A 72,089-nucleotide genomic window follows, 5' to 3' on the forward strand; every position below is an offset into this window, starting at 1 on the left:
GAATTGCTCAGGTTATTGCTGTTTAATTAAAGACACTTAAGGCCTTTCTACTTCAGTTGGTTTGATTTGGCAAACTCAGACCCATTGAGAAAGATAAACTCCTCTGGGACAAACTGTTTCTATTTTTCATGCTACATGATGCAGTTTTCTTCTTTTTGCAAAAATCTTATCGGGTATAAAAGCCAAGAGGAGAGTACAGTGTGATACTGTGGTTAGTACTGGATGATTTGATTGTGATATCTTTGAGGACCATCCACTGGGTACATTATAGTACATCATAGTACATTAAACATCTACTTCTCTGTCTTGTTTTATGCTTTATTAGCCAATCCCTGTTGTCTAAAATAGTTTCTATGCCTTTTAAATATGAATAGTTATACAGATTAATAGTAATGTGTACAGTAATGTGGTAATAGCAAGTTTCTATTAGAATTTGGTTCATTTCAATTAGACTTGATAAGTGAGTTCTGAACTTTAGTTAAAAGAATACAATAGTATGCCTATCGCATCATCATATAAACTAAGAAAACAGCACTAGAAAAGTATGAACTACATGCTAATATTGTATAGGAAGCAGATGCTGTAAGAGCAGCAGGAGTAGGCAACAGGTGGCGTGCTCCACTCTTCCTAAGAGCCTTAGGGAGTGCTTACATTGCAATACCCTCTTCCTAGACTAGACTTTTCTGCTTCTGACCAGCTGCTTGCATGGTGTGGTTACAGTCATTTTTATTAGTTAAATTGCTGATTGCCTAGAGCCCAATTTTAACTGAAGCAAATTAACCTTAATTTAAAATTTCATTTAAGAACTAATTGATGCCAGTACATACTTTCTCACTGGTATATTTGTAAGTCAATTATCTGAATCAGGGGAATTAAATTAAGATCTATCTGTCTGTCTGTCTGTCTCTCTGTCTGTCTGTCTATCACTCTCCAAACACAGTGTGTGACCGTAAAGTGCTAAAAACACATCTATATCTGTTATCTCACTTAAAGCAGAAAGGAAGGCTCACATTGTAGAATGGTAGATTTCGAAGTAACAAAGATCCATTTCAGAAATCAGGCATCATTACTCTGAGACTGTAGTGCAAGGCAGGAAGTAAAGGTCAGGTTTGAGCAGAGGACAGAAGCAAAGGACACAGTTTTAGCTTTTGTCTCGCCCATATTAGGATTGTTTTCCCACTTACTATGCTCCTGGATGTCCTGTGTGCCCATACCAAACTCTGCAAGCCCCACATCAAAGTTTACTTTACAGTACCTCTCTCAGGTTGTCCAGCCTTGGTGTGTCTGCTGGCAATGTCCTACAGACCTTGCCGACTCCACATGCCAGCACCTTTTCTCTGGATAAGTGCAGAAGTTCTTTACTTCCAAAGACATAATTTAAATTTGAAAGACCATTGAAGGACATAAGCCATTGGGAGATATCTACAATTGACATGGAATAGTATATTTAATGGTATTTTTTTGGTTGTGAGCCTAGCCTTAAACGGCTGAGCCATCTCTCCAGGCCAGATTTAATGGTATTTTTAAAACACCAAACAGTTCATTCTCTGAAGGCTCAGATCTCAAGCTGAAGCAAGGATGCAGACAGTCACTTAGACTCTCATGGTACTGGGAGATGGCCTCTCGCTACAAAAAGTTAAAACAGTACAAGTGGAGAAACGTCATTCCTGAGTGACCAGGACAGATCGGCAGTACCCCAAACTTCTGAACCTAAAGTGCTTAGTCTTTTGGTTTTATTTAAACTCCCCAAATTTCTCTAGGATATTTATAGTGGAAAAGAAAAAATCCCTCAAATTTGTAGATACTGACTTTTTAAAAAGTCATATGTCATATTCCATTATTCCATTGTGTTATTTTCTCCTTCTTTCTTCCTCCCCTCCCTCCCTCCCTCCTTTCTCTTTCTTTCTTTCTTTCTTTCTTTCTTTCTTTCTTTCTTTCTTTCTTTCTTTCTTTCTTTCTTTCTTTCTTTCTTTCTCCAATCAGGGCTCTGATTTCAGAGTCAGCTTCTGAATCCACAAAACAGAATTCTTGAACTCAAGCATTTCTTGATCAGAATCGACAAAAAGGAGATGAGAACCTACCAACCACCCTGGACTCGAGATAAAAACATGTTAATGAGATATGATCTTCGAGTTTGCCTTACAGCTCTGAGAGGCCCTGAGTATTCTAAATTCATCCTGGAGGGCTGTCTATCTCTGGGAATTAGCAGAATCTGCTATGGTAATACCTTTTAGGTACATTAAATTTGAAGTGTGATATGATATTATCTCCCTTGAATATTTCCCAAGCTGTGAAAACTGGTAAATGTGCCAGACCTTGTCTTTTTTGTTTCCCTTTATTTTGTTTTCCATGATCATTAAATACATTAAAGGATTAATACAGTTCATGACTCTACAGATTTTATATTCCCACAGATAATGTTTTAGGAAGATTCAGAATGAAATCAACACAACAGTCCCTACTTAAATATACAGCATCTCAGCTGCTGGAGAACCACCTGCATGTGTGGGCACAACATGCCTGCATGGGTGGTGTGTATGCATGTGTATGTGTGCATGTGTGTGTGCATATGTGTGTGTACATGTGTATGTGCATGTGTGTGCGTGTGCGTGTATGTGCCTGTGTATGGGCGTATGTATGTGTGTGTGCATATGTGTGTGTATGTGTGTGCATATGTGTATGCACATGTGTGTGCATGTGTGTGTGCATGTGTGTGTGCATGTATGTATACACATCTTACATAAACCTGTGGGCTCAGCTCTAGTAGTTATTTCACACATGAGAATTTTTGATAAACACAATCCTATAACCACCTCAGCATGTGGTATTAATCATCAAAGAACAAACATTTGGGAAAGTTCATGGAGGGCTCCTCAGTGTGCCCTCACTAGTTAACTCCCTCTTTAGCCAACATAAACCACAAAAGACAATCATCTTGTGTCAAATTTGAATGCACCATATTTAAAGTCTCTTGCTATCTTGAATGATGGTAGGTTCTCTGATGGAGGGCAACATGGGAAAAGGGTTATATATACATTGTGTGGTGATAATCAGAATGTTTTCTGTTAGATGCTCAAAACTACTTCCAGTGTTGATAATGGTATGGAATTTGTCCCAAAGCTAGGTAAGAAAGAATTGGGAGCTGTTTTGCTTCAGTTTTATTCATCATCAATTAAAGCTTTGTTGATTCTCCCTGTGTTGTCTTTGTGTCCAGTTATTGGCTGTTTGGGGGGTGGACGTCAAGAAAAAGGGAAAGGACATGATAAAGATGAAGATGAAAACACAAAGATGAGAGCAATGAGAATCAGGAGCAGCCCTACAGCTCTAAGGAGGCTCGGGAGCTCTTGACATTTCTGGGAGGGTGGGCTTCTGTCCCTGTCCTCTTTGGGTCTTCCCTGTGCACATTCCACACATGAGGGAGGCCAGAGTAAAAGGCTTTGCACATCACTTGAACCTCCAGCCCCTGTTGCAAACCTGCCATTACTCAGAGGTACAGGGAAGAGGCCCGGTTTCTGAGGATGTCTTTCTCTCTTTGGTTTTAGTTATGGCTCACTATGCACCCAGGTGTTTTCCTACTGTCTCTATGGACCGAGATGACTAAACTTGTGGCAATCCTACAGCTTCAGACTCCCAGGCCCTGGGATTATAGGCACCTGTCCCTGCATGTACTTCCATGCAGTGGTACTTTCTTAACACTTTGGAGTGATAAACTATTACCCTAACACCCAAAGCAAAATTTCTCTTTTTTGCTTTGTGTAGGAAGATTTACTTAAGCTTTCAGGGCATGGTGCAACAAAATACCTGATTGTGTTTGTACCTGAATCAAAGGGAGCCGAATATCAAGGAGACGGGGAAGCAGGGGGTAGAGGAAAGAGAGAGCAGCTTGGTGAAGGAGAAAGGATTTTAAACAGTAATAGTGTGTCCTTTACAGTAACAATCTTCACCCATGTGAGTCTGTTGTGCTTCTGTTTTCTTGGTTATTTAAACTGTGGAAAGTGGTTGATTTTCCCTTTTAGATTGGAAGATGAGAGATGATCCTAAATGGGAAGGCACTCTGCAATATCACAAGAACACAAGGGTTATAGGAGTTCACAGACATCTCAGGTACAGCATTGGGCCTTTTCTGCAGGTAGAGTAGAGGTGTCCCAACATGAAGCAGTGTAGTTTTCAGTCCATACTTGGCTTACATTAATGCAAAGTCACAGCCAATGCTAACACCTTCTCATCTCCCTGTCCATCTCAGGGAGCTCTTGCTTTCTGGGGCCATTTAGGTGTTCATTCCTCAGGTGGAGTTTTTGACTCTTCTCTTTGTAACAAGGAGGTGTGGAGGAAGCCACAGTCTCTATTTGGGTTTCTCATGTCCAGGATGCAGCCACTGGAAACTTCAAAGAATGTTACACAAGAAACAGAAAAGTCTCAATACAGGTCCATGGTAAAAATCACCTTATTGATTTGTCAGTGCAGATACTATAAGTGCAAATAGCTATGAGGAGCGGAGCTTCCACTCTGGCTCTCCTAAAATATATACATCTGCTGTGCACCCTCCTCAGATTCTCACTACCCAGCCTCCTTAGATGCTCACATGCCACAGTCCAGAGATCTTCCCTAAGCCACATTGTCTCCAATGGCCTTCGATACCACTGTATGAAGGGCTCCTTCTGGAGTAAAAGGAGTTCTTTTTTTTTTTTTTTAATATTTATTTATGTATGTATTATGTATACAGTGTTCTGCCAGCATGTACGCCTGCAGGCCAGAAGAGGGCACCAGGTCTCATAGATGATTATAAGCCACCATATGGTTGCTGGGAATTGAACTCTGGATCTCTGGAAGAGCAGTTAGTGTTCTTAATCACTGAGCCATCTCTCCGCCCGTAAAAGGAGTTCTTTTGACTCTTGGAACTGAGTGATCCCTGAGCAGAGCCTGCCTCAGGCATGGCTAAGTCTAAGGGTTCAACCTCATTGTCAGAGTCAAATGTGCTGTGTATCTCCTGATTGGTCTGTCTTCAGGAATTGAGCAGGAGGGCAACCTGAACTCGGACTCATGTCGTACATGCACTGAAACTCTAGGATGTATCCAGGAAAGTATCTCCTGGTAGCTTTGGGGAAGAACATGGCCAACCTGCTTTTGTATGATTTCCTAGGCCTGAATTGAACATTACACCTGGGTCATAGAATAGTCTGATTGGCCAGTCCCATGTCATTCACCTAGTTGTGTGGTAATTGAGGATGGGTAGGAGGGATGAGTTCTATGTAACAAAGATGAATTCTGATGGTGGGGGAGGGGAGGGGATGCCACAGAGGCAGTATTTACCAACCATGGTAGACTTAGCACCCAGAGAATATTCTGACAGGCTGGGAAGGAGATTCAATTGGCCTAGCAGAAAGGGAGCCCTTTGTTTGTTCACAGGGCCAACCTCATCAACAGTGACACAGTCCCTGACTACAGGAATTTTATGAGGCAGACAGAAAAATCACGTGGCAAGTTGAGTGCTAGTAAAGGGGATGATGTTAAAGGCTACATATATAAAGCACAGCAGTGAAATTCACATGTGTTAAAGCAATGTGGGGAGCTGAGGCGAAAGGGTTTCAGTTAGTCTACCATGTATTTAGTGTTGACAAGAGCATAGGCATTAAAATCCCATCAAAATAGCCTTTCTGGGTTGCTGATGTATATACCTTCCCTTTTCTCAGCTCTCTCTTTATAATTTGTTGGGTATGAAGAGGTGATGTATCTCCAGCCCCCCCACCTCTCCCGACACACCCATGCTCACACATACTCTTTGGTTGTTGGAGGGGGCCAATCACAGGTCTGGACCAGCGATTTAGGGTCTTGTAACATTAGCCTTCTACTAAACTTCATTCTAGACATGCGCCAGGTGCTAGTGGAATGTGGTCCTCCCAAGGGTTGTGAAACCGTAGTAAAATCAAGGGTGCAGAAACTGAGACCTGCAGAGTGCTCTGCTGAGCAGAGGTAAGCGTCATGCCTTCTCCCTGGAAGTAACATTGTCTTACCAGAGAGAAAGCTGCCACTTAAACAACCAGGGCATTTTGCACATTCAGAGTCTCTCAGTTTGGTTCGAACAACTGAGGTTTGGAGTCTGGCTGACTTGTTTGTGATGTCTAAGGTGCATAAGTTCAGGGCTGGTGAGATGGCTCAGTGGGGGGCTTGTTGCTAAGACTGATAACTTATGTTTGATTCTTGGGACATATATACTAGGACAAATGCCTTCTAAATGCCACCTGAAACCCATTGCCCTGGAACACACATGCTCCCCTCCTACTACACAAAATAAATAAGTAAATGTAATAAAAACAAACACAAGTTCAAATGTTAAAGATGTCATCTGGAAAAAACCCCACAAAATTAAGCTTCTATATAATGCCTTTTGTTCTTAATTGTAGGTGGCATCATACACACAGCCATTTAAATTTTTGGTACAATTTAAAATTTCATCTAGCTATGTTTACCACCTACATTAAAACATAGGATATCACCTCCAGTTTAGAGGTTTATTGTGTGCCCCTCAGGTCCATCTTCTACTCTCTACACTCAGAAGCAAACACTGTTGTGCTGTCATTAACTGTGTCAACTGTAGTCTCACTTCTTCTCTCCAACTTCCCATCAATTTATGCACTTAAGCAACACATCATTCACTTTTGCATATGCAAGAACTCAAAATGAATGAAACAATCCGGAATATGCTCTTCTGAGACTTGCTTATTCTGTCTAACATTGGTTTGAGATTTAAGTTGGTGTAGGTAGTTATTGGTTATCAGTTTTTCATGTCTGTACAGTTATCTAGTTCCTGAATGTGTAGACATTTAACTATCTATTGGGGGAAATCAGTGCAGGAGCTTAGGTAGCTGGTCATGTTAAATCCCTAGGAAAGAATCAGAGGGCACAAATGCTTGCCTGCTGCTGCTCAGCTCCCTCTTCCTATTTATAGCATACAGAATCCACCCAGGGAGTGGAGCCACCCTCAGTGGGCAGGCCCTCCCACCTTAATGAATGCAAATGAAATGACCCCCAACAGGCATGCCCAGAGGCCTATCTCCAGGTGTCTAGATTCTATCTAATTGACAGTTAACACTAATCATGGAAATCTGATAATGTCAGTTTTCCCAAGTGATTATTTGGCATTAGTTGACTTCAAAATGCTTGCAAATGTGGCGTGATTGGGGCAGTTGTTTCATTATTGTTTTTATTCACATCTGCTGGGCTCCTAATGAGATTGTCCTCCTTCTGTTCCCCCTTTCTCTCTTTTACCAGTTCTCTTTTTAGTTAGTTTATCCCTGCCCCCCAGACTGGGTTTTTCTGTGTAATAGCTCTGACTGTCCTGGAACTCACTCTGTAGACCAGGCTGGCATTGAACTCACAGAGATCTGCTTGCCTCTGCCTCCCAAGTACTGGGGTTAAAGGTGTGTGCTACCAATGCCTGGCTAGTTCTCTTCTTTCTTGTTTGCTCTTCATTCCTTTCTTCCTCCCCATCTTTACTATCCCTGTCTCTCAAACTCTCTTTTATTCTTTCTTTTCCTCCTTCCCCCTTGGTGGCAAAGACAGAGGGACAGTTACACCCTGCTGCCCATAATAGATTGAGAAGGTCCCTTGATCTTTGAGGAACCTCAATTCACTAAAAACTATATTCATGGGGATGAGGTTGTAGCTCAGTTGGCAGAGCACTTGCCTAGCAAACACAAATTCCTAGGCTTGACACATCAGAACTGCATAAACCTAGTGTGTATGGGTGTGTGTGCAAGTTTGTTACACCAGTAATGGGGCAGTAGAGGCAACAGGGTCAGAAGCTGAAGGTGAGCTCTGGCTATGTAGTGAGTTTGAAACTAGCCTGGAGTATATAAAACTTGTCGCAAAGCAAAACAAAATGACACAATGCAGACATCTGAATCTTTGTCTTTGATGTAGATGAGAAATCTGGGGCAAGCTATTACGTAATGGAATTGGAGTTTGCTAAAGACAGAAAGAAACGTGATCAGGGAGGGAAGGAAACACATGTGGGCTTCTCCAAGAAGAGTCACACTGTTTTAAAAGGCATTTCAAACACGGAGTTTAAGCTAAGAGAAAGGGTGATGCTTAGGGAAAGAATAAGATGTACCCAAGTGTGGGTATGGGGTTCTCAAGGGAGACTCACACTGAAGTGTTAGCTATATGACATTTTGGTGTCTTGTATGTTACATCGCAAACAGATGATAAGAAACATACTTTCCCCTTTTCTCTTTCTTTTTGCTAAGGGAGATTAGAGGGATCTCTGGGAGTACCTTGGATCGCATTGTAACCCAGTAAGGTAAAACCAGGAGCCTCGAGGGTTTCATAAGCTGTGAGAACATACGCACATGCTACTGTAAATAGGGCTTTAAGTGACATTCCTGGATAGTTATAGACTTATAGCTAGGAGGGAGAAAGATCTTTAGTTAATATAAATCCTGGAATCCTTGATTCTCAACTGCAGAGGCTCCAGCCAGATCCTTGCAAGGAACACCTTTCCTTCCATGTCTCCGTTATTTCTCTTGCCATTCCTCCCTTTCTCTCATATACTTCCTCCCTCTCTCTGTCCTTGTCCTCCTTTTTTCTCCCTCCTTACCCACCCCTTTCCACTTCCACTCTCCCTCTCCCGAATTTTATTTATTTATTGTTGATGTTTTTAGGGCTACCTGAGTTGCCTCTAGTTAACATACTTGACTCATTTCCCCCACTGGATTATCTTTTCCTTTTGACCCCAGAACTTCCTTATATACTCAAAATACTAGCTTTTTTTTCAGTTATGTGTGCTACAGATATTTTTTTAATTCATGGCTTGTCTTTTTTACCCTTTTATTATAATCTTGGGTGTATAACCCAAATAGAAAACATGGATTCTCCTTCTGATTTTCTGTGGAGAAATCTATTCTTGACCAAAGAGTTGTGAAGCTGGGAATCTCAGTACTGTTAAGGCAGAGTAAACACTGTGAATTTACAATACAACACACACCCTTTAATTTAATGACTTCACTTTCACTTTCAGATAATTATATTTAGGAAACAATCATCATGAAACTTGCTGCATTAACCACTGTCAGATAATATCTTATAAAGTCTATCAAACTACTCATCTATGAGGGTTTGTTCACTGTTTCTCTGAATCAGTGGTTATCGGCATGAAAAAACTTTTTGTGATTTTATTGTTAAGTAAACCGTAAACACAAATAGGATTACATATTGTTTTTGAATTTAAGAAAAGTTTACAAGTGTCACTCACAGATACACAGAAAACAGCCTGGGAGGCAACTTATGCGATGTTTACATAGTTATCTTGGCATAGTAAGATACATTTAAAAATTTTCTCTTTGTAAATATTTGTCTAAATTATTTTGCATGTCTTGTTTCTACACCTCAATTGCTTTCATGAGAAACTATGTTGAATGTGCTGAGACAAGCTTCTCATTCAGGAGATTTTCTGGACTGTGACATCTATTTGGCTTCAAAGTTGCCTTAAGATTCTTAAGACAATATCTTGACTCAAATAAATTCCAGAAGATTCTTGGGACATTTGGAATTTAGCATTGGAAGTGTATCTCTTCCCTCAGTCTCCATCCCACTCTTCATGTGAGTGAGCTTGACTACAAATATTGCCAGAGAATGGATATCAGAACATCAGGATAATTTATCAACAACAAATATACCAATTTCTAGAATGTTCCAGAATAATGAAAAACATCTACAACCTACCCTGAGAGATGCTTACAGTGTCACATGCCATGCTGTTTTATACATCACAAATTTCATATTTCTAGTTGCAAAACATTAGTTGGCTAAATTCAATCCTGATTTAAAAAATAACCTTGGCTTTCAATGAGTGAAAACGAAGGTTTCAGTTAGGTTAGGTTCTCTGTGATAACAGCCTTTGTTTCCATCTTGTCCTGTGCTTTATCCCATAGGATACTAGAATTAAGCCCTAGTTGAGAATCAGGATGGTTTAGATTTAATCAGGATGGTTTAGATTTAATGGCAATGTAAAGCTTAGGATACAGATTTAATTTTCTCTTGGCTAAGTTTAAAACAGTATTTTTACTAATTATATGAGACTTTTATGCACCATGTTTTGAATATATTCACCCTCAACTCTTCCCACAATTATTCTATCCACACGCCCCTCAAACTTTGAATTTTCTTCCCCCACACCATCAAGTCCAGTTTGTGTTGTCCAACTAGTCTTGGCAGTGGAGCCAGGATATGGTAGACCTACAAAGGGCCACATAATGAAAGAAAACTGATTCTCCTCCTAGCATCTCCCAAATGTCAACTGGTGGTGAGATTTTATGCCCACTCCCCATTCATCCCCTGAGTTTTTGTCTGGCTTGAGATGTTCAGGTTGTGTGCATGCTATCACAATCACTATGAGTTCAAATGTGCAACTGCCCTGTTGTATCTGGAAAATCCTGTTTCATTGATGGTATTCATCATCTCTGGCTTTCACAGTTTTTCTGCCTCCTCTCCTCTAAAGATCCCAGAGCCTTGTTGGGAGAGGTGTGAGATGTCATGCCCCTTCAAAGCAGAGCATTCCATAGTCTCTTAGTCTCTACTCATTGACCAGTTGAGGGTCTCTGTTAATTGTCATCTACTGCAAGGAGAAATCTTTTTTAATGAGAGATGTTCTGATCTATGGATACAACAATATAGTAATAAAAGCTGTCTACCTAGCAGAATGGTAACATTGGGCATTCTCTAGAGCCTATGACCTATCTAGCCACTGGTTCTTTCCCCACTTAACAGTGCCAGGTATGGATTCCAGTCAGATTCAATGTCTTAGATCCAATCATGAAGTGATTGTTTACTTCTATAACATTGGTGACTCTATTGTATTCATTAATGTATCCTGACAGAGCAGCTGTAGTTTGCAGGGTTCACTGCTTAGCAATATTAATGAGTGCTTTTCTCCCTCTGTAGTATGCATAGCACCTTATAGAACTCTGAAAGCTAGCTAGTGGGGATGAGGCTACCAGCTGAGTACCAGTGTGATTTCTCTACATCCTGCAACTCAAGTATTTGGTGCCTTCAGCAATAGAGTCTTATTTTCAGGCTCTGGAGGGCTGACTCTTGTTTTCGTTTTTTAGGAAATAGTATGTAAGAGAGCAATAATTTGGTTCATGTCTGAGATAGCCTCTAAACAGCTCATGTGTTAAAAGATTAACAACATGCAGGGAGTGGTGAATGGGTCTCTTACATTTATAAGTAACTCTAATGGCTTTTATTTACCAAAGCAAATCCTATAATTCTGATGGTCACCCTGTTTTCGATTGTCATGACTTCATCTGTGTGAGTAAAGTTGATTTGTACAAGTCATGTAAAAATGATTTATCAATGTCTTTTTAACCACAAGGGTGCATTTAATGAAAGTTTGAAAGCATCTTAGTGCCACTTTCACATGAGTAAAATTACTTTAATGTAAAATAACTACAGAGTTATTAGTTTGCTAATTCTCATTAAGATGTTCTGTGCAACAGTGAAATGTTCATTGCCACAGTGCAATGAGAGAGGCAAAAAGATGAAGTGGTTTTATGGCTAGCTCACAATTTTTCTGATATTTTATTAACAGCTTGGAAATAAAAGTTTTAGGCATAACTACAACTTTAATAACATTCCTTTTATTTACTATTCTAGTTGCCACTTTATAAAAAATTTTTATAATACATTTATGTTTCCTTGATTGTACCTTAAATATAGACCCCAAAGTTTGCTTTAGTCATCTGTTAAATTGGTTGGATGAGAGCCTGTAAGATGGCTTATTGCCCTAAAATTCTTTATGTATTGGACACAATGGTACTGATAGTAAGGAATTGATAGCTTTGTTTTTCTTATACATGTAAACTATAGGAGAATTAGAAAACAGAGATTAGGAAAAAGAGAGAATTGCTACTCAATGATAAATATTATTATATTTACTCTAATAGAGGTGAACAGATAAACTAACTGTTATAAATTCCAAAATTCAAAATAGCTATAATAATTTATTCTTGAAGGTGGAATATAAAAACTAGGGAACTGTGACATTAAAAGTCAAATATCGGGAGAGAAACATAAGTTCAGGGATTGTGTATGCCATATAACTTAAACTGGTAGTACCTAATGTGAAATGTCACAACTATAAGCTATTTTATGTAATCCAGGAAAACTATAAATTATAAACCTATAGTAGATACATAAAAGAGAAAAATAAATAAAAACACAAGAATTATAGAATCACAAAGGAAGACAGTGAGAGAAGAAGAAAGGAAATTGTAAAATAGGCAGAAAACAATGAAAAATGGAAGTAGTAAGTTTTCATCTATTAGTGATTACATGTAAATGGGTTACTTTTTTTGTTGTTGTTGTTAAAAGAAGAATGGCCTGAATAGATTTAAGATCAACATGCAATTATGTGTTCCCCAACAGATTCATTTTAGCTTTAAAGATTCAGAGACTGACCATGAAGGGATGGAAAGGGGTGTTTCCTGAAACAATATCCAAAAAAAGAACACTTACCTGAAGTTTTTATCTAATTATTCTTTATCAATAAAAATTTGGAAGTCAGTTATGGAGTTAAGAACCTGAAATATCAGAGAACTTGAAAGATCAGAGAAGCAGCAGAGCCCCCACCCGTGACCTACTATCTTTTCCATTCCTTTCTCCATCCAAAAGTTGATATCCTCTCCCAGCCCTGCCTTACCATTTCCTGTCTCCTATCTGTCCTCAGTCCTCCAAAACCTCTATGGTTACTTTTGGTCAGCTACTGGCTAGCTTGGCCCTCTGACTCCAAGAAAGCTTTGTTGTCAGAATACAATCAAAATATCTCACAATACTTACCTCAAACAAAAGGGACTGTAAGTAAAAGATTGTCATAACAGCTGCAATGGTATGTGCCCATAGTCCTACCTATACTGGAGACAATACAGGTCACTAGGGACAGTGAATGCCATAAGCTGTGATGGAAGAGCTATACTCTAGAAGATGTAACATTTAGAAATACACATAAAAATACTTTCAGAGCCACTAACTATAAAAGCCAATATTAGTAGATCCGAGGGAACAGTAGCCAGTGCTACAGCTATGGGAGCAGAGAGCAGACTTCAGTACTCTGCTTTCTACAGCGAAAGACCATATGAAGAGAAAATCAATATGGAAACATTGCACTTGAACTACGTTGTAGAAGAAACGAGCCTAATAAATCTATCCAGAATGTTCTTCCTGACAACAGTAGAGTGCAGATTCTTTTTCAGGTGCACTGGGAACATTTTCCTTCAAAGTCTTAACAAATTAAGAAAAGTCAAAATCTTATCAACTTTCTTTTTCTCTTTACAGTGAAACTAAAAATGTAACTAGAGGAGGACTGAACAATTTACAAAAATGTGGAAATTAGACACACACACACTTATAAGATTTATAATGATTGAATTGGCCAGAGGAAAATAAAAATTATTTAGAAAAGCAAAATAAGAAACATCACCTTCTACTTCTAATTTTTTTTAAGGACAGGGACTCACTATGTAACTCTAGTTATCCTGGAACTCACTATATAGACTAGGCTGGCTTTGAACTCACTGAGATCCACCTTTCTCTGCCTCCCAAATGCTGGGATTAAAGGTGTGCACCAGCATGCGTGGCTTACCTTCTTAAATATTAAAGGCTGTGGTTAAAAGAACCCAATAATTTTATAGTCTTGAATTTGTAAGCAAAAAGGCTGAAAAATTAGGGAGATAACTTTACAGCATCAAGGTCTAGAAGAATAGACCACACATGTTTTCAAATCTGCAGGCTCCACCATATCCTAGTTATACCACAGGATGGTGATGAAGCATTTGGTACACCACCTTTGGGACAGAGACCAGATCTAAAGCTTAACAGTTTTTGCGAGTTAAAACAGAGAACTTTTGCTATTTTGCTTCTCCTTTACCCTGGAAGGAGGCATGGAGTGGAATACATGTGCACTCTCACATCTGTTTACTCATAAGCTGTGTACAGTAGAGGTCCCCATCTTTAGTACACAGTTCAGGATAGTGAAAAGTGCATGGTAATCATAGACAAGAACATTTGTATCATCTGCAAAAGTCATGTCCTGGTCCCTAGCTCCTTGCCACCTTCCTCTTGTAGTTTCAGTGTTTCTAAGATGTCATATAAATGAAATCAGACTATGTTATATGTTAAGTCATGTTTCTTTCACTCAAAGTAATGCATTTGGGATTCACCTATGTTGTATGTGCCAGTGTCTGGTTCTTATTATTGCTGAGCAGTGGGGAAGGAAAATGTCTAGGTTCATTTTAACTTTAGTTATAAGGAGCATAACATGGGGAGGGAAAAGGCAACTAACCAATTAACAACTGTGAGAAAAACAAACTGGAAAGACTATACACCACACATCTAACTGTATTTTGAATCCATGACTTAATGCTCACCACAGCTGACCTAGTTCATGAGTAAGTTTTCTGACTGTTGACTATAACCAATCCAGAAGCAACAAAGCCTTCTTATGGACTACTCTCCTATCCTGAAGCTTCCACACTTTATTTTGGTTCCAATGCTCTTAGCTATGGCCAATATATGTTGTTACTTCATTCTTAAAATTCTTATTAAAAATTTGTTCTCAGCTCTGGTCTGAAGGACATATTTTAAGTGCTTTATTGCTAGTAGTGGTGGGAATTGCCCCAGGACCTGGTCCTTTCTTTCTGGCTATCATCTCTATTGTTTCAGTAGAATCTTTTAGAGAACACAGAGTCTCAGTAGTAATCTATTACTTGGATAGGAGACTGGAAATATATATTAATGTGAAATAAGACTCTTTGGCTTGAACTCATTATTTTGAGAAACAGAAGGATCTCTTAAGGGTACAAGTTATGGTTGAATCAGTACATATATTAGAAGCATCTTCATTTGTAAGGGTGTCTCCTATAGCTTTTTTTTTTTTGTAAGAAGAGAAGGATGACTTAAATCACTAGAGACAATTAAGACTTAAGAGGTCTCATATCCATGTGTTAAACCTACAAGTGTACAAATCAAATGCTATGTCAGTTGCTGTGACAAAATGCCAGGGCCAGGGCAACTTGTAGCCCAAAGAGTATAAATGGGCTTACAGTTCCAGAGACACGGCAGCATTATGACAGAGGGGAGCAGCAGCAAGTGGCAGGCATGGCAGCAGGAGCCAGATGCTGAGAGCTCACATCTTGAAGAGCAAGCATGAAACAGTAAAAGCAAGCAGGAAATGTGAGATCAGGAGCACTCAAAGACCCCCACCAATGACCTGTTATATCCTGCAAGGCTCCACTACCCAACAGAGCTACCAGCTGGGAACCAAGTGTTCAAATGTCCCAGACGGTGAGGGACAGTTCTCACTCAAACCACCCTGCCTATTCATCTTGCTTTTCCTCGTCACCTATATGTTCCCGCACTCTTTCTTCCTTTGGCTTGACTGAATAGGGCATTTGCAGCTGGACTCAGAGCTACAACTTGGAAATTCACTTACTTCTCCCTGTTATATCTCCATCCATAGATCGTCTCTCACTTACGATTGTGTGGTTTGGGATTTATCAGCCTTATGTTGGTGAAAACATGATATGTATTTAGTAGAGATTGTGCCTTACATTTTGAATTGGATATTTTCCAAAGCTGGTGACATGAAGCATGATACTCCTTTAAGATTTGAGTAGTAGAAGCAAGAGAAGCCTCGGCTTCCTCTTAGCGACACAATCATGAGAGTATGAACAGTGATCAGTGCTGCCAAGCTGCCATGCCCAGCTAGTAAGGTATTAATTTTTTGACCCAGAATTTATTTAACTTAGAATGTGTTTATTTGTTTGTAATGCTATTAGAAGTGAAGGAGCATTTGCCTGTGTATCCCTATATGGGACACTGAGCTTTAGTTTGCTTTTCTCTTATGAACTGCTGCAATGAATGCAAGTATTTTTGAACCCAAATCCATCTGCTTACTGCTTGAAAGTCAATCCTAGGGAGCCAATAGTTGGTGGGAGGAGGTCAGGTTTTTTCAAGGACTGACATAATAAGAAAAAAAGGAGGGTGTTAGTGTTCCCCAAAAGCACTGTCATGGGGAACTCATGTGGAGAAAAGGATTTTTTGGGGGGAGAGGTAAAAGAAGCGCAATGAGACAACAGGTGGAAGGCAGCATGCAGAATGGATCTCCACCATTCAAGGCGAGGTTCTTTATGGCTCTTTGGAATTTAGCAGACACTTTTGCATCAAAGCAGTACCTGTCAGTGAGGGTCACATGCCAAGGCTCGCCCATTTTGTCTGTCATAAAGAACTATCATACATTTACATTAAGAAGCTCATCAAGTTAGATGGATCCTTGTGAGGATTTCACTAAGACCTTGCCAGATTTTGGTTACTACACATACTGCTCCTTTATCAGAACCAATTTAACATTCAAGCCTGGCTTTCCTTCCACCATCCTGCCCCCCCCCGACAGAAATAGAGCTATTTTATGCATTTGGGGTGATGTAAGGATGAGTGATTGTGCTTATATTTGTACTGTGTTCTTTTATGAAGTACCTTATAAGGTAATTTTAATTCACCAAATTCTTAAAACTCTGTGATGTGGGCAACCTATCTGCACTTTACCAATTTGAGAAATTCTATTTAGAGAGGTCGTGCTACCTGCTTTCAGACTCTCAATGTAGGTTGTTTCTGACTCCAGAACCTACTGCTGCCCAGACAACCGGAAACGCTTTTGACTAATAAAATAGATGACGAGGGGAAGAGAGCTCTTCCTTAAAGGGGAGAGAGAAGGATAACGGGAGCCAAAGACGACGAGAGTATGTGAGTAGAAAGATTAGAGTGGAATTAGATGACTCAGGACTCAAATGGGTGAACACATTCTGTCCAAATAGCCCTTGAAGAGGGAAGAGGTGGGGACAAGGAGGCGGATGCGTGAGTTTCTCTTTCTTACCGCTAGGTGACACCATTTACACCTCACCTGCTGAAGGAGAAGGTGAAGTGGCAGCGATGGGGTTAGGATGCTGGGAAGCAGGAAGTAAGACTAGAGAAAAGTTAGGGAGGGATCTGCCCACCGCCTCTGCAGTGGACACAGGCAACAGTGAAATCGGATGTTAATCGCCCTGTTTTATGAGAAAGGAATCCAAAGGGCAAGGCACCTGTTTTGATCTTCATCTCTCCCAAACACCAGCTCCACGTGATGTCAGTGACTGAGGATGGACTCTGGAGCCTGGCTTCTCAGGTTTGGAGTGCCTGTCTAAACCTTCTGAGCCCTGTGGCTTCCTTCTACATCTGCCTCAGAGATGTCATTCGATGAGGGTGCAGGGAAGTACCAGGAGTACAGGCCTCAAGAAGTGCCCGGTCCAAGTTCTTGGTAAATACCACCTGTGTTACGCTGTTAATAGGTTAGAATTCAAAACTAAAGCAGTAAAATTAAAAGCGAATGAATTAAGACAATGCCACAAACAGTGACAGAGACTTACTTCCCACTCAAAGAATACAATCCTTTTGTTTTTGATGAGTGCAAACAAAGTCCTGTCAGATCATAAGTGCCTTGCTTTGGAGCACCCACCTGCTCCTTAAATTTTAGTAGAATACGCCATCTTTGCATAATTTGCATATTAGCTGCATGCATATTCATAGTGGACTCAAGAGGGCAAAATTTATCTTGGATGCTGGATCAGCTCCCACCTGAATTTTTGTGCCTACCGTCATTTTCTTCCGCTGCTGCTGTTCGCTGCTGTTCTTTTCTGGACCTCTTCCTCCGCCCCAAGTTTTCAGTAGTCTAATTGTGCTCTTTAGCTGCTCGGACTCACACTCCAGGAAGTAACTAACTGAGGATGCCTTTGTCTGCTGTTTTCCCACCCCAAACTCCGGGAAGTTACTTCCTGGTTTTGCCCCAATGATACCCAAACCGGAGTGAAGTCATTCTGTCGGTCTCAGGCATTGGTGATCGGATGTGACTAACTGAAAATATGCCTAGACAGATGTTTCTATCATCCCCAGGGACATGCACATTTTGGAAAGACTTGTTGGTTGAGGTAAATCAGCAGGCAATGGAGTTTCTAGCCATGAAAGCTAATGAAGAGCCTTGAGCTTCGTGGAGGACAGAAGATGCTGGGGCTTAAGTCAGTAGTTACATCATTACCAAAGACAGGGTTGGTTGAACCTCACCAACAATTCTGAGATTTTTCATTTGTTTAGTATCTTTTTCTTCATTTAAAAAACCATTATCACTTGCACCCAGGAAATTTTATTGCTTACACAGTTTCCATTTTGCCATCTTCCAATATCGTTAGTGTGGGCAAGGTTCTAGAAATTTTCCCATGGGCAATTCATTTTTCTCCCATAGCAAGAAAACCTCTAATTTTAAGGCCACCATAACAACGGCTGTATTCCTCAACTTTCCTTACATCTAGGAATAGCCATGTGTTTGTTTCCATGTGGGCAGAAGGGTGGGAGCAGGCACACGACTTGTATCTCCAGGGAAACCCTTAAGGAAAAGTGTCTGCCCATTTCACTCCCCTTTCTCCTTGCAGCTGGCTGGATCACAGATATGAAGCCTGGAGGTCTGGAGGTCTACCCCCATCTTGCATCATATTCTATAGTCTCCCTAAGGCTGACTATGTAGGAAGTGGGCAAGAGTCTGGGTTTTAGACTTTTGGACCAGCACTGGTGGCTTTTGTAACTTTGTTTTTTCTTTTATTAGTAACAGGGTAGCTTATGTGTTTAGACTCATCTTCATTTATGTTTTATCATATATCATTGTATTTAATTCTAGCTTTGTGTAGCTTGTAGACTGCTACTAAGCCGCTGTCCCATGACAAGTGTGAATGCACACTAAATATACTTCAAGTTCACTGAGGCAGCGAGACAGCATTTTGTTTTATTGTAGTCGATGTGTGTGACACTCCACTTTGATCTTGTGGCAGCCTATCTTTACCTAGATGTTCTAGGTGGTCTGACAATAGACACACATAGTTAGATGGCAGAAACAGAAAAGAGGTGAGGAGTCTGTGCAGGTGATCTTCAAAGAAAGTTTCCTGGAATCAACCACAGAACAGTCTTGTGACCATCTCCCTAGCCATTGTTTAGGTCCATAGTCACACAAAAGCAGGGCTTCTGATATTAAGAAGCAGAGGAGAAATTCCTACTAGCTCAATCTGCTGTCATTTTCCAATCCCAGAAGAACTACAGTGAACTCTACAGCATCATGACCTCCACCGTGTCATGTAGTTGCCTTAACATGTGGGCAGAACTGGGTTTTACTTCAGCTCCAGAAGTAGAGCTGCCTTGTTAGTTAGCAGTGGAGAAGTCTGGTTCCCTTGGTCTGTTTAAACACTTAAATCAATCATTTTCTACATGCAAAAGATGCTGAAACTAATAATTGACCAAGTAATGCATTTCACAGTGAATTAACCTCATTAGAACTATGCTAATTAAATATGTTTTTATAATATACATATGACATACACAGATTATTGGCATTTCAGTTTGTCAGGATGATCTTTGTCCTAGGGATATATGTTTGTGGGGAAGGCGGATATGTGGGATAGCCAAGGGGCGGAGTGAAAAGGGTTTCATCATTTGCTGACTCAGCATTTCTCCTCTTTCCTTTAACCCTACCACTTCCCCTTTGACCACGCAGAGAAGGAGCCTACACCTTTGTTGCAGTGATACAGACTGGCCATGGTTGCTTAGAAAATGCTCAGATAATCCCACACCCTTTGCAGCTATTGGTCCAGGGAAGCTAGACCTACACTATTCAGTAGTCTGGTTATATTGTCACTTCCTGAGCTTTCAGATTGGTTCCCAGGGCATCTAACAAGCCAGAACTGATCATTTTCATTTGGTGTACTGACAGGGTCTCTCTTCCCCGGCTTCCTACTTCTCCCTCTTTCTTTCCACCGTGCATCCCCATTGCATCCCAGATGCTGGAATTATAATTACTGCAATTGTATTTATCAGGAGATGACACAGAGTCGGAAGTCATCTGGCTCTTGAAGGGCAGTGAATCAGAGAGAACAGAGCTGGCATTTTGATGAAATAATTTTTAAAGCTCATGTCACGGCAGGCCTTTCATCCTTCCCATTGTTTAACTTGATGGATCGTATTTTAAATTATGCATAAGTGAATAGAGAGAAATGTACTACATACAAACTTTAAATGAAATGATAATTGGGGGAATCAAGCTCCATGTGAGATTCCAGGTCCAGGAATAGTCCAAATGCTCTTTAAATTGGAAGCTCCACTTCCAGTAGGAGTCGCTCTTTAACATAACATAATAAACAACAATATTCCCAAAGCCTGATCATTGGAGGTTCGACTATTCAAAATGTGGCTATGTTGCAGACTCCTCAGGGAGGCAGAGGTGGTGACTAGCTTCATTTCTCATGCCTGGATGCCTGGCTGCTAATGTGATGTGTTCATTAAAAGTGCCAAGAGAGGAAAGAGCTGGCAAATAAAGGAGAAACAGTTGATAAAGAGCCCTTAGCTGCAGCAGAGAGGTAAAGTACATCAAGAATATAGGCTTCATGACCAGACCTGGCTTTAAATATTGGCTTGACCACTTTCTGACACACTTATAGAAGAGAAAAATAGAGAGACCTCCCTTGAGATTATGAGAAATATTCAGGGTGGTATTTTATGTAAATTCTGGGATAAAAACTCAATGAGTCTGACATGTTGGTTATTATTAAGACTTGGTGAAACAGATGGTGGGTTCTTGACTGGTTTTGTGAAAGCTGGGTGAGCTGCCAGACTTTGCAACACTGGTAGTCAGACTGTTCTGTGTGCAATGACTGCATGATTTCTCACCTTTGATTCTCTTGGTAAATTTGGTTTAGACAAAAGGGAAACTACCCTTAATTAATTTCAATATCTTTGTGGCCCATGAGTTGAAATGGATATTTTCCTGAAGCCACAGGAAAAGTCATTGGAAAGATGATGGAAGATAGGACCCAAGTGTTGGTGCCAGGCACATAGTAGGTGATCAAAATGCAGCTAGAATTGCCAGAAGTTTGGATGCAGCAAACTGATTATTTCCCATGGGATTGAATGATGACAGGAAAGACATGAAAAAAGAATAAACCAGATTCTGTCACTGTTTCTACACCTTCCTCTTCCTTACCTCCCCGCAGTGTGTGTGTGTGTGGGGGTGTGTGTGTGTGTATGCAGGTGTGTATTGTGTGGAGAGCAGAGATTGATGTGCATGGTGTTTTGCTTACATGTATGTCTGTGTACCAAGTGTGTGCAGTGCCCTTAGAAGCCAGAAGAGGGCATCAGATCCCTTGTGATGAGAGGTGCAGATGCTTGTGAACCACCTAATGGCTTCTGGGTATTAAATCTGGGTCCTCAGGAAGCAAGGTAGTGATCTTAACTCTGAGTCATTTCTCCAGCACCTCCACCTTACTTTATTTTTCTATGTTTTTTCCCTTTTATTGAAAATGGATTTTTTTCCCCTCACATAATATATTTTGATAGTACTGTTTCCTCTCCTACCCCTCTATCTAGCTCCTCTCTATGCTCCTGCCATTCAGATCCACCCCTTGCTGTCTCTCATTAGAAAACAAACATGTTTCTATGGGATAATAATAAAATAAAATATGGTAGAATAAAATGAAACTAAAGATAACACACTGAAATTGGACAAAGCTAACAGAAGGAAACAAGCCCAAGAGAAGGCACAAGAAACAGAACCACTTGTTTACACACTCAGGAATCCCATAAAAATGCTAAACTACTAACCTTATTTGCATGTGAAGGGCCTATATGGTTAAAAAAAAAAAAAAAAAAAAAAAAAAAAAAAAAGAGAGAGAGAAGAGAAAAATATGAGTAAAAACAAATAAAAATAATAAGATATTTTTTAAAAAAGATCCCTGACATGAAACAAAGAACCTCCTTGATGCTGCTGAGTTCGTTTTCTGTTGGCATCTACTGCCGGGTGTGCAGTTTACCCTTAAGAGTAGTTTATTTCCCTAGTGAGACTCCCTTGGAGGACACTGGATTTTTATTTACAGGTGGTTATCAATGGGAGAGTGCTTCTGGGTTAGGGATGGGGACGTGTGTCCAGTTCTCCTTTCAGCTCTAGGACCCCAATGTGCAAACCCATGTAGGCCCTGTGCATGCTGCCTCAGGCTATACAAGTTCATAAGTATATTGATCATGTTGATTTAGAGGCCCTTGTTCTCTTTGTATCATCCTGTCCCTCTGGCTCTTACATGCTTTTTGCCTTCTTTTCCTCTGGGTTCCTCAAGCCCTCAGGGGAGGGACTTGATGGAAATACTCCATTTAGGGCTGAGTGTTCCAAAGTTTTTAATTCTCTGTGTAATATCTGGTTGTGGGTTCCTGTATTTGTTCTAATTTGCTGCAGGAGGATGCTTCTCTGATGATGGCTGAGCAAGGCGCTGATCTATTAGTATAGCAGAATGCCTTTAGGAGTCATGTCATTGCTTATTTATTTATTTATTTATTTATTTATTTATTTATATTTTTTAGAACAGTAGTATTTGGTTCTACCCTATGTAGATATCTAGTCTCAGGTTCTTGGCCACACAAGCAGTATAATGTATGTGTTAGTTCCATCTTGTGGAATGGCCTTCAGTCAAATCAGATATTGATTGGTTACTCTTACAAACTTTTTGCCACCCTTGTCCTAGCAGATCTTGCAGGGCAGGACACCAAAGAGTTTGTGGCTGGATTAGTATTTACATTTTCTCTTTGGTATTATATAGACATTAGCATGCAGGGGTGAAGGCTCTCTGTAGGCACCAGCTTGACTTCCTCATTCCCAGTGAGTTGTGTACATATTGTCTTCAGCAATGGGACCTTGTTGTCTGTTTGTGAAGAGTAGCCTATAGCCTTCACAAGAGCCTGGGCTATTTGGGAGTTCCTAAAGGATCCCCTTGGACAACAACTCAGTTCAGGTAACTCAATTCCAGTATTGGAAGCTTCATTTGTTGACAAGAGATGGCCAGTTAGGGCCCTCTCTCTCCCCCATTATTTGGTGATTTAACTTATATCATCTTAATATATGTACATATTTTAGGAAGATTCTACTGCATTAGATTTTCATACTACCCCTCAAATGGCCCTTAATTTAGCTTTTGCTGCCTGTATTTCTTCCATCAACTCCCTCTTCCTTCCACCTTCCCATTGATCCTCATGTCCCAGTACCTCATCCATATTCTATTTCCACCTCTTAGTCCCTTACTCTCTATGTAAACTCTGTGGCTCTATGGTTTGTAACTTAGTTATCATTGACTTAACAGTCAGTATCCACATATGAGCAAATATATACCACATTTGTCTTCTTTCTGGATCTGGGTTATCTCATTCAGGATTTTTTTCTAGTTCTATTTATCTGAGAATTTCATTGTATCATATTTTTAATGGCTGAGTAATACTCTACTGTGTAAATGTACCACATTTTCTTTATTCATTCATCTGTTAAGGGACATGTCAGTTCTTTCCAATTTCTGGCTATTATAAATAGAGCAAGTTGTTGAGCAAGTGTCTCTGTGGTAGGATGAAGGATAATTTGGGTATATGATCAAGAGTGGTATAGTTGAACCTTGAGGTAGACCAATTGCCATGTTCCTGAGGAAGCACCAGACTGATTTCCATAGTAGTAGTACAAGTTTGCACTCTCACCAGCATGAGATAAGCATTCTCCTTACTCCAAATTCTTACCAACATGAGCTGTCAGTGTTTTTATTAATTTTGGCCACTGTGATAGGTGTAAGATGAAATCTCAAAGTAGTTTTATTTTCATTTCCCTGATGACTAAGGGTGTTTTTCAGCTATTTGCGTTTTCACTTTTGAAAATTCTCTATATCTGTACCACACTTTTATTTGGGTTCTTTGTTTTCTTAATATCTAGTTTTTTGAATTATTCATATATTTTACATATTACCCCTCATTGAATATGTAGTTGGTAAAAATACCTTGCCATTCTGCAGATTACTTCTTTGTCCAAATAACAGTGTCCATTACCATGAAGAAGATTTTCAGCCTCATGAGGTCTCATTTATTGATTGTTGATTTTAATGTCTGTGCAAATGACATCCTTTTCAGACAGTCTTTTCCTATAACAATGTGTTCAAGGCTACTCCTCAGGTATTTTTTTTTTTTGGTCAGGTTTAGTGTATCTTGTCTTATGTTGAGGTGTTTGATCCATTTTGAGTTGAGGTTTGTGCGGGTTATAAGGATGAATCTATTTGAATTCTTCTATATACATCTGTCCAGTTTGACCAGTACCATTTATTGATGATGCTTTCTTTTTTTTCCAGTGTGTATTTATGGATTCTTCACCAAAATTCAAGTGTTCATAGGTGTATGACTTTATGTTTGAGTCTTCAATTTGGTCCCATTGACAACAGGTTTCTTTTTATGACAATATCGTGTTTTTGTTACTATAGTTCTGTAGTAAAAAATTAAAGTTGAGGATGGTGATACCTATGGCAGTTCTTTTGTTATTCAGGACTGTTTTGGCTATCCTGTTAATTTTTTGTGTTTCCATATGAAACAGAAGATTATCTTTTCATATCTAGAAAAATTGTGTTGGATTTTTGACTGGGATTACATTGACTCTATAGATTGCTTTTTGTAGAATGGCAATTTTTGCTACACTAATCCTATCGATCCATGAACATGGGAGATCTTTCTATTTTCTGATGGTTTCTTCAGTTTCTTTCTTAATGTCTTCAAACTGTTTTATCATACAAATCTTTCCTTTGCTTGGTTAGAGTTACTCCATAATATTGTATATTATATATGGCTATTGTGAAGGGTGTCATTTCTCTGATTTCTTTCTCAGTTCATTTGTCATTTGTACATAGGAGGGCTACTGATTGTAAGTTAATTTTGTATTCAGTTACTTTGCTGAAAGTGTTTACCAGCAGTAGGAGTTTCCCATTGAAATTTTTAGGGTCCCTTACATATAGTTCTGTATTATCTGCAAATAAAGATACTTGGATTTCTTCCTTTCCAATTTGCAGCCCTTTGATATCCTTCAGTTGTCTTATTGTTCTAGCTAAGACTCAAGAACTATATTGAATAGATATGGAGAAGGTGGAAACCATCTTGATCTTGACTTTTGTAGGATTGTGTTGAGTTTCTCTATATTTAATTTGATGTTGTCTGTGGGCTTGCTGTCAACTGTCTTCATTATGTTGAGGTATGCCCATTGTATCCTCACCCATTCTAGGATTTTTATCAGGAAGCGTATTGGATTTTGACAAGGACTTTTCTGCATCCAATAAAACAACCATGTGGTATTTGTCTTTTAGTTTGTTTATAAAATGTGGATTGCATTTATCAGTTTATGTATGTTGAACCATTTTGGCTGCCTCTAGAATGAAGTCTACTTGATTATGGTAGATTTTTTTTTTTTGATGTGTTCTTGGGTTCCATTTGCAATTATCTTATTGTGAAATTTTGAATCCATGTTCATAAGGGAGATTAATCTGTAATTCTCTTTCTTTGTTAGTTTTTTTGTGTGGTTTGAGTATCAGGGTACCTGTAGCCTCAAAAAACAAATTGGGCAATGTTCTTTCTGTTTTTATTTTATGGAATAGTTTGAAGAGCATTGGCATTAACTCTTTGCTGAAAATCTGGTAGAATTTTGTGCTAAAACCATCTATCCCTGGAACTTTTATGACTGGGAGGTATTTTTTCCTTCTCTCATACAATACATCCTGACTGTGACTGCAGTTCCGCCCCCCCTCCACTCCTCTCACTCCCCATCAGTTCCCCTCCCCCAAGATCTACTCTTCCAGAGACTTTAATTACTGCTTCTATTCCACTAGGGGCTATAGGTCTATCTGTTTAAATTGCTTATATGATCTTGATTTCACTTTGGTAAGTGGTATCTATTAAGGAAATTATCCATTTCTTTCACACTTTCCAATTTGGTGGAGTACAGGTCTTTCAACTATGTTCTTATGATTCTCTGGATTCCATGTCTGTTGTTATGTTCCCCATTTTTTAAAAATAATTTTATTAATTTAGGTGTTCTATGCCTTTTATTTCATTTGAGGAGGGTTTTTCAATCTTACTGATTTTCTCAAAGAACCATCTCTTTGTTTCATTGATATTTTTGCAATGCCTTTTTATTTTATTGATTTCTGCCCTGAGTTTGGTTGTTTATTGATGTCTCCTCCTTTTGAGTGTGAGTCTCCTTTTTGTTCCAGAGCTCTTAGGTATGCTGATCTTTCCAATTTTTTATGTAGGCATTTAGTGCTATGAACTTGCATCTTAGAATGACTTCATTTATGTCCTATAAGTTTGTGTATGTTCTATATTCATTTACATTCAATTCTAGAAAGTCTTTAATTTCTTTTTTAATTTGTGTCTTGATACTTTTAAAAAAATTTAGTAGTGAGTCGTTCAATTTCTAGGAGTTTATAAACTTTCTGTTATATCTGTTGTTATGGGTATCCAGCTGTAATCCATGATGGTCAGATGGGATGTAGGGTGTTATTTCAATTTTCTTGTATCTGTTCAGACTTGCTTTATGTTCAAGAATATGGTCAATTTTGGAGAAAGTTCCATGAGCTGCTGAGAACAACAAATATTCTTTTGTGTTTGTGTAAAATGTTCTGTAAATATCTGTTAAGTTAGTGGTTCTCAACTTTCCCAATGCTTTGGCCCTTTCATATAGATTCTCATGTTGTGGTGATGTCCAACCATGAAATTAGTTCCATTGTTACTTCATAACTATTTTTGCTACTGTTATGAATTGAAATGTAAATATCTGATATACACAATATCTAATATGAGATTCCCAAAGGGGTTGCCACCTACATTTTGAGAACCACTGTGTTAGGTCCATTTGTTTTATAATGTCAGCTTGCTCCACCATTTCTCTGATGGGGAATGTTCTTTTGTACATATGTCCTTCTTATTGGTTAATGCATAAAATGCTGATTGGCTTATTGTCCAGACAAGAAGTGACATAGCTGGGCAGAATCAGCATATAAGCAGGGACAAATAGGAAATCACTTTGGAGAGATGCTTAGCAGTCACCATGTGAGCTTCTAAATGAGTTAGAGGTCTGGAACCTTCTCTGGTAAGATGAGACCACATAGAAATACTTAGTTTAATAGAAATATGTTAATAATTAAGGCAGAAATAGCTAATAAGAAGCCATAGTCACCGGCCAACAGCTTTATAATCAGTATAACATCTGTGTGTTTATTTGGGGCTCAAGGGTGGTGGGACCAGCTGGGACAAAGAACCACACACAGCATTTCTCTGTTTAGTTTTTGTCAGGAATGACCTATCTCTTGGTGAGAGTGGGGTGTTGAAATCTTCCATTACCAGTGTATGAAGGTTAATATGTGACTGTAACTATAGTAGTGTTTTACGAACTTGACTTTTTTTGTTAACAATTGTAATGTCCTTTTGGTAAAATTTTCTTTGATGACCATGTGCTGTCCTTTCTTATCTCTTCTGATTAGTTTTGCTTTGAAGTCTATTTTGTCAGATATTAAAATGGCTATGATAGATTGCCGCTTAGGTCTATTTGCTTAGAATATATCTTTCTATTTTTTTTAACCATGAGTTGATATATATCTTTGATGTTGAGGTGTGTTCTTAGATGCAGCAGAAGAATAGATGCTGTTTTCACGGCTATTCTGTTAGTCTGCGTCTTTTTATTGGGGAATTAGATCATTGATATCAAGAGCTATCAGTGAGCAGTGTTTGCTGATTCCTAATATTTTGTTGCTGTTGTGGTGTTTTGTGTGTGTTTGTTTCCCTGTTTTTGATTTGCTGGTGTGGGATTATTTATTCCCTGTGTTTTCTTGGGTGTGGTTAATCTCCTTTGATTGGTGTTTTCATTCTAGTGCCATCTGTGGTGCTGGAATTGTAAACAGATACTGCTTAAAATTGGTTTTTGATGGGGAATGTTTTATTTTCTCCAGAGATAGAAAGTTTTGCTGGGTATAGCAGTCTGGACAGGCCATCTGTGGTCTTTTAGAGTCTGTAGAACATCTTCTGGCTTTTGGAGTTTTCACTGAGAGGAGTCTGGTGTTATTCTACTAGGTCTGCTTTCATGTTACTTGATCTTTTTCCCTTGCAGCCTTTAATAATCTTTATTGTTCTTGTTCTGTATGTTTAGTGTTTTGGTTATTATGTGCTGAGGGAAATTTCTTTCCTGGCCTAGTCTATTTGGTGTTCTGTGTGCTTCTTGTACCTTGACAAGCATCTTCTTTGTTAGGTCAGAGACATTTTTTCCTATGATTTTATTGAAAAATATTTTCTGTGCCTTTGATCTAGGTTTCTTCTTCCTCTATTCTATTATTCATAGATTTAGTCTTTTGATAGTGTTCTAGATTTCCAGGATGTTTTACACCAGTTTATTTATTTATTTATTTAGATTGAGCATTTACTTTAACTGAGATATCCATTTCTTCTACCATGTCATCAATATCTGACATTCTCTCTTTCATATCATGTATTATTTTGGTAAGGCTTACCTCTGAGGTTCCTGCTTGAGTTTTTAAATTTTTCGCTTCCAGATTTCCCTCAGTTTGGGCTTTCTTTATTGATTCTATTTCTACTTTCAGGCCTTAAACTTTTTAATTTATTTCTTCCCACTGTTTATATTTTCATAGATTTCTTTAAGAGGTTTATTCATTTCATCTCTAAGGACTTCTATCATATCCATTTTAAGATCTTTGTCTTCTGCTTCAGCTGTGTTGCAATGTTCAGGGCCTACTGTGACAGGCTTGCTAGACTCTGATAGAGATAATTTGTCCTGGCTGTTATTGATTGTTATTTTATGCTGGTGTCTAGGCATCTAGGTTTGGGACGATTGTAATTCTAGGGTGCCGGCATCTGGTGTTGTCATTGGGTAGGTGTTTTATGTTTGGTTTCTGTTGACCTCTCTGTTTCTTAGGAGAGTGTGCTGGCTGTGTGTTGCTTGGTAGGAAATTCTTCTGATAGTTGTGGTCACTGGGGTTCCAGGTAGAATGTGTTCCTAGGTATTGGGAGCTGACACCTAGCAATAGAGATGGGTTGGGGGTGTGTGTGAGTACATCTACAGGAGGGAGAACAGGGTGTTCTACCAGGACCTGTTTAGTCCCCTGGGGATGGGACAGAGCTTGAGGAGAGGCTACAATAGGCAGTCTGCTTCAGAGCTGGGAATGGGCCTGGGGGCTGGATTTGGAGAAGGGGCAGGAGATTAAAGAACTGAAGCTCGCTGAGAGTGAAGTTCACTGTCCTGCTTCACTGGCCTCCTTGCTTCTTTGCAGGACTGCCAGGTGGGTTCCCAGAGAAAGCCTGCTGGAATCAGGGCTGGGGTTACAGGATGAGTGGGAAGGAAGCTTGGGGGAGAAGATCTGAGTCATCCACTGGTGATGGGGGCAGAGAGGAGGAGGCTGCAGCAGGTGGTCTGCTACAGAGCTGGGGTGAGACTAGGGGATTGGATTTGGAGGAGAGGAGGGAGGGTGAAGATCCATAGTTAGGCTTCTTGCTTCTCTGACCCAACTAGTCTGTGGCTTCCTAGGGAGTAAGTGCATGCTGGGAGTGGGGCCGTCCACCTTATTTTTGAGGCAGGGTTTTTCCCTGAACACAGAGCATGTCGATTTGGTTAGTTAGGGTGGTTAATCAGTAAGTTACTAGGATCCGCTTGTCTCTGTTCCTGCAACACTGGCTTTACAGACTCACAACACAGCACCACACTTTAGTGTGGGAGCTAGCATCTGAAGTGTTCATGCTTACATGGAATGGTTCTTACAGTAATGGTTCCTTTCATAGAGACTGGTCTTGAAGTTTCTCCAAGCTCCAGCTGGCTCTGAAGGCCCAAGGTCAGTGGAAAGTTTCACAGTTGTTAGCTAGCTCTGTGGCCTAAGGCAAGCCATTTAACCTCTTGGTGTCTGGATTTCCTCATCTGTGAGCCACAGATAATAATACTTCCCTACATCCCAGGTGTGTTGGGGGCATTAATTAATGTTTGTCTATTGCTTGGGGATCTGAGATGAAAGGCTGGCATCATTACTGCCAGTCTGCTGCAGGCGAGACTAGATTATAGTTCTCCAGATGGGCTGCATATGGGAAGTGGTTTTAGCAGAAGATTTTTCCAAATGAAATGTGGGCTTTAAGGTTTGGGGCCACTTCAAAAGAAAAAGGTGCTTGTGGGACTTATCCTCTTTTTCAGCTTTGGTGGAGTCAGCAGCCAATATCTTAGGACTAGATTCTAATTCACACAGCAATGGACATTGAGCTCATTCCTCTTTTCCCAGTGATTTCTCCTCTGCATGGAACTGTATTGGTTATATTAACAAGATGAGCTTATTGTTACAGAAATTGCTCAGTTCCTTGTGAGGAATACCCAGCATGTGGGGTTCAACGTGCCTATGTATCCCACATAAAGAGGATAAACTCTGACTACTTTAACCACACCTGGATAAGTCAAGGAGGCAAGAGGTTTTGGTCTTCTCAATTTGCTTCACCCCATCCCCACTCTCCCTTATCCCAATCCTTCCATCCTGTGCTATTTTAAAAGTAGCATTTACACTAAAAAGCACTGGTGTGTTCTTGGAAGCTTTTAAAGAACACTTTGAGGAAGGACTTATGGGTAAGCAGACATCGGAGGGACTGGGTACATTCCAGCTCTGGAGGAAGTGGGTGGGAAAACCCTTTTTCCTTTGGGTGCTAGAAAAAGTTTGGTTTCTTCAAAATGGCAAAAATGGATACAATGTGTACAGTTCTCAATTGCAAGACAGAAATAACCTGTATCCAATAACAAATGAGAACTCTCCTCCTATAGATACAGGAGAAAGAAAATGGCCAACATAGCTGGTATAAGAAATAGGAAGAATCTTGTTAGTGGTTAAATACCTGATGATAAAATCTATGAGAAATAATTGTCAGCACACATGGCAGGGATAACAGCTATGATTCTGCATGGATTTTCATTCCTACACATGATCTGAGTGTATTCCCAGTGTCATAGAGTATTCTGGGTGTCAAGGAATAAGCTGTACATCAGGGATCCTTATTTTCATGGAGCTTACATTTCTGGTGTGAGAAGACAAGAATGTACAAAGAAACAATTGCAAAACCAGAGAGCAAAGATGAGGTGACATAATACAGAGTTTATTGTATTGTATTGTATTGAATAGCCCCATCTGGAAGATGACATTAATTTGGTCATGCCCAGAGAGAGAGCAAGGTGTGAAACTTAATGTTAAAACAAGACTGTTATAATGCAGTAGTTTCAGTGGGTATGGGGTGCAGGCTGAGATTCTAGCACATTCTTCAATGTGGTGCTCACTTGTTTGCTCCTTTCTCTACTTTTGTGTGTGGATGAGTGCCATGCATATATTTATGAATGCATGTTTGCATGTGCATGGGTGCATTTGCTTGTGTGTGCAGGTGCACAGTTGTGCATGTGGTAGGCAGAGGTTGACATCAGGTGTCTTTCTGAGTCATTTTCTACCTTATATATTGAGGCAGCATCTTTCATTTGGACCCAAAGCTTGACAATGCAGCCAGTCTAATTAGCCAACTTGACCCAGAAAGTCTGCTATAGCTACCTCTCCAACACTGGGATTTCAACCAGCTTTCTGTGCCACTTGGCTGTTATGTGGATGCTGGGTATCCAAACTCTGATCCTCATGCTTACACAGTAAATATTATCACCAAGCCACATCCCCAGTCTCTATTCATCTTAAATAGAGATCCACCCAGCATTGGCTATGCTTAGAACATGCTAGTACAGTATTGGGGAATGTCTGTGATGAACTGAGGCTTGTGGGCTCCTGCTCTTGTAACATCCTGCTAAGTTCTTGGTACAGTCTATATTTCAGGTTTTTACCTGGGAGTGGGGGCAAAGAGGTCCTTTTTAACTCTCATTGTGAAAAAAATTGCAAAATCATAAATCAATTGTAAATGTTTTGTCTTCAGAAATCTGGGGTGTTTTAAAAGAGTTCAGAAATTGAACTGTGTCTATCTATAGCTCAACATTTCAGCAGAGAGCTTGGTTCAGAAGTTAGACAAGATGAATGTTTTATAGTATCTCACGAAAAATAAAGCTTAAAAATACACATAGTTGAGAACTTTCAAAACCTCAGAAAAGTTTTAAATAATCAGTATTACTATGCTGCTTGTGGTTTCTTTACTTTGGGGATTTTCTTGTTTTTACAAACTGATGGAAAGGAATACTTAAGGAATTTCTTAAAGTTTACCAGCTGAGAATTCCATTTATAGCAAAATTTGGGCTGTTAAAAAGCAAAGCCAGTAAGTAAATTTAGAAAGAACAATTTACTCTTTAATATCCTAGACTCTTCACAAGGATTTTAACACCCCCTTTAAAAACAATGATATCTCAAACACAATTTCATGAGATTATAAAACCATGCATCATTTTGTGCCCCTTAGTTAATAACCAACACTAGCAACGTCCTCTTCTCCAACACTCAACATTTTTCAAAAGTTTTTCAAACAGTTATTTGATCCTCACAGCTGCTTTGGAAGTGAAGTGAACGGAACCTATTATTCATACTTTATATAAGGGAATAGTGGCTTGGGAGATTTTTTTTCCTGGAGTTGTATAACTGATGACAAGCTGGAATCCAGGATCCTGACTCCCGTGTAGAACTGCAACTTTCAAAAATAGGTACACATGTGCCTTGAGTTTTCCCTTTTCTGTATCTATACTTGTTACTAATACAAGACCCCAAAAGACTTCCCAGGACTTCAGAAGACTTTGAGGCAACTGTGACTTGTTTGAGCTTTGGAAAAAATTTGGTCAGCCACACTAATTCCACCACCATACCCCGTCTACTGAGACCCAACTCTCTGTGTGCTGCGTGTCGTTTGGCATGGCTGTGACACCTGTTAGATGACTTTTGTATGTTGCAGTGGTGAGACCATAGTTGTCCTGGAGAGTAAGCTCTGCTTTAGAAAAACTTTTGGAGGGGTAGTTAATCTCATTGATTTATTCTGAGTTTGTGAATTAACATACTATGAATAACATAAAACTCAGGTAAGGGCCTCCTAAATGTCTGTCTGTCTGTCTGTCTGTCTATCTATCTATCTATCTATCATCTATCATCTATCTGTCATGTGCATGTATGTATGTGAATACAGGGGCACATGAGTGTGGATATCAGAGGATAACTCTCAGGAATAGGTTCACTCCTGTTCCCTTGTGGGATCCAGGGATGTATGTTAACACCTCTGCCCACTGAGTCAACCTGCTAGTCCAGATAAGACCCCTTTAAACATCAACATTATTTTAGCATATAAAAATTTAAAGCTTAAAACTTTAGGCGCCTGATTATCCCCTGCCACCAGCATTCAATAAAACATGTTCAGAGAGACATGGAATACAGCAGATGGTTTTCTACCCCTTTCCAGACCTCACATTCTACCGTGGGCAAAAAATATTAAGGCTTTGAGTTATAGTGTGGTACAGTGATTATATAATATTTTCTTGTATCATTTTAATGCAGTGCTGTAATATCTGTTAAATCTATAGGTCAGAGATTCTGAGGGAGGGTGAGGAATCCATTGAAGATAGGGGAGAAAAGATGGATGAAACTTTAGGGAAGGAAAGAATTGAGTTCACAGAGCAGAAGTGGGCACAGTTTTGTTAAACTCTGTTACCCTTTATCATCAATAAATTAAAATAAGGTAGTGTTTTGGGGTGAGTCATAAGATAGATGTTGCGTTAATGGGCACTGGACTCAAAGACACTAAATGAGACAGCCAAACATAGAAAGATGACCTTAGAGCATTTGTTGCACTTGCCTTTTATCTTTTACACCTGTGTTTGAATTCATCCAAACCTGCATAAATTCTTTAAACAGCTGTCGAAACTGCACCTGAAAAAAGGCTGAAGTAGTCTCAGACCGGCTAACATTTCATCATCCTGAATGCTTAAACCCAAACAGGTTTAAACACTTTGCCAAACCCAAGGATAATGGGCTTCCCATTGATCTCTGCTCTGTTCAAATGTTCAGCTGCCTGTGCCAAAATGTACACTGCAGACTGCCTTGCACAGGATCCAACAATTTCTAGCTGCAGACAAACTCAAACACAAACTTTTAAGGACAGCAAGTCCCCTTTTAAATCTGCACAAAAAGAAATCCTTTGATATTTGTAATTAAGTAAAGAACAGTTGGCCATCAAATCAGTCTATTTAACTTCATTTTCTTGTGCAAGTAGTTAACTTTAGTATTTTCTGAGAAGAGTTAATTAAGTTTATGGTATTTTACTGGGTTGTTTCTGATGTCCATTTTAACTCTGTAATTTTATAGCTTTGAATTTGGGATCTCTGATTAGTTTTTCTCTTAGAAGATGTGAACGTTGGGCTGGAGCAATGGCTTAGCACTTAAGAACGCTTGCTGTTCTTCCAAGAAATTTTTAGTTCAATTCCCAGCACTCACATCAACAGATTCACAACTGTCTGTAATTCCTGCTCCAGGGGATCTGGTGCCCTCTTCTGTTTTTCGAGGGCACCTACATACACATAGTCAAACAGAAACAGACAGACAGACAGACAGACAAGACACACACACACACACACACACACACACACACACACACAGACACACAGGCAACACACACCAAACAAAACCCAAACTTAAATCTTTAAAATTTTTGAAAATCTTAAATTTTAAAATGTGCAAAATTTCATAATTTGGATCAGATTTTTATAATTTAGTGGTCACTATTTCTTCAGAATAATTTAGGTTGGAGTTATCAGCAGTGCCTTGAATATAATGATGAGTTTTAATGCACAGAACATTTGAATATACTAAGTGGTAAAGGTAAATTAAAAAAGACTAATCAGTTGGCTTTGCAATAGGGAGTCTTCTAGGTTATATGTGAGACAGTGCAATTGTAAAGTTGGAACCAATAGAAGGGAAAGCTTAACAGAGTGCAAGAGACCTGAACATTCTGTGGTCTTGGTTGCCCTTTCTAGTAGCCAGGAAAGGCTTCCACATCCAGGAAATGCACTTGTTCCCCCCCTCCCAGTTCCAAAGGAAACTCAGCTCTGCTGACACCAGCTTTTAAGCTCATTGAGGTCTGTACTGGACTGCTGACTCATGGAACTCACAGGCAGTAAGTTTTTGTTGTTTTGGTAAACTTGGTGAATGTGTGCATTGATTGACCATCTATGGTCAATCCTGCATGGTTCAGGAAAGTATCCACTGCATAGGGAAAAATGTCGTGGGCTCTCTTCCTTGCAGAGCCTCCTTCTAAAGCAACCATTTCCCAGCATGGTGCTTATTCCTTTAGACTGTTTAAAAATACAATAAGTAGCTCATTTGTGATGATGTGTCCACGGGGGAAGCCTACAGCATCTCTCAATAGGGCCTGCCACCTATTTCCAGATGATAATGTTAGCATTTCCTGAGGTTCTGTGTATGGTCCTGGCTTGCTCTCCCATGTACTTGGGTGAGTGACTGAGGCAGCCAGGGGGAGAAGAGATGATTTAGATAAATATAAGAGATTCTTGGTTAAGTAGAAGTCTGCATTTGGGAACCCAGAATCAGAATAAGTAATCTCTTGGAGCCTGAGAGAGGTACTTTCTTGAATGTAATGCATTTCATTGCAAACATTTTTGGGATTGAAAACCAAAGTGACACAAATGTGAAGAAGTTTGTTTAATGGTATAGTGAAGCTGGAAATATGAAGGCCTACAGAAGGCTTAAAGTCCAATGCTTGTTTTAATTGTATTTATTATTTAATTGTATTTATTTATTGTTTGCCCCCCCCCCTCCCCAAGAAACTCTGGCTGTCCTGCAACTCACTATGTAAGGCATGTTTTCCTGTCAAACAACCTACTGGGAATAGTAGTACTTGCCATCATGGTCAGAAATAAAAATGGAAATTCCACCTAGCACAGTGTCTGTGAGCAAAGGAGCCTGAGTGTCTTCTTGTTTCCTTGGTGACCTCTGTGAGTCACCATAACAGAGGACACAATGTTGGTCATCTTCAGGCTCCATTATTGTTTCCTTCTCCGGCATCTTCTCCGGCTAAGGACTGAATTCAGCTCTGTTTTCGTTGCCATTCAGCTGCGGCGTTTCCTGCTCTTCTTCAGGAGGACTTCCTTCCTCAGGAAGAGATGGATTTCCCACAGTTTGGTCAAGAAAACTCTACAGTGGGCCTTTTCATGAGCTTGAAGCACCGATGACTCTCTGTAAATAGCTACAGAGAGTTTTGGCTGCTGGGAACTTTGAAACTCACCTCACTGACAAGATATTCCCACTGGAAGTGGTACTGTGAGGAAGTAGAGGGTTACAGCATCATAGGGTATAATTTACATTGGGTATAATAAGACACATTAATTCAAGAAGGGTATCTGGTATTGAGTCATGAAGTGGGGAGCCTGAAGAAGGAGCAGTGCTAGGGTTTGGCATCTGGATCTGTCAGGAGAAATTATGAAAATGTGAGTCTGGATTAAAGGAAGTAACCTTCAATTACAGTGTCACCATATGTCATTTCTTATCTTTCAGGAGCAAGCTTACACTGTGATAGTCCTTGAGGGACACTGAATGAGGACTCTGATTCAGTTTTGCTAATTGTCCCCACTCCCCTTAAGCTTTGCTATTAGGGGATGCTAAAGCTGCACTTTCTGTTTCCTGTTTCCAATTTGCTTCCTGTTCCTACTCCTTTCAGCCTACATCTTTAGACAACCTGTAGGTGGAAGTTGATTCCAGGAGCAACCAGTGAGTCCAGGTGGTAGTTCCCTCAACATTCAATACAGTGTCTTCCTTTCATCCTCATATCCTGAAGAAGCTGCCATAGCTGAGATGTTCCTTTGCTCAAAATTCTATGTTTTTCAGCTCCATGAAGGCTTTAGACCTACATTTCAGTCATTCTTCAATCTTCTCTGTATTCCAGAAGCTTTAGGAGTGGAAACTGCTCCTGGGAGCCTTATCTGTGGGATATCATAATGCTCCTCCCTTGGGTCTTTTTTTTTTTTTCTTCAATATTTGGTCAGCAGTTGTTTATAGTGAATTCCTGGACCTTGACTGATGTAAGCTGTCCTGGATGATGAAATTGTGAAGGGGAGAGGTGAAGTGTGACAAACTTCAGGTGAACCAACAGGATTTGATGGCTATCTACATAAAGTGAGGAGAAAGGGAGTGGATAGGGAGGAGCAGTAGGGAGGATGATGATACTGTAGATGATTGGTGACTCTGGGTGAAAATACATGCACATAAAGACATTTCAAAGGCCCCTGGCAAGGAACTTAAATCAAGTGAGAACTGAAAGGCATCTCTCTATGAAAATGGAGACTGTATTAGTTCTCTGAGGATGTGAGGATAGAGTGATAGGGTTGTCAGGCCATTTGAATAAAGAGGCTTAATGCCAAGCTCATTGTGGGAACTCCTGACCATAACAAACAAGGGTCACTTCTTTTTAATATCCTGCAAGGATTAAGAATTATAAGAACTCCAAGATCAGTTTGTTAACTAGAAGATAATATCAGTGGTTGGTATTCTGTGATTGTCTATATAACCAATTTTTGCTTTTGGTTGTGTCAGTTGAGGGCCTGGTTAATGAACAATATTGTCTTTAAATTTTAAGATGGAAGCAGGTGAGCAACCTACGCAAATAGATACATTACATAAACAGTAGACTACAAAACTTGTCATCAAATAAAACACATAGCAAAGCTCATCTGACACATATATAATAATAGTCATTATTGAAATACACTGTAATTAGACACGGGTGGTAAGCAGGTCCTATAAAATTTTGTAATTCATATTGATGAAAGTCAAATTCAATTTTATGTTATAGTTTCTACCTTCTCAGCTTTTTTTTATTTACAATAGATCTATGACAGCTTTTACTCTCCTGTGCCGTTATTTAAAATCCCCTGAAACTGAGTTGATAGCTTCCTCCATGCTGAGCTAGTTTTTATACCTCTGGAAAGTAATTCTAGGGGAGAAAAGATACCAGCAGCCTTATGAACCCTGTGAGCTACAATAGTAATTTATCAGGCAAGATATGCCCCCAGGCACAACAAGGCATGGCTGTCATGGTGATAACTAACCACTCTCTGGGTTTGAGGTGCAACAGCGGCATGGCTGTCATGGTGGTAACCAACCATTTTCTGGGTCTGGGACCTGCTTCACAGGATGCAGTTTATCCTTGGTACTACAAGGATAACTCAGCTACAATCCCCTGCCTGGGGAGGTGCTGGGCCCTAAGTGAGGGGTTAATGGCCTGAAAGCCTCAGGTGAGCTGAGACCCTCTGAACAGGAAAATTGACACATTAATTGTAATGTCTTCAGGATGTTAGCAGCTGAGAACCTCCCGATAAGAAGGATGACATACCTTTGGTATTTACAACTCTGCAAATGGAATCTTCCACCCCCACAAATTCCTTTTTTTGTCCTATTTTAAACTCCAAGTTCCCAGCACCTAAGCAGACAGTCTCTACTGCTATGGAGAGACTGCTGTCATTCGTTGTTCTGGTTAAAGGACAGACTGTTCTTGTAGAGGTCAGTCTCCTCTTTCTTTTATTTCCATGTCACTTCCATAAATCCCAATCTAACACTAATTTACTACTGTTGTTTAGCTAAATGAACATAGTGTCAAATTGCATTCTAAATATTTATGTTAGTCCATCGATAAGGGTTACTCTTACCCTTAATCAAAGAACTCTTTCTTTGTGGTAAGTGGCAGTGAATATAGTCTGCATGAAAATGGACCTGTCAACAGTCAGGAGTTGAAATGGGAGGAGGGTCACAGGGGCTCTTCTCTTCCCCACTGAGCTATGGCTACTGATATTTTCAGTTATGTATCCACTGTTGAGCTTATCAGGCTCCAGAGGATGGCTTCAAGCCCATCATCACACAGATGGCCCTGGATAAACTTCAGGACACAGAACAAAGCAAAAAGACATGGACATGGAAAGGGACTTATAGGAAGAAGGGAGGGTCATGAAAGGCAGGAAGGAGTTTAGAGAGGTGAAGAAGTGAAACAATCAGAATGCACTGTATACATGAATGAAATTGACAATGAACAATTTAAAGATAAATTCATTTATCTTGCATTGATTGAAGTTTCCCCCTGTTCCATATATTGTTCTAGGCTTTGAGGGTTATGAATGGAACTGACCCTTGAGTTGAGAAGTTCCTGTGTATACTCTAATCTGACATACACACATACTGTAGGATGCCTCTTATACACTACTACACAGTGGGTCCATTGTATGCTGTGTTGTATGCTGCCCTTGACTTCTCTGGTAGCCTTTCTTTCTTCAGTTGAAGGCTTCACCTTTCCATCTGGCCACATCTGTCTTGTAGTCCTTGTCTGGACACAGAGAGTTTCTCAGCTACATTCCCAATTCTCAGCTTCCCCAGTGATAAAGATCTTAACCCTAGAGATCTCTGGCTTGTGGCTTATAAGTGACTTTGCTTAGGGGAACTAACAGACAGTTTTGCAGGCCCCAAGGATAGAACATGGGAGGAAGGAGATTTTCCTCTTACAAAAAACAAATACCATTGAACAGGTAGAAAGATGTTTAAGAGACAGAAAACATTTTTTTTTTAATTTAAGGGCCTTGGAAATTCATATATGGCCCTTAGAGATCCCCAGTAACAAATCTTGCAGGGCCTGTGTCTTAGGAAGTTTGTTTATAGAGTCTTCCACTTCTTGGCATACAGAAGGGGTCTGTTTCTCTGCTGGCTTGGGACAGACAATGACCATGTGGGCAGCTCATATTTGGATGTAATGTTCATCACTTGTTAACTTTGTGATGGTCAGTTTTCTCACAGCAACAACAGAGACTATGAGTACAGCACTCCACCTCTCTACTGTTGTACAAGATGTGAAAGTGACTCTAATTCTGGCTCCAGACATAAGCCGTGGTTTGTCTTTGCCAAGCATTGTACTGCTACACCTTTCTTTGAAGAATGTGTCAGGCTGTGTAAATAATTCGCACTTCAGTAGGCAAGCTGGAAAGAACTTGTTGTGTTCATATATTCTGCTATAATATATGTTCCCTGCCTAGGAATAAAGAAAAATACAGTCCTGATTATTTTTGATAACATCTTTAAAAAAAGTGAGGTTGTCAACTTTATGACTAGTCCAATGTGTAGAGAAGAATTGAGCTGAGGGATCTCCTGGAAAAACACAGTTGAGCTTGGCGTTGGTGGCACATGCCTTTTATCCCAGCACTTGGGAGGCAGAGACAGGTGGATCTCTGGGAGTTCAAGGCCAACCTGGTCTACGGAGTTAGTTCTAGGACAAACTCCAAAGCAATACAGAGAAACCCTGTCTCTAGAAACCCTGTCTTAAAAAAACAAACCAAAATAAAACAAGCAAACACCCTAAAACAAAAACAAAACAAAACAACAACAACAAAAAAAGCCAGAATTGAGAGTGAGGGGCAAGCTATGCCAGAAAACCAAACCTTGGACTTTTCAGGGAAGGAGTAAGAGTTTTCCTCATTTGGGAAGACAGTTTGAATGATTAGTTGCTGCTAAAATCATACCAATTTGTATATTTACTTCTTGGAAGGTTGAAGGATTGGGTGAGCCTGCATGAATAAATTCATTGGAGTGTCTGGTGTGCTGTAAGAAAGTCCCCATCATGACAGTGTAATTATTATTACACAGTGGTACAGAGAGAGGAGGCTACAAGAATGACACCTAATCAAGTTCCACATATAGGATGGTGATGGCTTTGGGGGTAGATAATAGGAATTATAAGAGATAATCACTTAAAACTTCCACTTCATCAACCTACCTCTCAAGGTAATTACTAATTTTTTGCTATTTAATTGGCAAGTATAGCCATCAATTATGTTAGGAAAGAAAAAGATTTGCAAATATGCAGCATCATATTTTCTATAATTTAGAGTTGTGAGTCAGAGGGAGGTACAGATGTGATTTTCTTGTCAGTTCAGAGGGCTCCAGATGTCAAGGCAGTCTAAGGAAAGGAATGTGCCAGTGGTCTCAAAAATTTGTCAACAGCTGAATGAATAGGAAAGTGGAGTTTTAAAAACAAAAACCCTGAAGAAAAACCAGTTGAGACTGCAGTGTTGTCACAGTGTTCAGCTGAATGGGAATGCATGGGTAGAAATGGACCCTTTGGAGACCTGGAGGGGGTGGGCACTCAGGCCCATCTGAGGATCTCAGGGATTGCAGCCTCAAGCTAGAGTGCTATTGATGGCCCAGGAGAAAGAGGGAGACAATGGAGGGGCACATGGAGAGATAATGAGCTGGGCTTTTTGACATGTTTAGTTTTAGGAGGTGGTGGGACACCCAAGTAGAGATATTCTGCAGACAGAAAGAAACACAGGACTGCAAAGAGGGTGAGAGGTCAAGGCTGGGCCTGGAGATTTGAAAATCATCTGCATTCAGATGGTAATTAAAGCCATCTGATGGGGTATGCAGTAGATACTTTAGGAGGGACAAATCCATGGCTCCAAACACCTCCCTGCAGGGGAGACCAGAAAGAGGGAGAAGGGCTCCTGTATGGAGGCTTAGGAAGAACTAAAAAGGGAGGAACAAAGAAATCTCGAAGAGGATGCTTGTGGCAGAAAAAAAGACGAGAAAGGCAAGACTCATAAAATGGCTCCGAGAAGTTGGAAAAGCAATAAAGAGCAATTAAGCAATTTGATGTTTCCATCATTTTACAGGCATCACTCTTAAGGGAGCAAAGGTCACTCATCCTTCAAAGAGCCATAGAATCACTGATATAAGAAGAAAGAGAGATTTGGAGAGATTGATTGAATCTTCTTTGCCTTCCTTTTCCACTCAGGAATGAAATAATAGTTACCATTTTGGGTTTTATGAAGTTAATCAGCATTCTTAGAAGAACAAAAAAAAAAAAAAAAAAAAAAAAAAAAAAAAAAAAAGAGAGAAGTTCTCACTTGTTGTAATGTCATGGAGATGTTCATCATAACATCACTAATTTTCTTTAAGAGCCAGCTCTTGCAAGTTACAGGAAAGAAGGCAGCTTTCTGGGATAAGCAATGCCACAGGAGTCCAAGAATTAAAACAAACAAAACCCTCAAGTAACTGAGAGATACTTTCTTATAAATGTCAATATCCAGTGAGTGATGCTACTGAAACTAGTCATGCAAAGTGATCATAGGAAAGGTGATGCTTTTATAGCTTGGAAACAGACAATTTATTAAACAATGACAACCACAACAATAGTTATTTTTATGACAGAAGCCAGTAGATCATATTTTTATATAATATATATCTTTGTACCTCTAGGTGTGATAACCAGCTGACTCCTTCAGTTCTAAGATGAGATTTTATTGTGACAAAGGCCTGGGAATAATGTTCCTCTAGTAGCTTAGTAAATCCCTTTAAGTAAGGTGTGCAATAATAATGGTTCGAGGATAAGATAATTTCTTCAGGACCTCTAGAGCTGGTGGTGCTGACTAAGATATACATGGTGACTAAGATTAACTGTGATTAAACTCTTACCTAGACATTAAAGCAGACTATACCTTGTTCTAGATCTCCAGGTTAGTCTTTAACAACCCCCCACCCCAATGCCAACCAATCAATGTTTCAATACAGAGGAAGGCAGCCATGTTTCCACATGGTTGAGTAAGGCTGAATTTGGCTGCTTGAGGTAGGGTTGGGTTGGAGCCAAGGACAAATGGCTTCCTTACACATTAAAAGCATAAACTTTTGCTCTGAGGCATGAGGTTTGTTTTGCTCTAGATTTTGCATTCATAATTTAATATAGTACTGATTTTCCAGGCCCCTTTAAAATTCCATTAATTGAGCTTGATTGAATTGTTATGAAATTTAGACAGTCTCACAGAGGCAAAGGAATGACAGAACAAAATTAGAATGGTAGGGTATAGAAGGGGAAGGACTGGAAAAATGAGTGGGATGGGGAGTGCAGGGTGGCTGAGAGGGGAACCGATTTCCTGCTCTGGAAGGCTGCAATGGTCTTTGTTGTATTCTAGGAAGAATGAGGGGAAGATGGGAGAAGGCTTTGATACTCACTGAATACCCTTTGTGACTGGATCTAGACTGTGCTAATTCCTTTACTCCTCACAATGACTCTGTATGGTAGGTATTATTGTTCTGTTTACAGATACATGGAGGCTCAGATGCTCCTGATAACATGTCCAAGGAAATGGCTGAGTCAGGATTGGAAGCAAAAGTCCCTTCTTTTTATTCCTCCCTTATTTCCTGCCTTTTTTCCTTCCCTCTCTTTTGCCTCCTCCAAAGTGGAAGCCCCCACTTAATTGCTTAATGAATGACTCCTGGAAAAGTGATAGGATTTCTTTTTGCCTTATATAAAGTGGACACTTGTTTATCCTTGTTTATCACAGGTATGCTAATCCTTCAAGTGCATCTGAAGTACAGCTGACCTCCACACAGGTTGCTACGGTTTCTCCCGAGGACCTGGGGCCTGAGGATTGGTACAGAAGTCTGTTTTCATGTCAGGCTGTATGGGTGGATTAGTTCCCTTCCTTGTTATTAGAACAATCTCAGGTGTGGAGGGCTGATTTTAGTTTGTGGTTTCCAAAGAGTTCAGACCTATGGGGTGAGGGTGGCATGGTGGGAACAGGCAGCAAGTGCTGGCTCATGTGGGTGGAGAATGAAACCAGGAGTTGGCATAACTATCAAAGGCCCACCCCTAGTAGCCTCATTCTACAACTCGCCACCCCTAAACACTCCAGAGCCTTGGGAACAGAATAGCAAGTTTGTGACCAAGCATGGATGCCATTTCAGATGCAAACCATGACAATGGGGAAGTGCATGCTCCTGTGTCTACAGCCATCAGGTGGGAAGTTGTGGCTGCACCCTAGACCCTAGATGAAGACCTAGTGGGCTGGGCAGGTAATGAGCAAGAATTCAGGGAAAGGATGAGACCAGGTCCCAGTTTCACAAGGATGCTTGAGTCAGATTGGGGTTTATAGAGCAAAAGCTGTACCTGTTACTTATCTCAGGCCTACTGTTTGTAGCCAGGGGACTGGGGTGGTCACCTAACACAGAGACGCAGAGATGAGGCTGATCTAGATGACTCCCATAAGTGACAGAGGTTTTAGAGAACTAAAAAGATGTAGGAATTGGGGGGGGGGGATAAGTTGGGATTCTCTGTGTGTGTGCAGGTCCATGCACCTGTGTGCATATATGTAGAGACCAAAGGAGGATGTCATGTGCCCATCTTTTATTGCTTTGCACATTAGGTTTTGAGGCAGGGTCTCTACTAAACCTGAAGCTTGATGTTTAAGCCAAGCTGGATAGCAGCAAGCTCCCAGGATCTGAGCCACCCCACTTCCAGCTCCAGAATTCTTATTTTAAGAAAGAAAACACAAGCAGAAACAGGTACAGTGGTGCACACTGATAATCTCAGGACACAGGAGGTGAAGCAGGAGGATCAGGGGGTCAAGGTCATCTTTACATAACAAGTTCAAGACTGGCCTGGGCTATGTGCATAAATCTTAAAATACCTCCCAAACCCAAACTACGACACCAAATGCCACAACAATATTGAAAGCTACAAGCAATATCACCAGAGAGTGAGGAGTCAGGAGCCCCACACCCACTGCCATCAAGAAGAGAGACCTAGCATATGAGTCCCAGGTTAAAAGTGACAGAAGATGTTTATAGGGGAGATGAGAGAGGCTGTTTTGATACCCCACTAGTTCTTTACTGTATTTGTCTTCTCTCCCTAGCTGCCGGCTTGGAGATCAGGATTGGAATTCAACACAGAGGACAATGTACCCTGATTCTGCCTCCTCCATTGCCAGGACTACAGCACTGCTTCTCAGTTCAAGGGGGCCATCTTGTGCTGGGGGTGTGTGGCTAGATAGCATATAGGTTAGTTATAAGTTTAGCTAATAACTTACAGTGTAAATGTCACATAGGACATGCTCAAGCTAAAAACTTAATTATTGGGATGGAGCGATGGCTCAGTGGTTAAGAGCATGTGCTGCTCTTCTAGAGGTCCTGAGTTCCATTCTCAACCCAGGTTCTTTGCAAGAGCAATAAGGGTCCTTAATGGTTGAGTTACCTCTCTAGCCCCCATCACAGTGGGGAAGGACTGAATGTAGGTACAAGAGGTAAGTTACAAACGACAATTTGAAGCTAATTGTTTTTCTAGTTCCAATTCTTTCACTTTTTTTGTTATTGTTGCTGTTTTGGTTGCGAGTAAGTATATGAAATATATTAGGTAATATAACAAGTGTAAAAGAGTATGAAGCTTCACAGTTTCTGTTCCCAAAGCTCATTCTAACTGCATGGAAGTTCATAGATTCATAGACCTGTCTAGACTTTGGTTCTGGCTCATTTTGGTGTATGATGTTTTTACTTATTTGCAAGCCTTTTTTTTTGAAACAAAGTTTCTATTTTTTTTTAAAGCAGGAAACAGGAAGTAAGAACATCATTAGCCTCTTCTGTGAGCACCCCAGGCCTGATACTCTTCCCTGCCTTCCCATTTCCCATATTTGTGGCCTGTCTTCCACCTTAGAATCCATTGTCTTTACTCTCACCGAAGAGCAGCCATGATTTGGGAGTATTCAAATCCAGCAGCCTGTAAGGCAGTGTAGTGCCTCACACTTCAGTAGAATCCACAGACTGATTTGTGGTCTCTGTAAAGCCAGTTAAGGATTGGCTTCCCCTAGGGTTGCAAGACACACCCAGTCTTCATGAAGGACAGGAGGCAATGGCCTCTCCTGCTATCTTAGCTAAATTCCTTTCTTTTTGTTCATTGAAGCTCATCTGTTTCTATTTCCTGGTTCCCCCTTCCATCAGCAGGTCACTTTTTATATTACTATACTTGAGTAATAGTCTGCTATGATATATGTCTGAAAATTAGAAAAATACAAAATTGTTCATTTATGTAGAATATATGTGTATGGATCCAGCACATGTAGAAGTCAGGGGACATTGTGAGGGAGTCAGGTCTGTCACTCTACCATGTGGAACTCAGAGACGGAACTTCAGGCTGCTGGCAAGTGCTTTTACTGCTCAGCTATGTTGGCAACTCTCGAGCATTTTTTGTTCAAACCAGAAATTCAGAAGAACCTAGGTCTGGGTCATTGTGAGGCATGGCACATGCAGCATGAAATAGTGTAATTTGTCAATTTTCAGTACTTCTCTGTTTTAGCTTTATGTATTTTTACCCTTCTTCCTTCTAGGATGAATCTTTGAACTCAAAAATTTAAAGTTAGTGTGTTCCTAGAAATTTTATAAGCTAAATTTCTCATCAGTTGGCAGACTATGGTTGTAATCACCATAGTTTTGTCTGTTTGTTGGGTGATTCTCTCTCTCTCTCTCTCTCTCTCTCTGTGTGTGTGTGTGTGTGTGTGTATATGTGTTTGGTTATTCTGGGGACTTCAATCCAACAATCCAAGGAACTATACATGCCAGGCTATTGTTTGGCCATTATGTCACATCTCAGCCCTCAATCACTATACTTTGAAGAAAAGATTGATGCATTCCACAAAACAATTGAGTCGTTTAGCTGCATATTGATCATTATCTAATGCTGTCACAATTCCTTAGGACTGTTGGAAACTGTTAGTGTGTCTGTAAGATTACTGTCCTTCTCTGAGTCTGAAGTATAGCTTCCTTCATTTCTACTGGTTTTCCTGGAAGGGATGGAGTGCTGAACCTCTGTTCTTTACATTTGTGGATGGTGTGCACTGCGTGTGCACACACAGTCAGAAAACTACCTAATAGCCCTTGGTGTACTTATTACTAGAGACAAACTGCATTGTAGAGGAAACATTAGCACACACAGATGGCTTACTTAGCATAGTCAAGTTTCATGGACTGCAGAAGCTTAATTCAAAAGGTCTCAATACAAGGCTGCTACAAATTTTAAACAAGAAAATTAAAGCATTATAATTCTGGTATAACTTAATTAAATGTAAGAGAAATCCTGATTTTTTTTTCCTTTGTGGTCACCTTATTAATCTGTTTTTACTTATTTTAGCATTCTCTCATCATTCACCCCATAGACTCAGTTCTGTTTCATGTAAGTAGATATTCACAGCACAAACCATGAAAGAAAAGCTAAAGTTTCAATAAACTGGCTTCACTTTTTTTTTCATGGACTCACTTTAATATAGTGCCATTCAAACAGGTGTGTGTGTATGTGTGTGTGTGTGTGTGTGTGAGTGCGTGCATGCTTATGTGTTTTATTTGTAGGAAAAGCCCAGATAATTTTTTCTATTATAGATGAAGAGTGGCTACTTGGTCCCTCAATCTTATGTGTTCTTTGGGATATGACTGAACAATGAAGCAATGACAGTAGGAAGGAAGTGATCGATTTTTTAAAAAGGTATTTTACATGTTTTTTTGTAGGGGACCTTTTTTCCCCTTCATCGTTAAGACTACACTAGTTGCAACTGTGCTTGTTTTCTGTGTTTAGACATGAAAGTGAATGTCATTATGGAGTGGTAAACATGGGGGAATTACTATGTGACAGGAGTATGTAAAGTATCTTGTAATTCAGTAGGAGAATCAAAGTCTGCTTCAGTTCTTTGCATTCTTAGGGATTCAGAAAGGATTAAAGCCACAATAGCTAGAACCCATACAAGGGAGTAACTGAAGGATAACATTCCTTGAACCTCAGAAACCTGAGTGAAAGGACTTGGGCAATTAAGGTCTTTAGGAAATCTAATGGGGTCATTTGTGAATGCCATCTTCATGGAACTTGGCAAACTGTCATCTCAGAGATCAAGGGAGGTCACAGGCTTGAGGGTGGGGGATGAAAATGGAGTGACTGTTTCCTGCCAAGTGTGTTTTTAAAACTTTAAGTTCTTGTCTGATGGTAGCTATTAAAAAAAAAAAAAAGAAAGAAAGAAAAAATAATAAAGACCACCACCACCACCACCAAAACCCCAACCAACCAACCAAAAAAAAAAAAAAAAAAAGAAAAGAAAAGAAAACAAAACAAACAAACAAACAAACAAAAAAAAAAAAAAACAGGATCTGAGAGCTAAAGGTGCAAGCTCTGTTGATTTTCTATCTGGTATAATATATTAAAAGAGGCTAGATTTGTTTTCTTCTCTAGGCAAACAACTGAAGGACAATTGTTCATAAAGAATTGAAGTTGGCCAATCACCAACTATGTATTAAATGTAAATGATGTGTCACGCTAAAGATACATAGAATGCAAAAGGAACTTTTTTTTTTCTTTTTTTTTCTGGCAGCTTAAAAATCTCAGGACATTCAAATTATCTCCAGCTTATCAAAAACCTGCCTGGGAATGTTTGGGTAAGCCTATAGGGATTTCAAGTGGGGAAAAAAAATGTTCTACTCAAGAGCACCATTCATTTTAGATGGGATTGTGACAGTGGGTCACTATAGTTGGTCTACAAAGTATTTGAGAACTAAGACACACAAAGAGAGGTGGAGGTAATTAGAAGCAAGGACGTTAAGCAGATGCAGCTTGGGGAGTGTTTTCACGCAGAATGGGTTAAAATTCCCTCTTGATGTAGAAGCAATGGCTGGGAGTTATAAGATGGTAATCAACTCCATACAACAAATGCTTTGTTTGGACCTAGAAAGAGTTTTATTGTTATCATTATTTTTTAAACTCAATAAGCTAGGGACCTGTAGCTATAGAAGACTGTGATGAGGTAGCAAGTGGGCTGATATTTTTTTCCCTTCATATTTTGCCAAGTGTTGAGAAGGGTTGCAGCATATTAGAGGTAATATGTCATGAATATCTTGTCTGGCTGATGGGAGATGCCTTTATGTATATATGTTTCTCATACTGGTTAATGAATAAAGCAGTGTTGGCCAATAGGAAAGGAAGATAGGAGGGACTAGGAGACAAGGATGAAAGAGGAAGTAGTGAGGAGGAGTCAGCGCAGAGAGACCGGGGAGACCAGACACATGCCCCACTCCCCGGTAAGGAGACCACGTGAAAATACATAGATCAGCAGAAATGGGTTAATACTTAAGACAGAGCTAGCCAATAAGAAACTAGTACCAGGCCAACAGCATTATATCAAATACAGAGTCTCAGTGTGTTAATTGGGGCTGGCGCAGCGGCGGGACAAGACCAGTGGTGGGAGGAAAAGCCCTACTCCTTACATCTGGCAATTATAATAGTTATGTGCAGTGATGGGATCTTTCCTGGGACAGTAAAGGTGAGAATCAAGAGGAGTTTTTTTTTTTTTTAATTCTTTATGGAAAGTGAAACAACAGATGAAGGAGGAGAAAGAGTCTAACACATTCTCTAACCCATGATCCCAGTGAATGAGAGATACTATTGACAGAATGCAGAGACTGACAGGAGGGAGAAATGGCATGAACACTTTTGAGGGGGAAAAGGTAAAGGAGAGAAAGCCAGAGGAGATGTTCTTGGCAGGTCCTCAAGTGCAAAGCCATTGATATCTGTTAGAGCTCAGGAATAGAACAGGTACAGACAGAACTGTGGAGGTTTTGCTAGAGCCCCACAGTAATGGGTACTTAGGCTTTGACAGTTTTAGGACCCATCTGTAGTGGGGAGAGGGTGGCATGGAAACAAGGTGCAGGAGGTTTTACTTTGAAATTATTTTATAGATGTTGTGTTTGTCTTTTGTGCCAGAGATGGGCATAATAACAACCCTAAAGTCCCAGTTGCTAATCTCAGCACTCCAATAGATGTTTTTATTTCTTATTGGCCACATCCCAAGACTCATTACTGTTGTGAATACTTTCACAAAAATTCTTCATTTTCATACACATACTTTTATGAAAGTCTTAATGAAAAGCATCAGCAACACACATGCCTTGCTGCAGTCTACTCCAAAGGCTAACCAGGCACTCTGTACACTGTGACCTAGGGGTAAAGAAGTGACAAGTAAGCAAAAGGTGGCCTTTTTCTTTGTAGTTTCCACCCACAGAGAGTTGAGTATATTTTTCCCATTTGACTTATACAATGTGAAACACAGAGTAGAGGGAAGCCAAGAACACATACTGCTTGATTCCCATTCCTATAGCACCGGTGCAGCTTTAAGACTTTGGAGTTTGAGACAAACTCTCCCACAAGATAGCAGCTACCTTTAAGTCATATTAACTGGGATACATTCACAGGAGCTTCAGCCACCTTAATGGAATTCCTCTCTCAGGACTAAAGCACATGTGTGGACCAAACATTGAGCAACCAAAACCATTATTTGCTGCGTAGCTTACCCCCAGGACAGGAAAAGATATGTTTTAACATTCTGAATAATCACCAGGTGATTAGTTAGACTACTATTTCCTAATGGGTTGACCCACTCATCTGCTGTGCAGACACGTGTCAGGCTGTTTACAGAATGAAAGATTTTAAACAACAGCCCCCACCCTGGTGCGTCAATGTAACAATGGTCTTGTTCACAGAAGATCAACACTGAAGGCTGTGGTGGGGAGACTTCTCAAAGTCTGCTTCAGTTCTCAAAGTATTTACGGATGTGTACAGCCAGCTTTATGCTTGTTTTGAAATGTGATTCTTATAAGTTGTTGTAAACAGGAATATTTAGTTCAGGCATCACATACTTTTAGATAACAGTAAACCAAGCTGGGGCTAGTAGAAAATGTAAGTTTTGTCTTTACAAAACAGATGGTTTATTTCCATTGCAAAGCTAGTCCTTAGTCTTTTAGGCAAAAGACAGAAGTAACAACTAAAAACCTCTGGGGCCCAGGCCCCCAAACTGTAAAGATATTTAGTCCCTTGACTGTGTCAAAAATACCTGCAAATGGACTTACTTGTTGGCAGTCACATTAAAAAAAAATTAGATGGTAACTTTCATCTACTCAACTGGAAATTTCTTAGCTTACCCCAATGACCACATCGGAGAATGACTGCAGGGTTGCTCTTAAGTGGTGTTTTTGAGCTAAGTACTAAGCCAGCTGCAACACGCTCTGATGTTAACCAAGAGGACTCACTTTCCTGAAGGGATGATGAGTCAAAGCTCTATTTTTGTGGTTCAGCAAATGCTGTTAAGGAGTGGTCGAAGGTTAGCTTTTTCCCATCACCTTCATCCCCAGGATCCTCTCAGCTCTGACATTAGGCTGTTGGCTACTCGTCATAAACTTCCCTGTCAAAGAGAATTCAGCTGATGAGCTACGAGCACGCTTACAGTCAGATAATAGATGAAAGGGCCTCAAGATAAACGAGGTGCCTACAGAAAACCGGGCAAGGTTGTTTAAAAGAAGACGGCGAAGCCCGTTAATTCTCGTCAGGCGGTCTCAAAAGGCAGTAGGCACTTGACTGCTTACTTAAGAGCATGTTATCTTAGCTTTGTGTGAGAGACCCTGACGCATGCCGAAAGGGCAAGAGTGACTTTCTAAACGGATGTTAAACACCATGCTCTTCCGAAGGCACAAAGGGGAAATGGGTTTTTATTTTATTTTAATTAATTAATTTATTTTTTGTAACAAAGATAAAGCAGTTGCTGGCCACCCTTTCAAGCCAACATTTTGACTAGTTTACATCACACAAACTTCTGTTCTCCCCCCACTCTGTTCCTCTTTCTCTCTCATCCCAAATGCTCTGATTATATCTTTAAGACAATAACATGGATGCCTATCATCTCTTCTTTTCAGAAGTTTAGACACCAACTGAACACTGCTGGTGACCTCCTAATTTCTATCTTTATACGTGGATTTCAAAATGTGAGCTAAAGTGTAGGTCACCTGTCCTTTCTTTTTATTTCCTTGTCCACTGAAATAGCCACCATGCCTCTGAAGAAGTTGCATTGTGAGTTTGTATCTGTATATATGACTTATTAATAGCAGAAAAAATTCAAAATATTTTAAATTTGGCAGTTAGACCAGGTTATCTCCCTTATCTCGTGAAAGAGGAAAACAGTTTGCCCTGAACTTGGCAAAGAACAAATTTTTTCATAGCTTTTCTTTTTCATTTTGTTGTGTAAGGATTTTGAAGTTCAGAAGAATGTTGTTAAAAGCAAATCTGAAAGATAGTGAAGAGAAAATGATGCACTTTCCAAAAACAAAGAGCAGATGGATCCAGCTACAGAGACCCCAGATAAGGCACAGAGCCTCATGTAGGCAGTTTCTCCTGCAAGGTCATCCTCTGCCCCCTGTTTTATTCTAATTTCTTTGCTTTGTTCAGCACACTCAGACCACACACTCTGAGTGCAGGACATGCACCTGCTGCTGCAGGCTGAGGTCATAGAAAAGACATGAGCTCTGCTCCCAGAGTTTAGAATTGGGGAGTCAGCTGCCCTTGCTCAGCAGAATGGACTAGACACTGGCAAATGGACCAGATCGGCTTAGCCTAGGCTGGAGGGCTGAGGATCCAGGACAGTAGTACAGGAAGATGTCGACTGGGGGTTTACTCTATAGAGCCCAGTTAGTGTGCCAAAGTCTTCAAGCAAGTGAAGTTGTGGCAATGAGAGGTCAGAAAGGATGCGGGGCAAGAAGAATCAGGGATGAAGGACATGGCCATCCCTGTCCTTGTGAGGTACACAGACTGTGAGTAATTAATTGCTCCAACCTTTTGGGGTTTCCCCCACCACTGAAAGGTCCCACACCATTGCTTGTCTGCTGTAGCGCTATCTTGTACTCCATTCCAGCAGCTCTGGCTCTCTGCTCCTTTCTCAACTGTTCTGGGTTGAAGCAGCTGCTCTTCTTCCTCCTCCACAGGCAGGTTTTCTGAAAAGACAATCTTCTGGGTTAGGTGCTCAATGAGTGTTCCACTTAACCCCACAGTCATCTCCTTCTTCCTGGATGCCTTTTCTCTTGTTCTCATTGTCCAGTTACTCTTTGTGGCCAGTCAACGTTCTATGTATTGGACTTGGTTGCTGAAGGAAGCCCTGAAGGCCCATCTCCACTTGTCTCCTTCCTCACTGTATCCCCAGGCTCTAGAACAGTTTCTGGCTCACAGTAGGCTTTCAGTAAATACTGTTCAACAACATTCAGATGCACTTGTACCTCTCTCAGGGTGAGGTCCTTGGCACACAAGACTTTATGGATGTGGGACAGTTGGTGATCTCCATCACGGATTTCTAGTTACCTCAGGGAGTTGAGGCAGCTGTTTAACCCCAAACCCTGGACCCTTCTGCACAGCAGACAACCCCATTCTGGGGACAAAATAAAAACAATATTTTATATTTTAATCAGTGAATAAAAGCAAATTGTTACATATGCTCATATATTTTTATGTGGACTAATGTAAGCATATATACATATCTGTATTGTACCTTGGATACTCAAAACCATGCTGGGATAGTTTGGATCAACCATCATTTATGTTAATCAGTTGCTTTCAAAATTGAATTCCCATGTCAGATGCAAGTCCTTGTAATTCTGAAGGTAATGACCAGGCTTGGAAAGATTTTAAATAAAATATAGACCCAATTTGATCTATGGGTTTGGGAAGATGGCCTTTACTTATGGGGAAGAGTACAATGGAAGGGCTAAAGCAGCATCAGGGCAGCTGTGGAACACTGCCAGATTCTGAGAGGTGATGATGATGAGGGAGATGCTGATGACTATGGCAGTGACAACTTGTATTAATGTAGTGGTAATGATGATGGAGGGAAGTAGATAGTGTAAGAGACATAAGAACATGTAGTTCTTGGAGGTTGGTACTGTCTCAGTTGGTATCACCTGGTTATATACTACCCACTTATCTCCAAGCTAGAAGATGGGATCCTGAAATACCATCAGCAAAAATCTGGCTTGTCTAAACAGTTTATGGTTGTATAAACACATATGTCAGATGGTCCTAAAACTAAATGGTTTTGGAGGAAGAGCAAAGGCAATAAAACAAAATTAAGAGTGAGATAATACCGTGACTCTAATCACAACGCAAGTGCTAGTGAAAGTGAAGGTGTGCCAGTTAACTTTAAATCACCAATTTAAAATACCATGCACGTCTAAAGTCACTTGGGGTTCCTTATGTAAAGCTTGAGACATATATCCTGCAGATATGGACTTCTAAGATGTGTGTAGGTTTATACCAACTCATATTAGTTAAAATATAGTTAAAAGCCCATCCATTAACACCAATGTCAGGAAGATTATGTTGTCAAACCACCAATTAAAGAATAAAGAAAACATGAAAAACCAGAAAGATATATTATGACATCAACTCTTCATGTTGGTCTTCAGAGATCAGCAGATTTGGCTAGCTAGGTAGACTGGACATTCCAAAGTGCACATCTAGGTTACTTCAAAAGACAGTGGACTGTGTGTGTGTGTGTGTGTGTGTGTGTAAAATAGGAGATTAGGAATTTTATTCACACAAAGGGTATCAATTGAGTGTCATGGCTGCCAACAAAGTGAATGTCTCCTTATATTCAACCAATAGATTGTGTGTGTGTGTGTGTGTGTGTGTGTGTGTGTGTGTGTGTGTAGGTCAAGTGGTGATCTTCTTTTCTTTAGCTGAGGTCCACTTACCCTCGGAATATTGTAATTAACATTGAGCACCACACTTTCTGATGAACACAGACAAGCTAAAGTGTGCTTGCAATGGATAAACCAGAGGACTGAAATGATTGGAGAACTTGGAAATATTTTCTTGGTGTAGTTACATGACAGCACTTATGGAAGAAGCTGGTTGTAGTTTATGACATCAGGGATATAGACAAATCACAGAGGGAAAGGTGCAGTAGTTGGTGGCTCAGTCCATATCCTGGGAGCTAGAGGCAGCAGCTCCTCACAGTTTGGTAGATCAGGAAGTAGAGGACTAGTACCAGAGGTGTGTATATTGTTCAAGGTTCACCTCTAATGTCCTGTATCTGCCAGCTAGTAGGATTTCACACACACACACACACACACACACACACACACACACACACACACACACAGAGAGAGAGAGAGAGAGAGAGAGAGAGAGAGAGAGAGAGAGAGAGAGAGAATAACAAATAGATATTTAAAATCGAAACAAGCAACCCAACCAAATGAGCCAAATGAGTGAGCATGTGGGGAATAGTTCGCATTCAGGCCATGACAGAACTAAAAGACAGGGGACATCATGGGTAAGAGGATTCACGTCTCCTAGGTTAAAATTAGGGTTGAATGTATACTGTAGAAAACAGAAGGGTAGGGGGCATGCAATACATATGCATGTCTTTGAGAGAAGACAGTCATGAAGAAATCATGTTGTATTAGTATTAATTCTCATGCCAGCCACTGGGTGGGACCATTAGCTCAGGGAAGTGTGACTTCCTTCCTAGTAAGATGGGTGGATTGGGGTTGCCAGGGTACTACAATCGTACATTGACAATACGGATAGTGGTGGGTGACCCGCTAGCCAGTGTAGTCAGCCTATGCACTCCTCTTCCCTTAGGGGGAAGTGCAAAAAGTTAAGTGCATGCCACCTTTCAAATGGCTTTTGAGAGAAAAGCATCATCTAAAAGTTTTGTCAATTGTGTTAATATTATACCGCTATGTGGGTATACCTAGGTTGGTAACTTCTTTTTTCTCTTTCTTTTTTTCAATTCGATGTTTAGAGGAAATCTAATGAAAATACCATTAAACCTGATTTTCTTGTAGCTTGGTGCTGATGTAGAATAAAAGTTGTTGAGTTTTTTAGTAAAAATGAAGATGAAAGATTCTTAAAACAATTGTTATGAAAGTATGACCTGCCATGATTATCATTCCCTAACTGTTATTAGTTTTCCTTTAGATCATGTTCTATTAGCCCATTAGTCCCACCCCTTCATCTTTCCACACAGAATTTGAGTTTCAACCTTCCAATTCATTACACTATCTCAGGCTGAACAAAGATGTTCCTGGAATGCTACATATCCTCAATTCTGGCCTTTAAAGTCATTTATACTACATAAACCTAACAGCTGTGTCTTGATTTCTCAGCAAGAAATCTTTATGATCCCAGAATGTGGTGTTGTGTTTAGTATGAAGGCTGGATAATATACAAAGGACCAAAATTATAAGTTAGTAAACAGGAAAATGGAGGCATTTGCCAAATTTTGTTTTGGTTTTTATTAGGCTAATTATTTTGATTAACAAAGAGATTAGAGATGGAGTTGGGAGACATTACAGAGTTGCTGAGTTGAATAATAAAGTTTACTTGAGAAATGAACAGGGTGTAGAGGAGGGAAGGACTTCAAGTTAGATGTGAGGGAGTATGGGGATAACACCTAAATAAGTGTAGCTGTTGTTTCTCTTGTAGCATCCACTTCTCTAAAATCTGGGTGGCCCACCCATCAGTGTCATCAGCCATGCACTCTTCTTCCCTTAGGGAGAATGCACTCAACCCAGTGAGGTAGCTAAGCATATGCCACATTCTTAAGTAGCCTTTGAGAGAGAAAAACAAACCAAACAAAAACAAAAACAACAAAAACTTCTAAAACTTTTCTTCTTTCTCCCCTCCTCTTTCTCTTCTTCCTTCCTTCTCCTCCTCCTGCTTCTGCTTCTTTATTTATTTATTTATTTATTTATTTATTTATTTATTTTCGACAGAGGGTTTCTCTGTGTAACAGCCATAGCTGTCCCCGAAATAGCTATGTAGATAAGGCTGACTTTGAACTCATAGAGATCTATCTGCCTCTGCTTCCTATGTACTGGGATTAAAGGCAAGGTCTACCACTACCTTGCCCTTTTCTTCTTTAAAAGTTCAATTTATTGTCCAGTTCCCAGAAATGGAAGACACAAACCAGAAGTTATTGTGAATAAAAGGGAGGAGGCTTGTGTCTTGGTGAACAGGGAAGTGGCCATCAGGTCACAGCAAAGCTGAGCTGCACTTCTGTGTGTCCATATTCTGAGTAGTTGACTACAGACTCATTTCCAATATAGGCAACAAAAGTCTGCCCTTCGCTATCAAGGACACACTGAATTTATTTCCTTGATCTTAATTTCTTTGACATATTTCTTACTTCCAACCTCACAGTTAAAAGCGGTTCTTCCAAACAGTATATCCTAGACAAAATATGTGACTTCGATTCCTAAGGCCTGAGAAAAGTATTTTCTGGAAATCTCTGCCTAGAAAGGACACAGCCTGCTGGCCTCCATATGCCAAACACTGCCACCATGTTGACCACGGTGTGATAGGATTGGAAACAGGTTCTTGAGATTCCAGTCTTGGTCTGCCTTTTATACCACAGGCTTTTTAGCTGTAGTTTTGGGAAGCATTGCTTTTCAGAGGCTGGATTTTCTTGGATGTAAGAGAAAGGTAAACAAAAAGCAGGCTCAAGGAAACCCCGGCCATATCGTATCTGTCACCATTAGCTTCATCCTCCTCAAGAGAAGTGGGCTGAACTAAACTCTAGATGTTTTTGTTCCATCTGACTAAGTTATGTTTGAAACTACAGCAGGTCAGCATCATGAGGGGTACCACTTGCCAAGAGATTGTCTTTCTTTTAATAAAATGTGTGTTACTAGGCCCCAGGAGCACAAAAACCCGAAAGATTTGGGGACAAAGGTTTTGGGGGAAATGTTAACTTACAAAGAAAGATTATTTTTTTAAGGAAAACTAGATTTGAGAAAGCACATGTCTTCGAAGGATACATGTCTGCTGGGGGATAAGCTGCAAAATCTTTCAAGTGAGAGAGCTCCCTCCCTCCTCCCTCCTCACTCCCTCCCATTCTCTCTCCCTCCCTCCCTCTCTTCCTTCCTCCCTCTCTTCCTCCCTCCCTCCTTTCCTTCCTCCTTCCTTCCCTCCCTGCCTCCCCACTTCTCTCCTTTCTAGTTTTTTTTTCTTCCTTGTTATCTCCTCCTCAAACTCCAGTCCTAGGGCTGGATGTGATGGGTACATTTACTCAAAATGGTGGAAAGTTTATCTCTAATGAAAACTTGTTTTCTTTGACTTAGTGCTTTGACTGATTTAGATGGAAATCTGAGGATTGTCTTTTTCCTTACACAAGGTTCATAGCCTCCAACTTGTCTTAGGGTCAATAGTTCATTGTGTATGTTCTCACTCTGGTAACTAAGTCCTTTTTACTCACTCACATAGGTTCCCTCTCATCATGATTCCTCGGGGGCACATCAGCATCCCGGCTGCCAGGCTTGTGTCCACCACATCAGTGAACAAGCTCATGTGACAGCATGTGGTCATATGCTATGCTATCTAAAATTGATAAAAACATATTTTTAGCCAGGTGTTGGTGGCACATGCTTTTGATCCCAGCATTGGGGAGGCAGAGGCAGGCGGATCTCTGTGAATTCAGCCTTTCTAGTCTAGCCTGGTCTACAGAGCTAGTTCCAGGATAGGCTCCAACGCAAGACAAAGAAAACCTGTCTCAAAAAAAAAAAAAAAAAAAAAAAAAAAACCAAAACAAGCAAGCAAACAAAAAACCCCAAAACAAACAAACAAACAAACAAAAACCCCAAAACAAACAACAACAAAAAACAAACCAAACCAAACAAAAAACCCAAACAACCAAACATGTGTAATGATGTATGCATATGTCTCCTGTGTATGTGTGTGTTTGTGAAGTTGTTGCATGAGTACGGGCATGCAAGTGCCATGGGGTGAAACGGGATGGAGGAGACAACCTGGGGTGTATGTCTTTCCCTTGTTTGAAGCAGAGTCTCCTGATAGGTGAACTGTGAGATTTTGGGATTCTCCCATCTCCACTTCCCATTTTGTCACAGCTAAGCTGGGATTTCTTATTATTGGAGCCCAGCATTATGTGAATTCTGGGAGCACAAATACAGCTGCCTTTAGTCTGGTAAGCCACTACCCCAACCCAAGCTTTATTAAAATGTAAGTTGTGTTTAGAATTGGCATGTGAGAGAAGCCTCTTTCCTTGACGAGAGGAGTGCCCTTTATACAATTGGCCACTACCACTCAAAACCTGCATGAGATCCAAGTCACAAGATTGATTAACATGGGACTAAGGCTTTGTGTATGTTAAGGAAGAAATGTTTAAAAATATATGGAATTAAGCAGTCTTCTTGGAGCCTGTGCTATTAGGCAGTTAGTTCCACAGTGCCCCGTCCTAAGTAGCCCTGCTCCTTTTGGGATAATATATGAGCACATGGACATGGATCCAGGACTTCAGAGTGGTATATGTGAGTCCCATAGCTTCTCTCAGGCCATCTTTGCAAACACATTTTTTTCTGTACTGTGTGTTTCTATAGGCAGTGGATTAGTAAAGGCACAGTGCTGGACCAAAGACATGTGTCTTGGAAACGCTCATTTTTCACCATCAGTTTGTGTTCCTAGAAATTATATATGTCTCAGAATGATAAATGCCCATGGTTCTCTAGGAACTGAGTCATAACTGGGCAGCAGACACTACTCCCAATGTCCATAGGTTCTTTCTGTCTCTAATATACATATTTATCTGGTTGGAACAATGGGACTTCATTATTTTAGGAAGAGGTTGGGCTCTAACAAACACAGACTCCAAGTCTGTGAACATATTCTGCTCCTTGGGCACTGAAGACTCTTTCCAGTTAGGATTCTCCTTGACTTCATTTTCCAGTGCCCAGCATCCCCTTCCCTCCATCTTTTCCACAAAGTGCTTGCACTCTGTGCTGTATCTCCCTAGCCTAGAGGCCCCATCATCTTATTTTTTCTCTTCACAGTTTAAGACTGTGTGTTGTCTGCTGCCTGCTCAGTCCTGCTTCAGAAGTGATCTAGGCATGTGGATCTCACAGACTTTGTGTGGGTACTCAAGGCACTTGGCTTCAAATCCCTCAATTCGTATCCCTACACAATACAACTGGGCCTCTTTTTTTTTTGACAATGATGAAATCCACACTCCTTACGAGGGCCTGTAGGTGCCCATGTGTTTTGACCTTTTTTTTTTCTCCTCCTCTACTTGACAAGTGTCCCATCTGTCCATTCTGCTTATACCCTGAGCTCTCATAAATGCTCCCCAAACACACCAGCCTCATTGCGAGGAGCATCTTCTCTTACTTTAATTTTCTGACCATCTCTGTGTATTATTCATTTTTAACGTTGATTTTATTTTTAAAATCATCTCCACCCTCCAATTTGAAGGTTCAAATTAATGACCTCTTCTTTAATTATTGTTTATATGTATGTATGTTTATATATGTATAAATGTAACATAAATTCTAACAGACTTATTGGCTATTATCTAATAATCTATTAGATAGTAGACTTATATATGTACACACACACACACACACATATAAACACAGTCTGCTGAGTCTATTTAGTATGCTCAATACATATATGTATTTAGGGCTGACCATAGTATTGGATAGTCCTTCAGGGAGCATGGGCCCTAGAAGACTGATTCTGCCTCTCTGGTAAGCTTTAATTTCCTATGGGTCTTCATCTAGAGGTGGAACCTTGTGTGACAGTGACTGAGGTTCAGAGATTAAGGGATGACCCCATCAACAAGTGTAAGGCATAGGTGGTCTGATAGCTCAGTTCTTGCTCCCACTGGATACACATGAGGATATTGTCAACGTCTTTGGAAATTACCAAGGTCTAGTGTAGAATGTCTTTGAGCAGATAGGTACAACTTTTTACAATTTCCTTCTCAACATGTTTTCTCTGTGGAGAGACAACTGAACTTATTTCTCTCCTTTTGTTGGTGTCAGTGGTCACAGGCAAGAGAGAGGTAGGCTCCTGGTTGCTGCAGACCACACTGTCATTCTCAGATGGGCTGGATGGGCCCATCCCATGTTGCATCCCACTGGTACACCTTTTTAGAGAAGAATTTAAAGAGCTTTCTCAGAAGCACATTAGTGTTCCTTTTCATTTTCAATGATTATGTGAGGAAATATTAGCTTGAGATAATTGACAGCATAAAAACGTTTGCGTTTGTTGTCTGTCACCTGATTAGTGGTTAATGTGTTCAATCTGAGTCCTTGGTAAAGGGATTTTGTTGTTTTGTTTTGAAGAACTTTAGTCTGGGCAGTCTGTCCAAGGCATGCCATTGGCTTTGCAGTCAGACACTCTGCAGACCCTTGCTGCATGCAGAGAAGCTCCATTGCAGTTGGATGACACGCCTTTTGTTTGGCTTTTTAATTTTTTTAAAAGACTCACAGCTATATAAAATCTTTTGAATTATCATATAACCGTTAAGTGCTCACACACTCACCCCTGGCTTTTTTTCTTGTAAAGTTAATGCACATGTCAACAGTGCTTCATATTCTTTGTGGGACTCATGAACAGGGGCTTGCATACTGCCTGTGTGCCGCAGTATGGTCTCCATGTCTGTCCCATAGCCAGCTGCTCTACAGCTGAGTCTGGAGTACCCAAGTCAGCTAAGCTCAGGGTCAGTGTCTCTAAACTAACTGCTCTCCACAGGGAAATCAGGACATTAGTGGTTTATTACTGCAACACTACCAGGTTTCTTTACTATTCTGCTACCCAGGGGTCAGCCTTGGACTCATGCTGAGTTTTCTTGGCACATATTTGACCCACAACTAGAGATCTGGGCAAATCATTTAATGAACACAATGAGAAATTCTAGTGTGTGGCGAGTAAAACCCACAGAGCATAATTATCTCTAGGAATAGTCAGATCAAAGAAGGGAAGATGGACACCTGACAGATAAGGAGGGTCCTGCCCCCACAGTCCTAACAGTCTTCAAAGTGAGTGGAGGGCCCAGCCTTTGAAGGGCCTTTTGCCTTGTCTTTGATGAGGGTTAGAAGTAAGATCAGTAGAGGGTGCCACAGATGTTTGGCTGTCTTTCTCTTGGTACAGGCTTTCTTTTATATCATGTATTTCACCTGCAGAGGGAGGTTGGAAACGAGTTGGCTGTTCTACTATGAACTGCCTGGTTCCTAAATAATACACATTTAGGTTATGCATTTGGCTTTAAAAAACACTGTCTACAATCAAGAGATTTGGACATTCTGTGCTTATGAGTAGATGATAATTTTTATGATTGATGTATTGTTGTGACTAAAGGTCTAACTTCAGAACAATTGTTTTCCTTTTCATTGCTATTTGAAGTTAGCAGGCTATTAAATAAGCTAGAGTATCTTGCTAAGGGCTTTGATATTCAGTCCTCTGCTCCTAAAATTACATTAAATAAGTTTCAGGTTCTCAATCTAACCTCTAGAAAATGGCCCATCTATGCAATCAACTTCCAGTAATTAAAAACTGTGAATTTTAATATTTGTGAGATTTGAAATGGAAAATTTTATTATTAAATAAAATATTTAAGTTAATATTTTTGTCTAAGTAAATGGCTCAGGAAATCTACCTTCTGTGTTTATTGCTTTTATGATACAGAAATTTTGTACTTATGACATGATGTAGTTCTGTTACAAATTTTAACTTTGTATATAAATGGCACATTTATAATTTAGCTCTGCCTGAGGCAGTGTTGTGAATTGAGGAGTGTTTGAAATACATTCAATTTAATAATTCAGATCTCTGCATTGGCCCTGTCTACTCAATTACATCAGATCCCTAGGACCTTATTATGTATATTCCTTAAGTAATGAAGAATTAATCACAATTTCAAGAGAACTTTTGTAGACATAAACAAAACAACCATGTCCTCAAGAAAACAGGGCCAAAAATGTAAGGTTAATGTGTGAATTTCACAAGCATCAATCAAAGGCTTGTTGTAACAGATGAGAGTCTTTAGATGCAGTTGTTTCAGTGTGAACCAATACTCCAATGCAAGTGGAAAACTTGATGACATACTAAGGGTCATATCAACAGAAATCATTTCCAGACCATGCTATCCAATGTCTCAGCAAGCTGCTTTGGTTAGATGACAGTGGTAAGAATGGGTTATTTACGTTTTAAATTAATTTATTATCATTATCATGTATAAATGATGTTGTAGGAGCAGGTGCAAACATGTTACAGGGCATATGTGAAGGTCAGAGGACACATCTCTGGAGTTGATGCCCTCCTATACATGAATTTCCAGGTAGAACTCCAGCTGTCAGGCTTGTATACTGAGTGACACCTCACCAGGCCCTGAGGAATATGTCATTGAAATTCATGACAACATTCAGACCTCCAATTCTTTCAAATATTTCAAGAGTAGGAGATACTTTTAAATTCATTTTATGAGGTCAGCCCCACCCTGCTACTGAAGCCAAAAGGGAGAACTGCAGGCCGATGCTTCTGATGAGCACAGATGAAAAGTTCCCCAGGGCAATGCGAGCCAATCAAATCCAACAGCACATTAACAGCAACATGAACATGAGCCCCTGTGACTGGCTCCTGGAAAACAAGAATAGTTCAATATTTGCAAATGTGATAGGCCATGTTACCAGGACAGAGGATAGATACCATAAGACTGTCTCAAAAGATGCACAAATAACAATTGAGAAAATTCAATGTACATCCACTATGGAAGTGCTCAATGAATTAGGTATAGAAGGAAGGTACTCAAACACAGTAAAGCCATAGGCAAGAAGCCCACACAGATGACAGCACATGCAGAGGGCAAAAAGCTGGAAGCTTTCCCACCAAGATCTGGAAGACTAGGATAGCTGTTTTTGATCCTTAACTTAAGAGATGGTAGAAGTCCTAGCTAGAGCAACTCGGCAAGAAAAAGAAATAAGAGAACAAAAAAGAAAAGAAAGTTGCTTCTTCAAAGGATGACACCATCTTATTATATACAGAAATTCCTAAAAATGTTATATGAAAAATTTCAGGGTAAAAAAATCAAGTTAGATAGAACCCTCTGTGATACCTCCTCCTCCACTCCATATCCAGACTTCCCATGCCCTCCTCTAGAGTCTGGCCTGGTAAATGGATAGAGCTAGAAAAAATTATACTGAGTGAGATAACTCAAACCCAGAAAGCTAAGTGTAACACATTCTCTCTTGTTGGAGGCTCCCATATTCAGATATGAGTATATAGCCTGGAGTAACTGTAGTCACCAGGAAAGTAAAATAGTATCATTGCCCAGATTCAGGGTGGATTGGAAAGCAACAGAGAAGAAACAAGCAGGATATAAGAGATTTAATTTGGAAAATGGGGAAAGGGGGTCCCTTAGGGAGGGACAGAGAGGTAAATACAGAAGAAGGTGGGAGGAGGGTAAAGGGGAATGGCAGGGTACAGGTGATCTGATGGGGGTGTAAATACAGAAGGGAGAAGGTGAGGAAAATAATGAGGATGCCTGAAAAGCCACAAGGAATCACACTAATTAATTATTTACCTGAACTTTTTTTTCTTCTGGGCTGGCAGTGCTTCCTCCAAGAGCAGAAGACCACCTAACAGAAAGCCCAATGCCAGCCAGACATGAGAAGCCCTCTTTTGAGTTGTTGGCCAGGGATGTCTATGCGATGCCCCATAAATACAGCCTATTGCTGATGCCCTTGGTTATCCAGGAGAGGTGGAAGGCTAAGTTCATATACTGAAGACACCATGAACTTCAGGAACAAGGCCCTGAGGCCCCTGGGCTAGAACTGACATGAATGCCTCATTCATGAGGACTAGCCTTCATTGTCGTATAAGGTACCATGAGACTTTACAAAGGAGAGAGGTTATCAACAGACCTACCCACCAGCTACGGTGCCCATGGAACTGAAGACATAAGCAGAGAGATAACTCTGTGATCATGAGTTGAAAGAGTTAGTAATGATAAATGTCATTACATTTATCAACAGATTTATTGCAAATCTCTGTTAAATGTTCAGTAACATTTTTCATGGAAATAGAAAAGCTCTCCTAAAATTCACATGGAACCACAAAGTATTCCCAGAAAACAAAGCAATTTAAAAAAGAACAAAATTAATGGTCTCATATCACTTGATTTCAAAGTACAGTACAAAGCTAACTTAACTCAAGTGATGTGGCACTGGCATTAGAACCAGACACATAGACAGTGAGGGAGAAGGAGACTATCTTCAATAAGCGATGTTGGAAAGCTACATATTGATATGTAAAAGATCAAAACCCAACACTTCTTTGACATTAAATACCACATATACACACAGTCAGCACAAGTAGACTAATGATCCAAATGTAAAGAGTGAAAATTATAGAAGTCCTAGCATAAAACACGGGAGAAATACTCTTGACACTGAAGCTAGAAGCAGTTTCATGACTAGATTCTAAAAGCATGGGCAATGAAAACAAAGGTAGGCAAGTGAAACTGTGCACAAAATAAAAAGGTTGTCTCTGAAGTGTGATAAATGCTGCAAAGCATGAATATGACAGGGCTTGAGAGCCAAAGCTTATGAGGAACTCATAAAACCCCAACATCAACACATATACAACCCAATAGAACCCAAATAGATATATTTCCAAAGAAGATATATGGATGCTTAATAGGTATATGAGAAAATGCAGAGCATCACCAACCATAAGAGAAATATAATACACTATATATCACTTTGAAGATGTCCCAAATAGGCAGGGTATGTAGTAGAGTTGGTAGAGGATTTGCCTAGCATGCACGAGACACTGGATTCACTCTACAACACTGAGGAGATAGAGCCAGGAGGATCAGGAGCTCAAGGTCACCATTGGATACAGAGAGTTCAAGGCTAGCCTGAGCTACATGAGATCGTGTATCAAAGTAGAAGTGGAATAGAGAAATGGGAACCCTTATACATCACTGCTGGGATTGTAAGTTGTCATTGGCATTCTGCAATACATTTTGGATAGTTCTCACAAAATTAGAAGACAAAATTACTATATGATCCAGCAATCCCATGGCTGGCTATATTGGAAAAAAGGAATTGAGATCAATATTACCATCAAATTTTGTCACTCCTATTATGGTCATGATAGCCAAGATAGAGACAGCCTAAATGGCTTGATGAAAAACAAAGTAGTAAAAGTTCAATGGAATACCATTCAACTTGGAGAAAGAAATTCTGAGAATTGTATCAGGCAGGGGTGAGCCCAAAAGTCATTATACTAATTAAAAAAGATCAGAAGCTGAAAGCATAATGCAACACAATCTCAATTATACATTATCTGAGGAAGTTGAGCTCCAAGCAGCTGAGAGTAGAATGGTGGTTGTCAGGGGAGGTAGGGGTGGGGCAGGAGGATTCAGGTCAAAGGAGTCACACAATTCAGAGCTATAATGTACAGCACAGCAACTAAGACAATAAGTGTTTTGCAATTCTATTTATTAAGAAATTGGTGTTGCATACAGACAGCTTACCTGAACAAGGAGGAGCTAATGGGCCACCAGACTGATAGCTGGGAAGCCAGCATGGGACTGACTCAGACTCCCCTGAATATGGGTCTCAGCCAGAAGGACTGAGCAGTCTAAGGGACCTCAGACAGTGGAGCCAGGATGTATCCCTGGTGCACAAAAGGACTTTGCAAACATATCCCCCATGGAGGGATAACTGCCTTAATCAAGAGACAGGAGAGAAGCCCTAGTCCCTAGTTCACAGGACCCGTCAGATCTACATGACCCCAACTGGATGGCATTCCCCTACATATGGAATTGGGGTGGGGGGATGGGAGGGGAGCGTGGTTAGAGTGCATGTGAAAGGGAAGAGAGGGTAAAAGGGAGGAAAGGAGGGAGGGAGGGATGGAAGGAAGGAGGGAGGAAGGGAGGAAGGGAGAGGGAACTGGGATCGACATGTAAAATAATAAATTAAATTAAAAAAATGCTTTGACTCCAAAATTTAAGTTGAAGGACAAGTTACTGGGGAAAAGGATTTCTATTTTTGTTTCCACAGAAAATGAAAAGCTGTGGATTCCTTCCAGACTAATGTGGTTTGATCAAGCCAGACCGCCTGAAACAGAGTACGAGGTGATCCTACATTCAAAACAGCTGGTCAAAGCAGCCTTACAGACTACAGCCAGGATTTCTGAATCTTCTTCGAATCCCCCATGACAGCGCTCCTTAGCAGCAGGAAGTAGTTTGGAAAGAACAACGCCCAAATTCCCAAATATTGTCTATAAATGTTTGTTTTCATTTAATTGGACTTTGTTATATAAAATAAATTAAAAAAATTAAAAAAAAAGAATTATAAAAAAAGAAATTGGTGTTGGTGTTTACATCACACATGAAGATATTGATGATGTACCTACATGCCAAGACTTATTGATACATATAATTTTAAGTATATAGAATTCTTATCTTTTGATTACACTCTAATACAGCTAAAGGAAATAAAAAAGATGAGAAACAAAGGTGGGAGAGAGACTGATGGAGACAGCTGGAGTCCTGGTGCTAAGTAAGCGGTTAATGAACCTGTTGTCTTAGTTAGAATTTCTATGGCTGTGAAGAGACACCATGACTATGACAACTATTATTAAAGAAGACAGTTAATTGGGGCTGGCATACAGTTTTAGAGGTTTAGTCCATTGTCTTCATGACAGAAAGCATGGTGCTATGCAGGCAGACATGGTGCTGGAGAAGAAGCTAAGAGTTCTACAAATGGCAGCAGAAGAGACCCGTGTGGTGGTCATAGTTTGAGCTTCCGAAAGCTTGCCTCAACAGTGGTACACTTCCTCCAACAAGGCCACACCCACTCTGGCAAGGCCACACCCACTCTGGCAAGGCCACTCCCTATGGGTTAAACACTCAAACACACCAGTCTATGGGAGCCATTCCTATTCACACCACCACATCTGATGATGCCAGGTTAGTACTGTAGGGAGCAGGTACAACCTTCCAGTATCATCTGCTGTCTATGGAAGAGATTTCTATGCAAACATTGTTCTAAGTCCCAGTGGGATGCAAGGATAATGGCAACTGACATTTCACCTTGAGTAAGCAATGGCTTTCTGAAATCATGTTTGGCAACATCCCAACTTATGTACTTTGTCATACTGCTCTAAATACACATATGCATTGTTCTAAACATATGCAAAGAATGGGACTAATTAGGCTTTATTATCTAATTTTAAAATTTTAAATTTTATTAAAATGTGTTGTGTGTGCATGCTCATGTGTGTAATGCATGTGTAGATGTGTGGGAATGGAGGCCCGAGGCTGACCTTGGTGTCTTCCGCAGTAGCTCCCCAACTTACTATTATTGTTGTTGTTATGATTATCATCATTATTATTTTGAGATAGGATCTGTCACTGTGTCTGGACTTCCAATTTGACTAGACTGCTGAGCCAGTGAGCCCTGGAACTCCTGTCTCTGTCTCACCAGTGCTGGGGTTAAAGCACACATTGCCTGACCTGGCCTTCTTATTTGGGTGTGTAGGAGTCTAACCCTTATGCTCACAGGCAGGCACTCTGCTCACTGAACCTACCTAGCAGCCTGGCTATGAGCTTTAAAATGAACCTTGACTCGGTTGACACATGAAGACATTGTTTGGCTTTTCTTCAGCGCTGTTGTTGTTCTGCTTATAAACGAGCAGTTCTGACTAAAACGATCTGCGTTAAAAGGGGTATAAATCCAGGGTCTAGTTTTAGAGCAAGGTGAGGTACAGTCTCTGTGACGTTTTATGACATAGATCCTAATTTATTATTTTAGTGTGAGGTCCCAAGGAGTGTGCTATCTGAAGGTGTGTTGCAGGTCCAGAACTCTTTTATTAAACTATATGTCTGTTTTTGCCTCAGTTTCTTCAGCTGGACAGCAGGAACAATGAAAGGACTCCCGGGGAATGTTCTAAAGAGTGAATGACCTGCTATCTGTTGCTTAGAGTGAATGTTCTAAGCTCACTAAGTTCTGTTTGCTTCCAGTGTTGCTTGTCTCTTTTCCTCCCCCATCTGCTTGTTTCGTCTTTCATACATCCAGCACATGTGCTGAGTGTCTAATGTGAACCAGTCTGTGCTGGGATGTGGGAGAAGCAGGTTCTGACTTCATGCATGTTAAAGCCAGGTGCATCTTAATGCGGCCGCCATCTCAAAGAAGAGGCAGGCGCTTGGTAGGATCTTGATTGGCAACTTGCAATCCAATTCTATATTAGAATAAGGACTGCCACTTCTGAAATTATAGTTCTGCTTAGAGTCTCAACCTCTGTGGTCTTTAATCGTCTTTGGGTTGTGTGTGTGTGTGTGTGTGTGTGTGTGTGTGTGTGTATGTCTGTGTGTGTCTGTGTGTGTTTGTGAACATGTGTGTGCCTGAATGTGTGTATGCATGTGAGTGTGTGTAATGGATGTGTATGTATACATGTGTGTTTGTGTGAGTGTGTGTGTGTAGGTTTTATTTTTTATTTAAGAAAATTTTCAGCCCTGACACTGATTGGAAGGCCCAAAAGTGCTCACCTCTGTGCTCACCTCTGCAATCTCTTCCGTGGTGACTATTTTGTTTTTGCCTTTGTTGCTGTAGTTATTACCAGGATTTTGCTGGTAGGAAGACTGACTAACTCTTTAGGAGTTGAGGGCATGGCCTTCTGTAAGTTTCTCCCATTGGTGAGGTCATGCTGAGGCTGTAGTGAATGCCATGCAGCCAAGTGAACCGCTGTGATCCTCCAATAGTGAGTGACATGTGAGGACAAGCGGCTTCCTAGCCAAAGTCCTTAGTGAATCCAAGGGTAATCTCCTTCTGAATAGAGATGGAATTATTTTCCAGACTTTAAACACCATAGAATCTTTAAACTATTGTTAGCAAGTTAGGGGATTTTGAAGTCTTCCGAACAAATGTTACATGCTGGTAATTGGACAGTCCCCTGTTAACACAGGCTTAAGTTACTGGGATTCGAGCTGGGAATTTTTGACTTGTGTAAATGTTGAAATGGCCACTCAGCTCTGAGTGCTATTTCCTTTGTGCTGAGTGCAAATTGGAAGTTCACCTAACAGGCCTTGGCAAGTCTTTCTTGCCTGTAATTAACACATGTAATGTAACAGCAGTTAAGCCATGGTTGTGTTACTTTTTATGTACTAACTTTGCTATGCTACATGCTATGGCCATGTGTGCTCCACATTAAATTGGAATTAAAGTGTGATTTCTGAAAGATTTTTTCCCCTCCTTTCCCCATTTCTTAAGTGAAACCATGATTTTGTGGCAAACGACTGTGACAAATCTGTGATTTTCATTAAAAAATTTAGTGACAAACATTCCTTCCTAATTATAAATATAGAGAGTATGGGTCCAAGAATTTGTGTACTGATTTGAAAATGTCAGCTACACCCTGTTTTTATCTGTTTACTCGAGCCAGTTGGATCTCTGCAATTTTGAAAGAAACATTTTCTTTCCATTAGTAGTGGTGCATCAAACTTAGAGCAGTCCATCAGGCAAGCATGTCTAATCCAGACCTCAACCCTTAGTGCACTGATGTCTGTGAGGGAGTTTTAATTCAAATCTATTGTAGTAAAATATACACAATGCTAGACGTACTATTTTAATAGCTTTAAAGTACAGTCAGTGCCAGTAAATACATTCACAATGCTACACAACCACATGACCATCTGTCTCCAAAACCTTTTACCATCACTGGTTAAACAGTGACTCGACCTTCTTCCTTCTTCATAGATCCTGGCAACCACCCTCATATGTTCTTCTCTGTAAATTCTGCCACTCGGACACATCATGTAAAGGGGACCACAGTGTGTTTTTCTTTCAGTGATTAACCTCTTTCACTTGAAAGTATGTCAGCATTTCCTTTCATACATAGAATTATTTATAATAGGTGTAGTTTGCCATACTATTCTATAGTATGTACTGTTTTTTTTATCCTCCTGTACCTGCACTGGACTCTTGGCTTGCTGCGACCTTCTAGCTGTTGCAAATAGTGCTGCCATGGATATGGGTGTGGAAATAGCTGCTCCACTCCTGGTTTCAGTGCTTTGGATGCATCCCCACTGTGTTGTTGCCCATAGTGACTATACCACTTTAAAAAATTCTAACTGGTATTGCAGGAGGGCTCCTGATTCCCCATGTCCTTGCCAGTAGTCACCTTCTATTCTGGTTTGTGTGCTATGACAGACATCCTAATGAGCACATGCTGTTTAAAAAGGACATTGGTGTGCTAATGAAAAATTTCATAAGCAAGCATAACAAATATTTGTAAATGTTTAGTTATTTTTTATACATGTCAGAATGTAGACTTCCCAAATAATATGCTCCCGTTTTAATAACATATCTTAAGAATAAAAGAGTAATAGACACGCTGAAGGAAATTATCTAACAAAGAGAATAAGGAATTGAGGTGGGCTTGGAGGCCTCTGAGGTACACTAGAAAACTCAAGTGCAGTTTGAAATGTGCCAGTTAACAGTTGGGCCATTTGGCTGCTTTATAAAAATACCATAAGCTTGATTTGATGGTAGACGTTTATAATTTCTATTAATAAAAGGCATTATGAAGCTGAATAACATGTTTAGAAGTCTAACTGCACAGTAATGGCTGTCTTATGTGCTATAGTTAAACTTCACAGCCTTGGTTTTACCAACACATTCGATCTCTGACAACACATTCCTGTGTTCAGACTCCTTTCCCCCTCAGGCTTTTCACTGTGTTCAAGGTTCATTACCCTGACCTGAACCCCCGAGTTTGGGCCTGGTAAAAAGTGGATTACTTCATTAGTAATCCAGAATTGCTAGGTGAAAATCTATCTAACATCTCCCTCTCTGGAACAAATATGCCCAGGTTACTGGTAATACACACATGTGGCATTATTTTCCCCTTATTTGGAACATACAGAACTAAATTAATAACAGTGCTTACAAGACCCTGGGGCTTTACGTAAAAGAATTTTGATCTCCTTAGGAAGGGCTCACCAGTGCTCTCAGGAGAGATGCACTTGACTTTTGACCTCTTTTCAAAGGCACCTGTGTGAGCTTTTAAAATCCACTACCACCAATTATCCACTTTCAACCTGAAGTGTTTAAACCTCGGACCACATTAACTGAGCTTAGCACATAGCCATGTCATTGTAGACTCCCTGATGTGAGGAGATGTCTTGACATAGTTAAAAGGGAGTTTAGGGATGGGGCACAAGATTAATCAGGTCCTCCTACTGACAGCCTCAAACAAAGAAGCCTTTTAGCCACCTGGTTTGTGTCTCCCACACCTGCATTCAGATTGCCCGGACAGTTCTGTGCGCTGCCTTGATCCCATTCTTTTCAGGTACTTGTTTGTAACTGTACTGCATCACTTATTAACTGATTAACAGAGCCGCAGAGGAGCCCCAAAAGAGCAGTTTCCTCTGCAGGCAAGTGGAGCTTCAAGAATGCAGTTGTTTAGGAAAATAGGTCATGATGGGCTCAGGAAACCCATATGGACTTCAAGTCTTTTGAAAAGGAGACCCCAGCAATGCTGTATTTTAGTTATATGCACCATTCTTTCTTATGCTATCATTTTCTTGGAAATTTAAACCAGGGTGAATATACATTTCTTTCTGCCTCACATCACTGTAAGCTGGTTTCTTTGGTAGGAAATGTGGCTTTGATTTTACTCTCTGAGCTTATTAAATTTAATATTCTTATTTTTTACTTATGGTGCAGAGGGCTTGAGCACTAAGTTATTCC

The sequence above is a fragment of the Phodopus roborovskii genome, unplaced genomic scaffold (assembly GCF_943737965.1).
Source record: "Phodopus roborovskii unplaced genomic scaffold, PHOROB, whole genome shotgun sequence".
Lineage (NCBI taxonomy): Eukaryota > Metazoa > Chordata > Mammalia > Rodentia > Cricetidae > Phodopus > Phodopus roborovskii.